This window comes from Oryzias latipes, chromosome 20 (genome assembly GCF_002234675.1).
Source record: "Oryzias latipes chromosome 20, ASM223467v1".
In the NCBI taxonomy this organism is placed as follows: domain Eukaryota; kingdom Metazoa; phylum Chordata; class Actinopteri; order Beloniformes; family Adrianichthyidae; genus Oryzias; species Oryzias latipes.
Window position 1 is genome coordinate 17,105,324 of NC_019878.2, and position 70,553 is coordinate 17,175,876.

The following is a 70,553-nucleotide window of genomic DNA, read 5'->3' on the forward strand; positions in this document are numbered from 1 at the left end:
GAAGATTAACACCCCATGTTAAAGGTGTGGAATTAAAAGTCTGACTATTCAGGATGTAATACTGAAAAAACACACTGTTATATTTCAAAGTAGCTAAAAAAAGGTTTGGTTTTTTGGTTGCTTTATTATCTACAGACTTTATTATATGTCCCGTGCTGTCAGTGGAAATACAAACATGGATTTACATTAAGAGTTTGTTAATAACGGTCTATTAACACTGATCTATGAGGTTAATACTCATCTACTTTAAGAAATAGAGCAGGGGTGCTTACCTGGAAAAAATCATTTGCGCATTTTCTGCAGAGGTTGTGCTGGCAGGGCAGGATGACAACGGGTTTTGTAAACAGTTCCAGACAAATGGGACATATCAGCTGCTTCTCTAAATCCTCCATGGTTCCAGGTCAACTTTGAATTCCAAAAATATTTGTTTCAAAGAGACCCAAACGACCAAAGATTTACTAAGTACTCATTTTCTCAAGGCAGCATGCAGTGGGACCAGCAGGAACAGAGTAGGCCTCTTGCGCTTGTCCCAAAAACTGTGGGGTCCTATCGCACTGGTGTCAGTTCTTTTTTTAGCTGCTTCTCCAGTCACACCAAGGGTTGCCATTTTCACCTTGCCCATATTTGAAATTAAGCAAGGCATTACAGAACAGCTGCCCAACAGCTTTCAGGCCATCTGCGCTCAGTAAGTGAAAAGTTAAGAAACTCATTAAAGCAATCCAAATGCATTTAAATAAAAAATAAAAAAATCCCAAAGCAAAGTTTTCATTTACTTTTTCTAACTCACTTGATCTTTTATAACAGTGGTTTTTATCTTTTTTTTTTGTTATTTTGAACCCTAATAGACACTGCTTTTCAACTTAAAATCTTCTGGATTTTAGTTATAAATTAAAAAGTAAAATATTTTATAATTGCACCGATAGCTTTCTTTTTCCACCGTTTAGTTTAAAATTTTACATTTTTATTTTTATGAGTAGTAATGGAAAGTTTGCTCTATAATTGATAAAGTGTAGGTTTTTTTTCCCTTTTTTCAAATGATATATAATGTGAAAGTTCCCTTTTTTTAATTACCTTTCATTTCCAAGACTAGTTTGTACTTTCACTTGCTGTTTATTTGTTCCAAACATTTCTTTTTTATGATTCTGTCCATGAGTCTATTAAATTAAACAAATAAAAAAGAATATTTGTTTGAAAACTGTGGCTTTATTGTTGAATCAAATTTTCACATGTTCACTATTGACTTTTACTCAAAACTGTTTTACCAAAAAAAATAATTCTTGCAAATTCAATTGTTTTGCATATCTAAAACAATGATACATTTTTCCTGCTGAGAGGTTCAATTCTGAAAGATATATAAAACCAAAAACTGTAAATTGTGTAAAAATTTAAAAAGTAAACCCACATTAGCCAATCAAATTTGACTCAATTTTTTTTTAAACAAAATTGAAAAACGTGATTGGAGGATGCGTGCATCGATCCCGCTACCTGTTGGACAGGAAAAGTTAAAAAAAAAAAGAAAAGAAAAGAACTGCGGCTACGGAAATGAATCTGCAAAAAGTTTAAATACAGTTTAAAGAGATATGACATGGATGCCACCTGAAAATAACATCAATAGAAGAAGAAAAGGGGACGCGAATACATGTATGCGGTTACAGTCACTTGGTTATGTTATTGTTGGCCACAATAGGGCTAGGAGAGGTTAGCCGGAAAAAGTCAGTGTTGTGTCGTTAGCTAACATCTACGTGGCTAACAAAACGCTGTAATCCAATCTCAAATGTGAATTCATTTTTATTTCATCCATGTGCATTGCACAAAAAAAGATAGGAAAGGCAAACCAACGGAGGTCACCACGGGCATTGGTTGCTGTATAAAAAAGCTCCGTCGAGCCATAGTTCGCAACGCCCTTCGATAGCTCAGTTGGTAGAGCGGAGGACTGTAGAGGTTGAGCGGATATCCTTAGGTCGCTGGTTCGAATCCGGCTCGAAGGAGCATTTCTTTTCCAATTCTTTTGTTCACAGAATTACAATGAATACCATATCCGTTGCTTTTCACCTAAATTGCAAATGTTTTCAAATTTATTAGTCTCTCAATTATTATAACGTTTCTCAATTATTATAACCTTTTTTCCCAGTAGACTAGTTTTTTCACAGTGATCGTTAGGTCCTTCTTTCGAGTGCATCTCATTCGATGTTCAGCCTAAGTTATTAATGTAAAAAAAAACTCAATTCATTTAACAGCTTTAACAATTGTATTTAACACTTTTAAGTGCAGTTTGCTTTGCACCAGCACTGAAAGGGTAACATTTCTCACTTCTTTTAGGTTTTTTTTTGAGCTACTAATGAGGCCAATTAAGCTTCCAAAAAGTCAAGTTAAAGTGCTGCTTAAGAAGAATATGTGTTTCTTTAATATCCACGTGAATCTCCAATTTATGTTGTACCATTTAACAGCTAAAGCCAAAACAGGTGTCACAAACTTAAAGATGAAGCCATGAAAAGATTTACAAGCTAATTGCAAATAGTCAATTTCATTTAAAGACTTCGATTTTTGTTTAATTTCTGCATTTCTTAGCATTTGTCATGTCTTGATTCTCTCCTCGAGGTTTCATTCACTTAAGTTTTAACATCTTGGCATTTTGGTCCTGATAAGAAAAACATTCAAAGTTAAAGGTTAAAGGTATACTGACGTTTTTTTCCTCAAAGTTTTTGCATTATCCGTGTTTGATGCCAAACATCCGTAGGAGGTCTGGCAAGTAAGTATACAGCATCCTCTGCATTGACCATCTGAATGTTAATTAATAAATGATTTCACCTGCGAAAACTCTGTTCTTGATGCAGTTGACAGTTTAGCACCTGATTTGCTTGTTCCTAGTGATAAAAACAAACATAATAATTTGTGTTGACTGTGAAATGGCTTATTACTGTGTGGGGATTGCATATTGATGAATGACTCAGAGATGATAATTAGCAGTGGTGAAGAGGACTGTAGAAAGAATCACTCTAATGAAATTTATTATTTTGAGTCATTTTTATCATTTTTTTTTTTGCTTGCTTCCTTTTCTCTTTAGGAACCTTGCTTAACCCTTGTGCTATCTTAGATGACCCTACCATTGCATTGACGTGTTCTCCCTACCATGACAAAGGTGGATAAAGGTGGAAAGATTTGATGGAATCCATGGACACCAGTGAGGTTCGCAAATCATTGAAGAAAAAAGGTTCAGCGCACTGTCTAGTGGGTCTAGATGACCCAACTCCCAATGTTAAAGTGCCTAGGATAGCACAAGAAACTGCAGTAGTAGTAGTTTTTGCAATAGATTGCTAAATAACTGGTAATATATCGAAAAACATGCTCCAATTTGCACAGAGATTTGGGGTTTGACTGTTGCATATCCAGAGATACCAGAAGTGTGTGGGAGTGCTTTTACTCAGAGCATTTAAAATATGTTAACAAAATTAATTGAACAGCATAAAAGCAAGCACTTTTATAGTAATCCTGATAGTTTATGACCAAACCTAATGTGCCCTTTTCTTCTGACTCATACAATATGACATCTGCATCTTGCACCTCTGTTCCCTTTATAGTAAGGCCACATGGAAACACATGCAGTGCTTTTCACACAACCCCATTAGTCAGTGAGTCATGTTTAAACATTTTAGACAGATGTTGTTGCAGAAAATAATGAATGTTTCCTGCCCCCTCCCTAATTTCTCTCCTCTTTGTTGTTATTCGTCCATCCAGGGACATCAAAAAGGCAGTTAGGAAGTGCAGCAGCAAGCATGTACCAAGTTAATGCCTTGGAGGTGAGAAAAGATGGGAAAACAGCTCAAAGTTGCACATTTTACATCCTGCTTAAATGTATAAAGCCACTTCCGTGCACGATTGGTGAATGTATGAGCTTGTAAAACAGCATAATTATTAATTTTTTGCCGCTAATTATAGGCGTTTGTGTTTCTCCCAAATCCTGTCTGCAGTTTAAGTGCTTTTCCTGTGATGCACTACAAATGAAGCTTTTTCTGGGATTTTTATGATACTGTGGGACTACAACTTTATTCACTTTTAATCACTAAAAAGGCTGAACAAGTGTGATTACGTATTCATTAATAAGCGAGGACTGCTCATCATTAAACGATGCCTAAAAGTGAATTCAGATGAGATCAATTAGGGAGATGTTCTGGGTTTTTGTGACTGAAGTGAATTCATAATTTCAAAGCTATTACCATCTGACTCATAATATTGCAGCGCCTGTTGGCAAAAATCCAATAAGGATTGACAAATTAAGAGTAGTATGGAAATTTCATGTAGATGAAAGGCCAGAATGAATGTTAAAAAGTTCTTCCTCTGAAGCTAATGATAAAGAGCACGGTGTGAAAGTCTTGTCTCAGTTGTGAAATGTGGTACTTTTAAGTATTCATAGAAAAAGAAGAGAGTACTTCCAAAATCTACAAAAAGTTGTTTACTCACATGCAATATGTAACATTTCTAGTGGCTTTGAATGGGTGTAAATGTATATGGCAGAGGAAAAGGAAGGCCACCTGTTCTCCTCTATTAATATTTTTGTCAAAAGTCTTTCTTAGTGTCTTAAAAAACATCAGCACATCAGCTTTTCTTTGTATGCCATAATTTGGCACTTCCTGTAAACATTGGAAACATTTTAATTTAGAAAAATTTGCAAGATTACATTTTTTACAAAGGTTTTTTTGGTGGACAAGTTGCAGCACCAACGGGCTTCTGATTCCGAAATTGGTAAGTAATAATTTCCATATACTTAAGTAAAAAAATTGTTTTATTGCACCACACTTTTTTGTCTTATTTGAACAGATTAATAATTAAAAACTTTGCTACTTTCTTGTTTTGCTATAATGGTGATTTTCGATCAAGTTATTCAATAGTCACATGCTTGCATTGTGTAGAGAGGAGTGGCTTGATCTTAAAGGGAGCGCAGGTGTGTTCCCTTGATGCTTGTGCAGCCACCTTAAGGGACGTCATGAAAATGGAGCATACGATTGTTGTGCGTGTGGTAAATCCATAGTCACAACTACCCTTACCGGTGAATGCAGGTGGTTTTGCTGGTCAAAAACTGGCAAGTCTAGCAGGTCACCCGCAGGAAATTTTAAGATTGTAGACAACCTGGTGAACTCCTAAGGCAAAAAAGGTCATGTACATTGCTTTCTGCAGGCATGTTGTGATTGTCAGGTTGTAGTAAACACACATAAGGGTAAGTAAGGGTGAAGTAGGTGAGATGCAGGCGTGTCCTAAAGATTTTTTTTTGACACCCTGAAAATTTGCGTGCAGTCAGTAAGGAGTCAGTTCGTGCACCTTACTAACGACTGGTGTGTTGTGTAAAGCATCACCAATACGTAGTATGTGGGTGTAACCTGCATTATCCTTACAAATGCTTACCACACACAGGCGACAATGGTACATTCCATTTTCATGAAGTCCCTTGAGGTGGCCAAATGAGCCACAAGAAAACTGCAACACCTGCACTCTCATTAAGTTGCTGTTTACGACCCTCTATGGGGCCGGATGACCCAAACCTGCAGCACCTGTACGGGTCAACCCCCGTATGGGTGCATGTGACTAGTGCTTAATATTTAATAATAATAAGCTTTATTACAGACTCAAGGTCCATTTGCCACAAAATACACAAAACAAATAAAAGACTTGACGATAAAAATAGAACACTCAAACAAGTATTAGAACAATGTCATAAAAAGTATTGAAAAACAAACAAACAATGTCTTAAAAGTATAAAAATCAATGACATAGGAATATATAATTTAATTGATGCGTCAATGAAACACATAAATACAGATTAATTTTCTTGTCTGTAATTATTAACCATTTCTTTTAATGCAAAAATGTAAATGTCTGTCCCATATTTGAACTATTTATACTAAAGATGCACAAAAATATTGGTGCAATGTTACAGTTGACAAAAGAGTGTATGAAAAAGAATTTTTTTGCATCATTGAAAATGAAGATGTGTTCCTGTAATTTTTATTGACATGGTTAAATTGTGACAATACTAATAATATTTATATATATTTATATGTATGTAAGTTTAAACCCTGTTTTGTAGGTGATACTAAACTTTAACTGAAGCTGAAGCTCCAGACAAGATAGGGGATAAAAACAAGGTGTGTCTGTGAGGGCAGATGGGGTTTTACTGGAAATAAAGAGACACTGTAAAGGAAAGACACATGTATCTTAAGACATTCTATCAGACATGGAATCTGAGAACATTTATCACCAGGGCAACCAGATGCTATCCTCACAGAGATGAAGCTGGAGGGCCACCACAAGGGCCCACATCATTACAGAGGAGGAGGAGGATCTAAGGTCCAGTCCAAGATCTGGGTAGGTGTAAAGACAGGTTTATATTTAATAGTGATCGGCCATCCCAACAATCAAAGTTTTTGTTATTTGTTTGTTTTTTAAAAGCTTCAATGTACTAAATAACTACACATTTTCCAGTTTTAAATCATTTGCCACCAGCTCCATATCTTAATTGAATAAAGCAGATGGTATAGTTGCATTTTGACATTAACTATGTAGTGAAAATGCATTTTTTTAATTATTTTTTGGAACTGAGTGAGAATGAAACAATGTCTAACCCCTCTTGTATTTAGAATGCAGTAATAGTGGCCTTGTTGTTTGGAAACGGTAATTTCCTGCATTGTGTTTGCTCTACCATTTTGCCTTCTAATCACTCAGAGTACGGTATAGGTCAAATGGCGCCACACACACGCCATAAAGTTCCAATCATAGATGATGGCATCATGTTGTTTCACCTTTTGCTCGATTTTTTATTGCTATGAAGTATAAACCGGCCTGAAGGATCGACCCCCACCTCTGGGAGGAGTGAGAGTAAAAAGTGGAGGTCTTTTATAAAAAAACAGCATACTAGGTCTCTGTTGTAGAAGATGATGGTAAAAATAGTCATCAATACTGGTACCTGATATACAAAAATGCTGAGATGTAATATGTGTAGCTTCTAGTGATATCTCCTCATCTCCTCACAGCACAGAGAGAGGACTCATAGATCTAAGGCTCCTGGCCCCCTCAAAACAACAAAACCCAAGGAGTATATATTAGCAAAAAGGCATGCATGTGACAGCTGCTTGTCTGTGTCTTTGCAAATGTGTTATATCTAACACTATTAATGTCAAAACATCCAAATTATAATTGACCATCTGTGAAATGTAAATCGGGTGCAGCTGTAAGACTAATGTGATGGCAGTTAGCGTTACTAAAGGGTGTTACAAAATGCCAAATTAATATCTGTGACTCGTACGTCAGTCCAGCCCATTTGTAAATTGGCGATTCTAAACTCACAGTAGGTGGGAATCTGCATTGTTTTTTTCCTTATCTTTTTTAAAGATTTGTTAACACTGTTAATTCATTGGATGTGCAGAAAAAGAAAAAACAGTATTACTAAAATAGGGGTTTGAAAATGTTTCTAAATTTAGGTAAAGTTGATCTGTCGGGATGCTGCAGCTGATCCATATGAGGCAAATGCCAGATCGGCAGTTGCAAAGGACGTAAATGTGGGCGACAATGGATCATTCTGCCATTAATCTCATCGCATAATCAAATCAAATATTTGCAGAGCCCCATCAGTCAGTGAGTTAAATATTTACAAAGAGAAGATTCCTGCTCCTTTGGGCTTTACATGTCAAACTGGGTGGAGGTGGTGTGGAACCTAAACGCAGATGAGGATTAGACTAAGAAATGAGGAAAAGCAGCGGTAGTTTGGAGAAATTTACCTTATTCTAACAAGTAAACCAAAAACCAAAAAAAAGATCGATTACTTGAAAATAATAACTGAAGATAAAGTCACATGTTCACATTTTAACATTTCATTTAACTTTGTTCATAAACATATATAGAACATTCTACATTACATTAAACTAACACAAAAATGCACAGGTAACACATAGATAAACACAAAATGATAGTTTCCATCCATCTATTATCATTAAACATGTCCGCAAAATAATTGATAGGAAAAAATTAAAACTTGGACCATTTATAAATGACAAAAGAAAATTTTTTGTGAACATTGACTGCACTTCTGTGGATATAACTACCCAGAATTAGAATAAACCTGGTACTGATTGATTTGCACATTAAATATAACCTGAGCCCACACTCTATTAATATTTTAACCATCATATAAATATTTTAATCATCATATTTAGCACTTATTTGCTTGATCAAAGTACCGATCAGCAAATTTACTCAGATTTCCATATGGAAATTTCTTTAACATCACCTCCCGTACAATGACGTCAAAAGGACGTCAGTGTGCTTTAGCAAGCGCCACTGCAGCTCCTGGTTATGGGAAGCTGAGATGCACTCGGCATTCAAGAGTGTCTCAAATTGACTAAAAGCTCAGGGCCTCTAAACCAGAGGAGGTGCAGTCCAGTGTTTTTACTTGAAAGTGTAGTGAAGCAGTTATTCTCCCTCAGAACAACCGGCTGTTGTTACATCAAGGGCCATCTCCATGGAATTGATACCACTGAGGATGTGGGACACATTTGGAGATATTGAACTTCTACATCTGAAATTCTCTTTAACATTTTTACATAAGCAACTTACTGAAAAAGCATGCAATGCTAATGTTTTTATGGCAGATTTTTTATTTACTAAAATCTATGAATGATAATCCACAACCATGTATATAAAATTGCATAGTGTCTTCCAAATAGATGCTATCTTGAGGACAGTGCTGAAAATGTCTTGATAAACTCATTGTCAAATATACTGATTTATTCCAGCCCAGCGTGTTTTATTTTACTTTGAGAGAAATATGTTGAAAGTAAAAAATTAAATACTCTAAATATTGTCTTAAAAGAAAATACCATTGATTCAAATCTATCGAAAAATTAACAGTAAAATCACACAAAAGCAGAAATTGGTGAATTTTAAATGAAAGTCTGTGTCTGAAAAGCTTAACTGACTGTAAAACAGTGCCATGTTGCCATCTAGTGAATAAAAGCGGTTAGCAGCTTGAAGCAACATGTTCACATGGTATTTCACATTTATTAAGGCCACTGTTTTCATATTTTACGATACATGTACCTTTCAAAGAGTTTTACACCTAAAAAAAGAATTAATTTAAAACAAAAGAGTATAGGCACAGGGAAAGCAGTCTAGATCATTCATGGCAGGAGTCAAGTTATACAATTTTAAACTTAAATGAAACACAAATACTCTGCAAATGCAAATTGAACTGTGAAGGTTTGTCAGTTTACAATCATTAAACTATTATTTTATTTATATTTAATAAATGAAAATTAGCCTTTGAACTATAGTGTACTTTAAAGTGTGAACCCGGTAATCTACTATCACTTTTAATTAATTGTGGTTTAAAAACTAATATTAGAGTATGATGGAATAAGATTATTATTATTCATTTTTCTTTCTCTTTTATTTGCAAACTAGTTGTGATGGCTCCTTTTCTCCACAAGGTGGCTCTAAATGCATGGAGAGAAGAATGGGTTTAGTGCCAACACTGTAACATTTATGGTTTTATGGAAATATTTGATTAATTTTTTTTAATTCTCCATATAATCATACACATTTAAAATGGCTGTATAAAAAACCTCAAATAAGTCAAAAAAACAATGACAATGCTGAATAAAAACAGAGCAGCTATTACATTAAATGAAAAGCAAACCTGTGTGATACTAGAGAGAGTATATGCTAAATCAATTATGTGTCTCTAGTGACATTTTAACAACACAAGAGTCTGGGGAGTGAGACATGAGGGGAATCTTACAGCCATTTTCTGCACCTGTGAGTCTGTAAGCCAGCGTTCTCACAAAAGAGTTCTGAATATATATAACTAGATCCAAGTACGTCTTTGTTCGAGCTGGCATCTGGTTCAAAACCAGAAGGCTGGATAGTTCCTATATTGCTCGCTATTTTTGTAAGATTAGTAATGTTAGATTGGGGTTGTAAAATAACCCCATAGTGTCATGGATCAGCTGGCAGCTGCACCCTTCTCCTCCCCCTTCTGTGTGTTCACCTGTTTCTCTCAGCTGTTTTCAGTTTCCTGATTATGTGGTTTGTTATTTAAGTTTCTGTCCTTGTTGTTTTCAGCGTCGCAGAGTCCTGTTTGTTTGTACAACTGGATGTTTGACTTCTTTGAGATTTCGAGTAAATCTGTGACAGTCTACTTGAGTTCGAGTTTGAGTTCCTCCTTCCTGCGTTTGGGTTCCTTCGGTCACGAGTCGTAACATTACTCTGCGACCATGACCAACCCAGCAGGAGGTTCCCAGCTGAGGGACTTACCTGGATCATCGGGTGAAGGAGGCTCCGCCGCCGGTGAAGAGCTGTTGGCCTTGGCTCAGGAGATGCGTGGGTTCATGTCCGGGATGCAACAGCTCCACGATCGTCTCTCCAGGCTGGAGCATGTTCCTTCACCTTCGACCCGACAAACCAGACTGGGTCATCCCGAGCCGTTCGATGGAACAGCTGAGGACTGCCGGGCGTTCATCACCTCCTGTCGCCTCCACTTTGATTTCAACCCCGACGAGTTCCCCTCCGAGCAGAGCAAGGTTGCTTTTGCTTTGAGCTTTCTGACGGGTAGAGCCAAACGATGGGGTTTGGCAGAGTGGGAGCGCGGAGCAGAACTTTGCCGCTCTTTCCGAGCATTTTCAACCCACCTCCTCACTGTGTTCGACCCTACTACACCCCATCGAGCAGCCGCGTCTGAGCTTCTTCGCCTCCAGCAGGGACCGCGCAGCGCCTCTGACTACGCCGTGGAGTTCCGGACCCTGGCCGCCAGCACCCGCTGGGCGGATGAGGCACTCGTGGACGTTTTTCTCCAGGGTCTCTCCAGCGTCCTCAAGGACGAGCTGGCGGCGAGGGAGATTCCAGAGGACCTAGAGGAGCTGATCGATCTGGCAGTTCGTATTGATCGGAGGATGCGGGAACGGGGTCGTGAGCGACGCCGCAACACCAGTCCCCGCCCTCGCCCGCTTCCTCCTGTGAGTGATCCTCCGCTCCGTTCCAGCACTCCTCGCCAGGATTTCGTTCCTTCCTCGGAGCCCATGCAGCTGGGTGCAGGACGTCTGACGCCCGCTGAGCGGCGGCGCCGTATGGGAGCTGGACTTTGTTTGTACTGTGGACGGTCTGGACATTTTGTGCGCGACTGCCCGGGAAACGACAGGGTTCATCAGCAAGGAGGGAACTGGTGAGCCGGATTTCGTCTTTTTCTTCTCCCTCAAGGCCTTCAACTAAGGTCTTAATAAACTATGCAGGAGTTCAGGAAGAGCTTGAGACCTTAATTGACTCTGGTTCAGATGGCGACTTCATTTCTCATGAAGTAATAAAAACACTCAAGATTCCTGTTGAACATTTGGCTCCAGTTTTGCATATTCATGCCATCAATGGGGCAGTCATTCATAAAGTGTCTGCACGTACGGTTGAAATTCATATAACTGTGTCAGGTAACCATACTGAACTGCGGAGATTTTTTGTTGTGGAATCGCTGAAACCACAGGTTATCTTAGGTTTTCCCTGGCTGTGCAGACACACCCCTCATATGGACTGGACTTCAGGACGTGTATTGTCTTGGAGTTCGTTTTGTTTGTTGAACTGTTTAACTGCAGCCACTATTCGCTCCTCAGTCAAGAGACCTTCCCCTGAACCTTTGGATCTTAGCACTGTTCCTACTGAATACCATGACCTTGGTTCTGTGTTCAGCAAGATCCTTGCCAAGTCCCTTCCCCCTCACCGTCCTTATGATTGTGCCATAGATCTTCTGCCAGGAACACATCCACCCAAGGGACATGTATATCCTCTCTCTCGTCCTGAGCAGGAGGCTATGGAGGAATACATCCAGGAGGGTCTCCAGGCTGGCATCATTCGTCCCTCTTCATCTCCTGCAGGAGCAGGATTTTTCTTTGTGGGCAAACGAGACGGGGGGTTGCGTCCTTGCATCGACTACAGGGGGTTGAACTGCATCACTGCTCGGAACACTTACCCCTTACCCCTATTACAGACTGCCTTTGATCAATTAAAGGGGGCCCAGATCTTCACCAAATTGGACCTCCGAAGTGCGTACCACCTTGTCCGTATACGTGAGGGGGATGAGTGGAAGACTGCCTTTAATGGCCACTTTGAATATTTGGTTATGCCTTTCGGGCTCACAAACGCACCTGCTGTTTTTCAGAGTCTTATTAACGATGTGCTCAAGGACATGTTGAATAAGTTCGTGTTTGTATATCTGGACGATATTTTGATCTTTTCTCCAGATCTCGGGACCCATGTGCAGCACGTCCGAGCCGTACTCCAGCGCCTCCTTGAGAACCACCTGTATTGTAAGGCCGAGAAGTGTGAATTCCACACAACACACACAAAGTTCCTTGGCCATGTGATCTCACCTGGATCAGTTCTCATGGACCAGGACAAAGTGAGGGCCGTTCTGGAGTGGCCTGTTCCTACTGGACGCAAACCAGTTCAGCGATTCCTAGGGTTTGCCAACTTCTACAGGCGGTTCATTAGAGACTTCAGTGACGTGGCTGCACCTCTGCATGGACTCACATCAGCTAAGGTACCTTTTATCTGGGATAAGGGCGCAGACAAAGCATTTTCCGAGCTGAAAAGACGCTTCTCTGCAGCTCCCGTCCTGACTCAGCCTGATCCCTCCAAACAATTTATTGTGGAGGTGGATGCGTCTGAGACGGGGGTGGGGGCTGTTTTATCTCAGAGGGCGTCTGATAATAAAGTCCATCCCTGCGCGTATTTCTCCTGCAAGCTCTCTCCTGCAGAAAGAAATTACGACATTGGGAACAGAGAACTACTTGCTGTTAAACTAGCCCTTGAGGAGTGGCGTCATTGGCTGGAGGGTGCTGAGAAACCATTTCTTGTGTGGACGGACCACAAGAATCTGGAGTATATCAGGACTGCCAAACGCCTAAGCCCTCGCCAAGCTAGGTGGGCTCTGTTTTTTGACCGTTTTGCCTTCACCCTTTATCGCCCTGGCAGCAAGAACACCAAGCCGGACGCCCTGTCTCGTCTACATCAGAGAGAGGAGGGTGGAGATTCAACTACAGCCAGCCCCATTGTCCCGTCTCATTTAGTACTGGGTGCTACACGGTGGTCCTTGGAACGCAGGGTCAAGGCCTTGGTTTCTGATCCTGCAAATATACCACCAGGTTGTCCGGCAGACTGTCTGTTTGTTCCTTCCAGTCTTCGTCCGTCAGTCCTAAAGTGGGGACATTCGTCCCGGTTAGCCTGCCACCCTGGAGTTATGAGAACTGCATTCCTGGTGGCCCAAGGATTCTGGTGGCCCACCATGTCTTCAGACATAAGGGCATTTGTTGCCTCCTGTCCTGTGTGTGCCAGTGTAAAAACTCCCAGAACTCCCCCTGCTGGTTTTCTTCAACCTCTTCCTGTACCCTCCAGGCCGTGGTCCCATATTGCTATGGATTTCGTCACCGGTCTGCCCAGCTCGAAGGGAAAAACAGTCATAATGACGATAGTGGACAGATTTTCCAAGCTGGTTCATGCTATACCACTACAGGGGCTACCATCAGCCAAGGAGATGGCAGTATTGGTGACAAAACACGTTTTTCGTCTGCACGGTCTTCCGCAGAACATAGTTTCTGATCGTGGGCCTCAGTTTGTAGCTTCTTACTGGAGGGAGTTCTGTAAAATGTTAGGAGTCAAGGTCAGTCTAAGTTCCGGTTTCCACCCCCAGACCAATGGCCAGGTAGAGAGGTTCAACCAAGATCTAGAGACCACTCTACGAGCTATGTGCTCAAAGAACCCCAACACCTGGTCATCTCATCTCCCCTGGGCAGAATATTCACACAACTCTCTCATCAATACCACCGGTTTTTCCCCCTTCCAAGCAGCTTACGGCTACCAACCGCCTCTCTTCCCACACCAGGAGCAGGCGGCCTCGGTTTCGGGTCCTGCTGCATTTGTGAGGCGTTGTCGTCGTTTTTGGGAGGACTTCCGACACCGGTTGCTGAGAAACCAAGAGAGGTTTACCGCTGTCGCCAACCGCCGGAGGACTGCCGCCCCTGAATACAAGGTGGGAGATCGAGTGTGGCTCTCTTCCGCAGACATTCCACTAAAAGGGGGCTCTAGGAAGCTGATGCCTCGCTACATTGGTCCTTACCCCATAATTGAGATCGTCAACCCTGTGGCAGTCAGGCTTGGTCTGCCCCGTACTCTCAGAGTTCACCCGGTGTTCCACGTCAGCAAACTCAAGCCTGCAAAGGACTCACCTCTTCAGCCTCCTTCCGTGCCCCCCCCTGCACCTCGTATTGTGGATGGAGATCCTGTGTATACTATTCGGGAACTCCTCGCCTCCAGGAGGGTTGGTCGAGGCGTCCAGTATCTGGTGGACTGGGAGGGTTACGGCCCTGCTGATCGTCAGTGGGTGCCAGAGCGCCACGTCCTCGACCCAAACTTGATTGCCCGTTTCCACCGTGACCACCCTGATCAGCCTCGTCGGGGTCCGTCTGGGAGCCGGACTTTGTGAGGGGGGTTATGTCATGGATCAGCTGGCAGCTGCACCCTTCTCCTCCCCCTTCTGTGTGTTCACCTGTTTCTCTCAGCTGTTTTCAGTTTCCTGATTATGTGGTTTGTTAAGTTTCTGTCCTTGTTGTTTTCAGCGTCGCAGAGTCCTGTTTGTTTGTACAACTGGATGTTTGACTTCTTTGAGATTTCGAGTAAATCTGTGACAGTCTACTTGAGTTCGAGTTTGAGTTCCTCCTTCCTGCGTTTGGGTTCCTTCGGTCACGAGTCGTAACACAGAGTGAAAACAGATGGATGACGGGATGTGGAGGCAGGGTTGCTCCTGGCCTACTGTCCCACCCACAACCCAGAGGCGAATCTCTAATGAGCTACTACCGCTCTGCAGAAACTTTGTCCTAAAAAAACCACACCAATTTAAAAAAAACATAATTAAAAGACCACCAGGAACGCTTTAGAAGTAGATCAAAAGATGATCGGAGTGGGGCTTTAAAGACTCTTCATGCTAACATAAATGTAATGCCATACAGATGTTTTTTTCATTGTTTTTTTTTTTTGAGTGATAAGAATAAAAGAGTATCTTTTAATATTGGTCTAATGATTAAATTGTAACCATGATCAGAATAAAAAATACATTTTCAGAATCGGAATATCAAGCAGGGCCTCTTAGTTAGGGGTTCAATGATGAGGAACTGCATAAAGGCCCATGGAGAGTGGGGAGATTATGCTTGCAATAGCACTTACTGGTCTGACTGTTGCCATGGTGCACTCATTGTCCCCTTGCACAGGGGCATAGACATGAGAACCCCCCCAGTGGAAACGCTCATACCTTGGATGTCTAATGCCATATCGGTAACACACCAGGATACATGTGACACTCCTTATCCCATGCCTGTCAATTTTTAAAATGTAAATACCTATATTATGGTGGTTTCTATCTGCCAATAGAGCTCAATGCAGAAGCAAATAGTTCTTTACTGCCTGCATTTCACACGTGTAGTCTCAGCGAGCAAATAGTATGAATCATGGAAAAAAGGTAATGATGTTGACCGAAGCAGGGCAAGCCCCGTTGTGCAGGAATACCCTTGAGAATGTCCATGCCGCCTGCAAGCGACTCGGTCGAGGAGCGCCCTGGCCCTGCAGCCAATCATAAAAGCCGTTTTATATTAGTCAATTGTATCGTCCAATCAGCGCTTAGATTACAACATTTACCATCACCCTATTGGTCAACTTGTCAAGTTGTGTTTTTTTCCCCTTGCTCGCTTCAACAGCACCATCTCTGGCAGGTGGTGTGCGCTTTAAAAAGCATACAGTAGGCTAATTGTTTAGGTCGATAGACAGGTAGTTGTAGGGATATTTGTATTTAAAAAACTAGTTTAGGCTTTAATTGATTGTTTTTGGTTTCTAGTTTAGTGTCACGTGTCTTTACGTTTCCTGTTGATTTACCGGAGTCGCAGTAAATGAGAGGAACGTCGGGGTTCCCCTTCTCTCAGCGAGACAATTTGTGTTTTTACGACCATCAGTGAATTAGACAAGCGGTCCTTCATCATCTGGCTCCAGAAAAAGACGGAAAAGCCCTTCGTGTTTGCACATTCTCTGACGGCGATCTGTTAGCCAGGACTGTCAAGGTCTCACATCCTGCTGGAGCGGCTTCACCTCGTCCGCCGGTGTTGCATAGAAAATGAAATGTTGATGACATTTTTTGGAAGCGGCCGTGCCTTTTCTTGTGCTCAAATCGGGATATATGTGATATGCGGATCCGCAGACGCCACGAAACCCAAATGAGCGGACGTTTGTTTCTGCTTTGAAAATGAGGAAGCGATTTCACAAAGACCCAGAACATGGCAAGAAGAAGGTCTCGTCGTCCGTGGGCCCGGATTTAAACAAAATGAGAAAGAAAGGATCAGAAGCGGCTGCGGCACGAATATAATTCCCCCCCCCCCCATACAAAATGACGCCAAAAGGAGGCAAAACGGCGGAGGTAGACGAGGCGCTGCATCGATGAAGGTGATCTGGACAAGTTTTGAGTCTCTCATAATGAACAGAAATACTACACCGCTTCGTATTAGATCGTTTTTACTATTTTGAATAGATTTTTTCCGCCTTTTTTTTTTTTGGAAGGTTTTGTAAGCCCCCAGTTTTGAATATATTACTCTTATTTTTCTACTATTTTTGATCCGGATCCCGCTTTGGCTATTCAATGGAAGTATGTTATCAGCTGCCGGTTTTGCCTCTAGACAGGCCGGTTCCCAAGCATGTCCTCAGCCGGAGGGGAGCCATTAGTTTCAGCTCCAGCTCTTCCCTCTTCGGGGCTCCTGATCCACGACAGCTGTCACAGGTACACAACTTTAAATCCTAAGTCACTTGCAGGGGACCACAGGGTAAGAAAATGTGCATTTGCTCTGGAGTAATCTATAGGAATCTTGCAGGTGGGGGTGGGGGGGCTGGATATTTAGGCCCTAATAGTGCATGCAGGCTCTTGCACGGAAGCGTTCAACATGTTATCTCTGAGACACACGCAAGACGTCTCCCAACTTTGTGTTTGTGCATGCTGCCCGCCCCCCGATTAAGGCTCTGTTGGTTAAATGCACTCCTGGGATTTACCCTGTCATAATATGTGCAGGGAGAGGGAAATGTCTTTAGAAACATCTCTGTGCGCAGATTGGTGATGGAAGCTGCAGCTTCATGGTCTGCATGACTCTCATTTGCACGCAAATATGAGCACTGTCGTGTGCATTCTTTTATCAAACATCTGCATTATTGCGTTAAAAATGTTGGACCTGTGTGTATGTGTATGTGTGTGTGTGTGTGTTTTCTCCCACTAATAGTGGGGGATGCCCTCAGAGTCTATGGGGCCACAGCCTCCTATAGCTGCTCATAAATAGATGGAAGAATGGCTTCTTTCACAGCTCAGTTGCTCATCAGCTCAACATTAGGTTACTATATTTGTTTGGACTTTTTTTTTTTTATTGGGGGAGCCATTAGTGTCAACTGCAGATCCCTGCTCCACTTAACCATCCATGTGTGGCTGCCTTGACCCTGTCACCCAGGCGCCCACAAAGGCAGTCCCCTCAAAATCAATGCATAGCCCATTATACCAATCCTGTTGATTGGTATAACTAAATAAGTCAAGTGGTCTTCCCTTTTACCCTTTCAGGCATTTCTTACTTGCCAATAGTTGGGTGATATAGCCATCAAACACCAAATCAGCCTTTAAAGTCCCATTTCGATTATCTTTTGATCTGGTCTTTTAATTTTAAGGATGCAGTTTTTGGCAAATAAAAAAAAAAGAAACCTTGTCGTTTTCTAGGACATAGTTTGTGCAGAGTGGCTGTAAGCCATTAGAAATTCACCTCTGAGTTGTGGGTGGGACCGTTGGTGTAAACCCTACCCTCCCTTCCCCTCCTTGTTTCTAGCTTACAGTACACTAGCGTACAGCCCCGCACACCCCCGACCTAACATTAGCAATGCAACAGATGCCAGCTCGGGTTAGGGTCAGGAAAACGCACGGAAGACGCACATGGATCTAGTCGTCCACACGTGGATGCATTATATGAAGTGGAGCATTCCCATTGCATTTTCTACATCACAAATACCCTCTTTCTAATGGGATTTTGGTCTGCTCCTGATTAGCAGCAATGTGAAAAAAAGAAATACTCAGAAATGCTATTTTTAAGCTTAATTTGCTTCATACATGTACTCCATCTTTAGAGAAAATGCGACAAAACATGTTCATGTATGCAGATTTTCCTCACAGTGGGTCTTTAACTGTCAAATCCAATGATCTAAATTCTATTAGATCATAGCTCTTTCTCATAACTGAGCCAAAATAAAAGCTTCTTGCCCCAAAACTTAGCTGGACTTGTCTTGCTCATGCAAACACAAAGTTAAGGTTTTAAGATCTGTGTCTCCTGTCTCCTCTTTCAGCCCTTCTTGCTCTGCATAAGGTGTTGTGCATATCTGGATATTTCTTTGGAGGTGTAAACACTACACAGAAATGGGCAGTGAGTCATGAACCACTGCCAACTCCAGTCATTTCTCATTTGCTGAAATGGATAAAGAATGCATGCATATGCATGTACTCACTCAGTGTCACATCGCCTTTTGTTGCATAGCAATTACACTTGTGCAAATATTGTGTTTCGGCCCTTATTTATGACCGTAAGGGTGCGTTTGCCCTTATTGGCTGCTGAGATTTTTCTTTCTTTCTTTTGTGTGTGTGTGTGTGTGTGTGTGGAGTTCCACAGGCCTGTTGTCTGTGGATGTAGAAATGGAATCTCCTATTACAGAAAGATGCAGTTTAGCATGTGCCTGGGCCCTGTGGGTTGTGGTTTGGCCAACTGCCAGACTCGCAGATGGCCAGAGTCTCCGTCTTTTTTTTTTGTTTGTTTCTTTCTCTGGCTATCTTATTCAGCTTTACTCGCAGGCTCCCTCTCTTTTTCGTCAGCAACCCCCTCCCTTTCCCTTGCAGATAACGACATTTCCTCTGGTAAACAGAGGACGAGCGCGCAGGTCTAAAGATATGCCTGAGTCTCAGAAGAATCTGTCACTCTCTGGTTGTGGAATGCATATGGCTGGGTGTAAATATGCTGCTGCAGAGGCGTTCCAAATGGCATCAAATAAACAGAGCCGTTTATCCGTTTATGCCTTTTCTTGCTAGAATGCAGTGATCGTTGCTGGTTTCCAGCTATGTCTCGAAAAAGTGAAAGGCAAACACAGGAAGGAGACTGGGCTGATTGGTGCAAATTGAAAGGACGGGCTGAATAACAGGAGTGACGTGCAGGCTTGTGGTTCTCATTGAAACTGTACACATGCAGTTGTGCAGCTTTGTAACACGTGGAGGGGGCTTGGGTTTCCACGCCGTGCGTCTAGAAGTCAGAATTTAGGACTCTCCGGCAGTCACACGGCCGTGCCGTTTACAACTTTGCAAACAAAAATAAATTGAATCAATAAATCATGTTGTCTCTTCCAGTAATAGCAGAGAAAAAGCATTTTACACTGAAAAACGAACCAGTGTTTCCGTGTCACAGTCAGACGTGCCATTGTTGCCACTGATCCTAGATGAACTCTTAGTTTTGAGATTTAGTGCAGACAAGATTGCGATAAGCTGGTGCATGAGGGTGGGATGTAGAAGCAATTGATCCAGCCACCCCATGGATGCTTCTTTGCACAATGTCATTAGATAATGCAGTCCAGTCCCTTTTGTGTCAGGGAGGTACCTTTTTTTATTTTTGAACTGCCGTCAGATTGACTCGGTTTCAGGATGTGGTAAGAATGCTGAAGGAGCCCTTCAGGCTCAGATTTTGAGTGTGTCACAATCTTTCACAAAAGCTTTAACCCCTGCAACACCAAAATGTGAGCTTTCACTTAAGAGCGAGCGCTTTTTTTTTTTTTTTTCATGTCTGCCAGTCTGTGCAAGGGGCCTTCTTTTATTACATGACCACAATGTTTTTGCACAGCAGCGTTGGGTGCAATCGTCCGTAAGAATGCGCCTGCACACATCAACACACAGAAACGGCGTCACCAGCCCCGGCTGAAACACGTGCAGGTCTGCAGGCGGGCAAACTGTCACAGGAACGAGACGTTTGTTTGGCGTCGAACCACAAGGAGATCACACTGGTTTGTGACCTGGCTTTTGTTTTGGCCTGCTCAGAAAAAAATTCCAAGAAAGGGTGGTGGTGGAGTGGGGGGCATTAAGCTAGCCCCAGGAAGCAATTGGAGCCTGAGGATGATGTTTGAAATGAATGAAATTCCTTTACCGGGGCAGACAGTCTGTGACAACATGAAGCAACCCCTGCCCTTCGCCCTGCACTCAGCTTATTTAATGGAGCACTGCAGTTATAATTGTTAAAAAAAAAAAAAAAGAACAAGTGAGGTAACTTATGACTCTTTTCCAGCCAAACAACCCCTCCCCAAAAGCTGCTGATTTCAATCTGTTCAACCAGTGCAGCATTGCTCGCTGAGGCATCGGATCCTCCTCAAACCTGCAGTCCTCACTCCAAATTCACTGCATCTGAAGTGGGTCACGGTGGACATAGGGCCTATAAAACACTCTTCCAGCAGGTACACTCTAGGGCTTTTGTGTATGCCGCGGCTGGTGTACAAACTCGCAGAGGCACTCGATTGCTGCGAACCTGCCAGTGTTTATGGCCTCGCACTCAGTTACCGGAATGTGGCGTCCCACACAGCGGAGCGCTGCGAGAGGTCATAACTCAAAAGGAAGCGTTCAGTTTATGAAACGGCGCCGAGTCCAGCTGGTCGTTTGTGTGTCTCTTTGTTGCTGATCTATCAGTTTATAGTGATATAGCTCACACTCATTTACATGCTGACGTATGCACCTCAACAGGACCATCCTTTGTTCAAGTTTGACTTTTGACTGAAGTGTTGCACTGGTGTTGCAAGTAAAGTGCAAGATGAGTGTTTAATTGCAATACTGTCTCAATTACAATGCTGTGAACAATAAGAAAAGCACTGATCTGCTTTCATTTAAGGATATATTACAGTTTAATTTGCACAAAAATGTGTCTTAAAAAACAAACATCACCAAAAGCAACAAAATTCAGTTGTAGAAAGAGCTTTTGCACGTCTTGACTGGTAGAATGCAATGACATTCTAGGAAGGTCATGTAGGTCTTTACTTCACACCGAAGTGTAGCTCTGGATTTACTCACAAGGTTCAAATTTTGACGTTAGGTCTTGACCTCAGAAACCTGAGTGCGGCGACCTCAGGCAGTAAGAGATGAGGCGCACAGTCGTATGTAAAGCAGCCCACTTGGAAGTGCAGCAAATACAATGAAAAGACTGTTACCATTACAGAAAAATCCAAACAAAACAAACACTGTTGAATTTGCAAAGCTGTAAGCAAATAGTTTAGTTTGCCTTCAAGGGTCAGATGCCAAAAACTGTATGTTCGTAGCTGCAGAAATGGGCATATGCTTTTTATTTTTGCGTGTTTATAAATCACGATGAGGAGACGTACACAAGCTTCATTGCCACTCCTCTTTTTAGACGTAATTTATCTCAGACGTTCCCTTTAATCGACCACATCTGGACACAGACATGGAGCTCTGTTGCGCGGCGTTAATCTGAGAAAAAGGGGTTTTATTTTGTAGCCTGGTTGTTGAATCATGCGAAAAGAACTTCAACTGCCGAATGGCTTTAGTGCACGAAAGGATCAAAACCTAATACAAATATGCTAAATAGTATTAAGTTAGGTGAATTTATAAAAATGATTTTTTTCTTTACACTTGACCATAAAAACGGGGGGGGGTTTCTGCCAGCGCTCTTGTCTCACCAGAGAAGTATCTGGTTTGAATCTCGGCTTGGCCTCCTTGAGGGAATTAACTCTGGAAACTCCAGCTTTATCCCACAGTCCAAAACCACATATTAGGTTGATTGAAAAGCTTGAAGTGAAGTAAATGTGAGGCCTGGGACGACTGACATCTAATGCATCCTAAAAAAACAACAACAACAAAACCAGCTTGAACCTAAGTTTTGTGATCGCAGTTCACGAGTGCATTTTTGGACAGCACACACCGAGTTGAGACTCGCCTTGCCAGCTGGTAGATGTTATCACAGGGAAAATTGTTAGCAATCCTAAATGAAAGAGCAAAATATCATCGCCAAAGAACATTGATGTGGTTGTCATTGGGCCCTGAAGTGACTGGCAGGTTTCCATGGAGCTTTGTTGTAACACACCTGGGATCAACAGCTCGGATAAGGACGCTGAACCACCCGGGGTTTTTTGGGAGAAAGCCCAAATGTACTTACACTCAGTTTTTATGAAGCCAACAGCTGGTACCTTTTCAAAAACAACCCTAGAAGTTCCCACATGAAGTGTGGAAAGAAAAACCCATATATAAATATAACCATGTTCCAATAAGAGTGAAGTGGAAACTTTTTGTAAAACTTTCTTATTTAGTATTTCAATTTCCCCCCCTGTAACATTAAATAAAACCAAAGGCAAGTACTAAAAAACAAATTGTAAAAAAAAAAACCTAAACTACATATACCTTTAGATTATAATGTAGATTACACATATTCAAAAGTCAACATTTTCTGTTTACTTCAATCTTTTGGGAAATGGGGTCCTTCTCCTGTTTAAAAAAATTTAATCAAAAAAATTAACTCTGCAAAGTAAGTTTAAACTTTTTTATTTACCTGTAAGAAACAAATGTTGTTGTTTTTTGAAGAAAGAATGGTTTAAGACTGCTTTACCCGATTCTCTCATTAGTTTTCTTGTGTCTCATTTTTGTCATTCTGCTTTTAAAAACGAAGCCTCCACAGTGCTTGGATGCATTTTTGCTCCGACGCTAACCAGGCCTGCACATTAGATGGCAAATTTATCATCAGTCTGTGTCATACGTAAATTGCCAAAGACGGCGTAAGCTGCGATGAACGGTTCCCTTAAGTGTTTACACATGTGGACGTGTAATACGCATTTGATCAATCAGATGGAACGGAGCCCATTTATGTTGGATGCCTGCTTCCTATGTAGACGAGGGTCATTTGGAATTCAATTTATGTTGAACTTTATTTAAATAAAACTGTTTAGTGAAATGAAAAAAATGATGCATTATAGGGCTGCATATGAGGAAAACCCGTGATTTGCGATATTAGTGATCAATATTGTGATGACATTATAACTTGTGATACATGAACAAATAGCAGAACAACTAAATACATAATTTTCATTTCACTGCAACAGTTTCATTTAAATAAGAGTCAAAATAACTTAAATTACACTCTAAATTAAACTGGTCTACATAGGAGGCGAACATCTAACATAAAAGGGCTCCATCTAATTGGTCAAATGCATAAATGGATTTATTTGATTCGTTAAATACTTAAAGCTGCCATAAGATTGTTTTGGCACATTTAAGGCAACCGTTTATCACAATTTTTGCCGTCTTTTGGGATATGCGTATTGCGCAGCTTTATATGGCGATAACGATAACTTTATTGTGCAGGCCTGATGCATTTGTTGTTTTTTGTTTTGCTAGTTGTTCATCTCTTCCAAGTTACATCGTCATACCTGTTTTTCTTCATATTGCGCGGTCGTAATGCTAACATCAATTCAGAATGGGAGGTTCAGTCACTTCTGTATTGTGTCTGCTATGCATTTTTCAAGCACTGCTTTAAACATAGAACAAATAAACAACTACTAAACATCATAATTAAAATGTGAATTTCTGTTTTGTTCTGAAAAATACAAGACAGCATCTGGATCCTTTTACACTCTTCAGTTCTTTTTCTTATTTTTATTTTTTTAATATATATTATGCATTGTAGAGCTGATGAAACTCTTCACCTGTGATTAATGCTCCTTAGAAGTGCTGTTCATAGACTTGGCCAAAGCTTTGGTGTGCAGATGTGTTTGTTTTTCAGCTGGAAGGTGTGACAGGGGTGTGTTCCATTTGGCTAATAGGGATGTGACATTTCTGTCTTTCTTTTTCTTCTGCAACCTGGTTTGGTTTGTGGCCTCATTTGCATACAGCGAACCTAAACCAAAAAGGGGTAGTTTGGGAAAGTGTGTGCAGGGCTGGTCTTTACCAGCAGCAGCCCAGTAGACCGCATTAAGCAGTTCTCACTCACAGTCCATGCATACATGCACACTATCTATAATTCTCATGCTAAACACAGGTGCCGTGTAAACACACAGACCTGTTGACACTAAAATACAGCCTTGCATGTTACCTGCTCTGACTGGAGCTGTTTGCCATCTGGTAAAATATTAGCTCCAGATTGGCAGCTGTCATGGGCTTAAAGGGCCGAAATTATTAGGTGGCTAGTGTTTGTGAAGTACATTAATAGACTATGAATTAATGAGCGCATTAGGGAGGACATTGTGTTTGCGGCTGTAATAAAATGATTGGGGTCACTGGGCTGCTGAAGCTACTGGGATGTGACCAAAAAAAAAAGTTGTTTAAGCTTTTCCCTCCAAAAAAGGAAGAGGCACAAATAACCGTGCAGGCTAAGCATCTCACCATGCTTTTGTGGGGGGGTCAACGAAGGATCACACATGAACAAAATAGTTTGTTTTTCCTTTTCTTGTTTCTTTAGGTTGAGTGGAAAGTCATTGTTTGGCAGTGAGTTGGGCCAATCTGCCTGTTAGTGGTTATTGGGTAACCCAAGATGCAGGGAGCCCCACGATGGATAATGTAGGGATTCTGCTGGAGGGGGGCCAGGACATTTAGAGTGCACAGAGAGGTGAACCAACGCCTAAGCACAGCCCGGAGCAGTTATCTGTCAACAGAGCAAAAATGCGCCTGAAAGCTTCTGATGCAGCTGCTTTACTTTGACTTTTGATTGCTGTTTTTTCTTTCTTTCTCAGAACCTTCTCCATTTTAGATTTATTGGTCCTTTTGAGCTTCCTCTGTACTTATTTTAATCACTGACTGCAGATGAGGTTCATCGTGGATACAGCACCATTCTTCATCCTGTTACATGACATTAAACTAGGCATGAATTCTTGTTTAAGGAGTCGTTAATAAAAACACTATAGTGCAGTTCCTCTTGGAAATTCCACATAAAACTCATTTGCCGTGGATAAAATGCTTCAAGAAGTAACGCGTAACATTGAAATATTTTATTGGAATTATGCTACAGGTAAACTCTCTGCATGACAACAGGCAGACACTCCCAGAACTTGTTGTCTGAAGTTTTCTTATGCTAATGAGTTCTCAGCTTATGATCATGTTCACGATAAGAGGAGACGGTGACGACAGAGGCGCTCCTAACAAAAAGTTCAGACAGTGTTGAATAGAAAGCTTTGCCAAAGGAATTAAAACAAAAATAAGAGTTCTGAGAAAAGATGCAGGTCAAAGGGCTTTGTTTTCCTGAAGGGGAAACAAACGACGGACGGTCTTCTATGAAAATATCGACATTTTTCCAAATTGACTTATAAGTACGGGTCTTGACAACTTAAAAAAGTCACCCATTTCTCTTAATTCTTCTAAAAACCTGCTCTCTGAGCGCCAGCCCAACCCCAATCCAGGAAAACAAGCGGGTTCTCACATTGTGACGTAGACTAGCACCGCCCCCAGGCTAACAAACACTCCCACTTTCTCGCTTTTGCAAGGCTTGGATGTTGTTTGTTTTCATGGGCGGTGCCTCAGAGAACAAGTCGTCTTACTTCTGGTTAGAAAAATGAGCTGTGAAAAGAACGCATATTTGAGAAAAAGATTCATTCTTGAGTGTGCCAAAGGATATACCGTATGAGGAAGGTAGAAAAGCGTTATACAACTATACGCCATTTACCATTTACCGTATTTTCCGGACTATGTCACCCTTTTTTTCATAGTTTAGCAAGGGGTGCGACTTATACTCCGCAGCGACTTATATTAGAAATAAATTGAAATAAAGACATTGTTAACCCTCCTGTTATGTTCATTTGTGAGGAACAGAGATGATGTTCCTGGGTCAATTTGATGTATGAGGTATGTTAAGTGTTAAGAGTATGTTAAGTGACTCAGAGAATCAGCAAACCTTTTTTTACAGTAAGATCTTGAAGGCTAAAAACATAATATTCTATTTTCCAATGATTTCATAGATTCAGAAATGCAATAAAAATGACAACTGTTTCTACAAATACAGGATGAAAACAGAGTATTAGTTGGCCAATGATGCTTCATGAAAGGAATAAATAAATAAGTATGAGAAAGAATTACAGTAAACCCTTGTTTATCGCGGGGGTTACGTTCCAAAAAGAACCCGTGATAGGCAAAATCCGTGAAGTAGAAACCTCTATTTTTTTTTAACAATTATTATACAATTAAATACTCTGGTATACATTGAAAAGAAGAACAAACCATTTTACAGGCTCAAACATTTGTTTCACAAATCAAAGTACTTTAAAAACGTTTTTTTTTCAACAAATAACTTCTGTACAGTACTGTCAAATAATAATTTTAATCATCAATGTGAACAGAAGGCTTCAAATCGCGGAGATTAGCCCCGCCCACCGCGACCCGAGAGTAATTGAATTAAACGGGAGAAAATTTAAAATGATCATGAAAAAAATACAAAGTACAAACGGACAAATAGTGGCTCAGGTGTATTTCACTGCTCTTCAGTCTGAGAGGCTGCAGTGTTTTCTCCTTCTCAAGCCCGCGGTGCAGCTGTGTGTGTTTGTTCGGGAGAAGAACATAGTGATTGACAGTTGGTGTCGCTCTTTTTCTATGGGTTTTAGAGAAACAGGAAATTGCAAGATGATTTGCATGTACGTAATTTGGAAAGCTGATTTACGTACGTGTACATATTAAACTGCAACATTATTGACGCGCAGGTAGAGAAGAAGCGGAGTGACTTTTTTAGCCAATCAGAATGCAGAACACAATGCACGATGCAAATCCGTGAAGTAGCGAAACCGTGAAAAGTAAACCGTGATATAGCAAGGGATCACTGTACTGTCAAATTATGAGATAAACAGTCTGCTATGATTGTGTCATGTGAGGGTGTGCAAGTTATTATATCTTGGTCTCAGATTTTGTCAAATAAATTTCCCGTCAAAATGCGACTTATAGTCCAGTGCGACTTATCTGTGTTTTTTTCTACTTTATAATGCATTTTTGGGCTGGTGCGACTTATACTCCGCAGCGACTTATAGTCCGGGAAATACGGTATATATGGACTTAGTTTACTCTGAAAGGCTTAAAAAAGCGTGGTATAGGCTCTTTAACAAAACATGCACTTTCAATATTTATTTATAGTGGATTTCATATATGTATTTCAATCCGATCCATTTGGACTCATGGCAAAACATCATAAGGGATAAATGTGGCTGTAAAAAAACACGTATCACATTTATTTCTTATTAAATCCACTAAATTCTTAATTGATGTGTTTACATAGGCAGTTTCTTTTTAATCCTTATCGTTATTGGTACATTTTTATGATCCATCCTTAATGTCCAGGAAGGAAAATTCTTTGACAAGAAAATAGTAAGGAGTACATTTGTAACATTATGAAAAAAGAGTCAACATTTTACATGAATGAAGTCATTCATTTAAAAAGGATGTAATTTTACAAAGTAAAAAAAAAAGTTTTTAAAATATTCTGTAAAAATAAAGTTGTACATTTACAAAAAAGGCAGATTCAGCAAGAATCTTGAGGAGTGTGATGTCCATTCTATTTCTCTAAATTGTCCGTAACAAATGAAATTGTTGAAATAAAATCTAAATGTAAAATGTAACTTTTCGGAAAAAAATGACAGCATAAATTTACAGCTTTATTTGGTTTAATTATGTTTTTTACAAATGTACGCGTTCATTCTCGTGAAATTTTAACTTTTTCCTCATTTCCTTATGACTTTATTCTTGTAATATCCCGACTTTTTTTCTGGAAATTTTACGACCTTGTTGTCGTATAACTATTTTTTTGTTCATTTATGGTGGCCCTAACACTCCATCTTTAAGAAGAAAACAGCAACATTTGCTAGATAATGAGATAAAAAATGTGTAGGTTTTTAAATATTTTAACAATGGCTTCAGGTTTTATCCTCATGACATTTTTATCATTCATATGTAAAAGTAAATCATTGGCTTTAGCTCGTGCTGGTTTGCGGCGCCTTCCATCCGTGAAACCAGGGTTTGAATCTGGGCTGCTCCCTGTTCCCTTCTCTGCTTCCATGCCGGTCCAAAGCCCGGATAAATTGAGAGGGTTGCATCAGGAAGGGCATCCGGCGTAAAACATTGCCAAGTTAACCGTGTGACTCATCCTCGAAAGAGAGGTTGTTTCGCTGTGGCAGCCCCTGATGGGAAAAGCCGAAAGAGAAAGAAGATGTAAGAATTAATCATTAAAGACAGGTTGGTGCACTAAAGTTTTTTTTTCTTCTTGTCATTTCCTCCAAAGTCAATTTAAATACAAATTCAAATACATTCAAATTTCAAACCGATTCTTACTTCAGGATGGGGAAGTACCTTTATTCTATACACTTATTCTATATACTTTAAAGTCTTTCTGTCAGGCATTTTTTAAGGAAGTAAACATTACAGAAAGCCTCTGGTTAGGGGTGGGATTAGGATGGGACGTAATCATTTCTGTTATGGGAAAAGGTGTGTGTTTGTGTTTCTTTGTGTTCACATGTTTCTCACATGACATGACTGATAGCAGTCCCATATCAGGCCGATGATATAGAGCTGGAACACGTTTATCAGTATAGCAACAGAGTACACACACTTTTAGACTCCCCACAGATTAGAATCGACTGTTGCAGCGTTGCGCCACCCTCCACTCACCGCACAACGTGTAAACATTACAGACCCCCTCCGACCCTCTTTTGATCTACTTTAAAAGCATTCCTAGTGGTCTTTTAATTATGATTATGCCATTTTCAGCCAAAAAAAATCATTTTCATTTTCTAAGACCTAGTTTCTGCAGAGCAGCATTAGTTCATTCAAATTTCTTTATCACGAATGCAGTTTTTTTAAACTGCATTTTTTCATCTGGTCCTGACTCACGACGATTTGAATATAGAAATACTCAGACATGCAATTTTCCGGTTTAATTTTCTTTATACATGTCCTCCATCATCAGAAAAAATGCCATGTTAAAAACACCCAAAACACTGTTTTCGTTGGAGTGGGTCTTTAAATTGTGAGAAAAGCGATTCCTGTTTCTGCGTGGAATTTGGGAAGATGAGATATAAGAATCATTTGTCACTTAAGTTAAAACTTTATGTTGATGATGTCTGTTTTTCTTTCCAGAGACGAGGGGCCATCTCCTACGACAGCTCTGATCAGACCGCCCTGTATATTCGAATGCTAGGTAAATGTTTCCTTGCTTTCAGCGCACTGCCATAAGGCACACAACACACTCTTCAAACATCTGAAGCTTTATTTGCTCCGTGATGATGCACATTTCTTAATTTAGAATAGCTCAAACAGGCAGAGGCAGGGGAACAGATGGGGTGGGGGGTGTGGAGATTATAAAGCGAAAAAGATCCCCCTAAAGTGCACATATTTGAAATGCACTCAATCCCTGGCCTTGTTCCTAATCTCTCATTCACAACCAGCGTAAACTGTGTGCATCTGCAGTGCCGAGTCTTTGAAGTTCAGTCCCAGGCTTTTACCTGAGTCCCGAAACGGGCTGAATGCTGGCATGTTTATGCACAAGTGTCTTCGTGTAAACATCATGGGGGTGTTTGCGTGTCTATTTGCCCTTACTGACTCATACGGGGTTAAGCCGTTTAGAAAATGGATGAGAGGATGCTTGGCTCGTAGCTCTGACAGTCAGCTTCGCCGATCAATCAGGCCTTTGGCAACAGATGTGATCAGAGCCTTGTTGCATCCCTGAGGTCTGTCTGCTTAATACAGATGTGCCCTCGGGTGTGACTTATGCCACCCTTTACAACGGTTTAGTGGTTGTTATTGAGGGCTCGCTAGAAAAGTAAAGATTTTCATGTCATTCTGTCAACGCCGCTCCCAAATCGATCTCATGAATGAGATTCAACTGCCAAACAACAAAAGAATCAGTTCAGCTCCCAAGTGATAACCAAATTGCTCTTTCTACAGTTTATTCAAAATTTCATATAATTGCTCCTCCTCCTTCTTCCCAGCCTGATCGTAATCTGACTGCTGCCCTGTGTGTAGTCACAGTGACAGCATGTCTTTAATCATTTCACTTGGCTAAATGAGAAAACTCTCTGTGTGTCTGTACATTTTAGATTGAGCAGGACAGACGCACTAATGCAGACGGGTGTCAGGCCTAATGCTGGTGTGCTTTCAAATAGCAGGACTGGGAGCGTTTGCCACATCACTTATAATGACATGACCTACATCCACCCCGGAGAGGCAGCACTAATGCACCGCAGGGGGAACATGGACCCTGTGACACTGGAAACTCACTAATCACACACATGTGCAGACACGTGCTAAACCCCAGTCCATGCATCTGCAAATGTGACAGATGTACACACGAGGGAAAACACTGGCTGCCTTGGAATGTTTTGTAGATGATTTTTATTTCTTTTTGCCATTTTGTCACTTTCTACAGTGGCCATGAAGTGCAAATCACATCAACTAATCACTCAATGCAAAAAGAACATATTAAAGAGCACAATGACAATGAAAAAGGAAGTGTTTCAGAAAACAAAAGTAATTTCCAGAAATCACAGTGAAATGTTAAAAAATGGAACCAAATAAGAAACCGGAAAAAGAAGGTTTTATGGGACGTCACTGATTGGATGACGATGTTTGTTTACCTTTTGAACATGGAAAAATCTTCTAGCCACTGCAAAAATAAAGTGATTGCTCAATCAACTCTTTACCACCACAATTCGGGCAAAACATCCTTCTGCTTTCGCTCTTCTTCAAAACTCAGACGTCATCATCCCAACAGTCATGTTCTATAATACCTACTTTCTTTTACTTGTCTTGGTTTCTGGATTTTTTGAAATCATTTTTAAATGCAATGTTTTTTATTTTGGCTTTTTTCTTTTTCGTGGTGATCGTTAATATGTGGAGTGATTTGTTGATGTAATTCGCATTTCAGGGCCGCTGTAACTTTCCATGTTGCTGTCCAAACTTTGCAGCTTTTCAGCATCCTGTTCAGGCTCCTTTTGGCTTTGAAGAGTAATTCTTAGTTTTTTGGTGTTTTTGATAGGAGCTTGTGTAGTATTCAAAGAGCTGTTTGCAAGTAAGTAACAAGCTGGTTGTGAGAACACATTCTTGCGACTTTGCTTTTTATTTCTGACGCACACGAGACACAACCCTGAAGTGCTATGCTGGAACACGCCGTTGCACCGTTTAGCACCTTGGTTCCTACTCTGCCATAATAGGGTCTTGCCTGAAACGACAATCAAGCATTTTGCAGCATCAGTGTCACAGCACCATCCTGTCACCTCACTTTGCTCTCGCTGCTCTTGACTGACAGTCTACAAGCAAGCTGGCCGTCGTCTGGGGTGGGGAGGTCCAAATCTTGATCTTGTTGCTCTGCCTGACTACTAAAAACAGTCATAGATGGGGTCTGAACCACTCTCTGTGGCGCTGTGTACTAATAGTAGATCAGACTGTCCTGACATGACATTGCATGCTCAGCTGTTCAACTTCTCTGTCTGTTTTCTCCTCTGAGACGTGAAATTGTGCGATTGTGTGTGCGGCTGTTCCTACACATGCCTTGTACACACCAAGCACTGGTTAAATCAAATTTTTAAGGATCCAATTTTGTTATGGTTTGCTGTAAATACACATAAAAAGATGGGTTCTACCATATCAACGGGTTTATGTCTTTGCAGCCCATTGCTTTTCTGTCAGCCAATGGGCTTCAAAATTACAAACGGTGCCTTTATGTTCAGTTGTTACCTCTCTGCATGTGTCACGGCTGAGTTTCAGCCTCTGATGTTTGAGAGAGAGATGTTTTGACTGAACCGACCCAACCGGCTCTGCTGTAGAGTCACAAAGGGACACTGTAGATATGAAGCTGTTGACAACTTCAACAACAATATGGACTTGTGCAACATGCATTCCAGCAGTAGGTAGGCCTTGACGTCATACTGCTGCAGTCTTGGCCAACATGACACTCTGTTGTGGGAAGTCACTCCTATTCCAATAAACCGGGGCAGCAGTTCATCTGGTAATCCCGTCTCTCTCTTAGTGAAAGTTCACAAAAGTACCAAAATAAAAAAAGCTGTCTTAGATGTTAACCTTTATCACTGCTGTTACACAGATCTATCCACCAAACATCTGCTTCCTTCTTCGTTTCCTCCTTTAAAACCGTGCACATGTAATTAAAGCAGATTTCTCATATCTGATGTGTTTTTCCAGTAACGCTGTTGCAGCAGAATGATATTAATCTGGCCCTTCTGTCTGCAGAGAATGAGGTCTGAGATGTTTGGTAGACTCTCTGCCCCTTCAGCGGACACTTTTAATCCTTCCAGTTGTAGTATCCATTTAAGATGGATTTCTGATGAAAAATATGACTCCCTTCTACTCTACTCTACTCCCCAGTTTTAGGCCCACTTTCTTATGAACCACTTAATGAAAACTCTTCAGAAGTTAAACTTGAGTTACTGCAGCTGTTTTATTCCCTTGATTCTTGTTGATACAAATACGCATCAAACTACTTCTGCTCCAAACTTACCTTAATTTAGCTTTTAACTTAAGAGCAATTAACACAAGTAAAATTTGTTTTCGTAACTTAAAATAAATTCAGGCGCCAAGGGGTTAAGTGCTTTTTTAAAAACATTTATTAGGAAGCTGTTGTTCGTGCATTTTATTTTGACATTCAAACTTGAATATTAAAACTTAGGAGCCATGGACCTTTTTACTATTTTACAATTTGCTCTAATAATGTAGTAATGCTTGATATCCATCTTTTTAATACAATTCTTCCTTCTTTTTTTTGTTACATGCTTTTCATTATATTACACAAATAATCCACAATGAACCTGAAACCGGACAAACCCCTCAACCCCGAGCTGTAAATTTGGTCTTATTTTAACTGAAAAAATGTAAAACAATGAGATCAAACTGTTTTTATTTATTATAATAAAGATCAAACATGTAGAGACAAAAGAAAAAAAGGTATACATCAAAAACAAAGCAAATGTGAAAAATATATTTTAAACAAAACAAGCAAACATCCACTTAACTACATATAATGATTTGTTTATGTTTCATCACTATTATGTGTCATAACTCTTGAAGAAATTAAAAAGCTAAGAATCTTTTTAAAACTTTTTACAAGACATTTTTATGTAAAATCCTTACTACCGGTAATTTGTCATTCCTACCTCATTGGAAAGAACTGATGACGTCCCAAGGAGTTCATAGACTACTAAGAGTTAGGTGATTCTTAAAAAACTTACGGTACTTATTCTTGTACAGTTATTTGTTTGTTAAAATACCCCTAAAAAAAAAAAATGTTTCTGGTGAACTCCATCAACTGCTTCAGTTGCAGTTTAGATTTTTAGTTGTGGACATTTTACAATTTGGAACCCATTAAGTGTTCTCTCACATTTTAAGTATTTAGTTCAATAATATACGCTGAATGGATCAGAATATGACAGCATATGGAATAGAATAACAAAAAACAAAAAGTCCAAAACATAAATTTGTTGCGTTTTTCTTTTTAAATTTCCAAAGAAAAAATGGAAAAATGTACACACATATTTCAGGTTTTTTTTAATATTACAAAAAAACACACTAATATCCGTAATATTAATAACTTTACAACACAGAAATTAAACAAAAAATAGACAAAAGAATTGAAAATAAAAAAACCTATATTTGGATATTGCCGGAAAACTGTTGTTTTAAGGATCGGGGCTGAATTTTAAATTTAATTTAGAGTTTTTCCTGTTGTAGCCCTTTTCATGTTTGTGTGGTAAAGCCCATCCTCAATAAGTACTTACAGCAAGAAGCCGGTTAGTGCTGCGTGCTTGAGGACATTGATGCACAGTGTTCTTTTTATTATTTTGCAGTATAAATGTTGAGGAAATAAGTGTTGATTTCTTCTAGGAGATGTGAGAGTGAGAAGTCAGGTTGGATTTGAACCCGAACGAAGGAGTTCCCACCCGTACCTGCGCATCGACTTCAGAACACTTCACAGTAAGTGTGCTTTCCTAACATTGCTTTGGATCCTTTTCATTTTAAATGGGAATCTAAATGTTGATGCAGTTGCAGAAATGTTCAGGATAAATACCTAAAAATGTCTTTGAAAGCAGTTTCTTCTCAAACGTTGTCGTCATGCAGTTTGTTTCTCCTTTTTATTTTTTTCCGTTGTCATGACACACAGTTGTGAACCAAAAAAAAGTGATGCTTTTATTGAATAGGAGTGTGATTCAGATGAATTCCTTTTTGCTGAATGAAGTGAAACAGTTAAAGACTTGTGGTAATTTTCTGTGGCATTTTGACCCAAAAGTAATCCTGCCTCATGCTGACGTATTTGGGGATTATAGCCCCATGTTGAAGAGACAAAGTGCCTTTGTTGAGTGTGTGTTTGATAGAGACCACTGACGAAGCATGTCTGCTGCATGATCCCAGACGAAAGGCTTATGCGTGGGAGGCTGTGTCAGCAGCGACTGTTTGTGTATCGCTGTCGGTGTCAGATGCCTGCCAAGCTGGACCGAGCCAAACGATGCTTCCAGCCTAATGAACTTCTGCAACAAACCAAAAACAACAATATGTGCAATTTATCAACAACTGTTGCGTTGGTTGTGAAATACCTTTGTGTGTGCACACAGCACGGCTGGGCTATGGGTCCTCATCAGACGGCTCAGGCACTGAAAGGAGAGTTCACAGGTTGCTCAGCTTCCAGAGATACTTGCACTCATCCCGCCTGCTGCGAGGAATCTCCCAGCAGATTCCCCTCCACATCCTGGATGAGGACTACAACGGACAGGCTCAAGTATGACACCGGCATTAATAAAACTGCAACTTCTCTTCTCATCCGGTTATTGAATCCATAATGATTTTGTGCTTCTTTCCTTGCTTTTATTTCAGTGCATGCTGGAGAAAGTTGGCAACTGGAACTTTGACATTTTCCTCTTTGATAGATTAACAAACGGTGAGCAAAGTAGTTTGTGGAAAACTGATGGGAAGCTTTTTCAAATGCATTCCCTCTGCTTTAGAGTTCACGTTACTGCTGGCGCCACCTAGAGGATGAAGATAACTCTGTGACTCATTTCTCATTTCCAGACAGTCGAGCCTCAGAGCAAATCCTACTTAAATTAAGACTTTATACCCTCCATGTCATTTTATGTGGCCCGCGAGAGCATAAAAGTTTTTATTTTCTTAAAATAAAATTAAAAAAAAGGGTGTGTATTTATCCCCATCTAGGGGGAATCTGACTTAAAATATCGGATTGGGCTACTATACATTGGGACTTAAACACTGTCCATCTAACCTAACCTGACAGAATCAAATTTAAAAGGATATATGCTAGAATAACAAGCAAACATATTTTTTTATGCAACTGTAATTGTCACTTTAAAAAGTTATAATAAATAAATAATGAGTTATTTAACATTAAGGAATGCTCACTTTAGAAACCAAAGGTTTCAAAGTAAATAGGCTCTTGGGTTTCTTTTTATTATTTTCTAATTTAAGCCAAGAAAATAAAAAAACACATACATAATCACAGAAAGAGCGGCTTTAACATTAAAGAATTGCTGTGGAAAAACTTCAGTGGGTGGAATTGTCATCACATGAAAGTTCCCAGATACCCCCTGTTTTTTGAGGTAAAAGAAGCTCAAACAAACAAAAATACTTTTAAAATGGTCTGTAAATATGTTTACAGTAGAGTCAACTAAAAATTACACTAAGAGACTTGTGCAGATAGCTAAGAAAAAGATTAAATCATGTCTAAAATTCATGCTTTAATTGGGAAAAACTTCACTAACAAACAAAAAATGACTGTTTTTTTAAGGTTCTAACTTTCAAGATACTTTACTTAAAATATTTAAGTGTAAATGGGTTTCCTATAATAAACTGTAAAACTCAAAAATCCTCATGTTAAACAACCGAGGGTACTTACTGTATTTTTCAAACTTATAAGTCGCTGTAGAGTAAACATGTAAGTCACAGCAGCAAAAGTAGGCATAATGAAGAAAAGAAATCCTATGCATATATATGTAATTTTTCAAAATACCGGACACAGAACAAACATTTCCCCTTGAAAACAAATTATAATAACAGAATAAAAAAAACAATAGACTAAACACGCTTCACTGCCGTAACAATGATGCTTTTTTAGCTTCATGAAGCGTAGGTGGAATGCAGTATATAAGCGCAAAATATGAACAATTATTCCGATAACCTAAGCAAAAAAAACATGCTAACAAGTCCACTAAACTCTTTGTATCACCTTAAACCACTAAATCTGTTGATTTAACCTTTATCCTCTGCGTTGCTTTGGAACAATTCCGCAGAGCCCGGCGTTAGGCTGAGCGGTGCTTCTTCTTTTGTGTTGCTGCCAGTAGCAAATACTGATACACACACCGTCAGTCCACTCTAGCGGTTATTTTAAAAAATCACATATAAGTCGCTCCTGAGAATAAGTTGCACCCCTGACCAAACTATGCAAGAAAAACGGGACTTGCACTTCCAAAAAATATGGCAATTGTTTTGTTGTTTTTAAGTAGAGCTCTTTAGACAACCAGCTCTGTAGACAAAGCTGTCTTTGTGTTTCTGACTATAGAGGACATTTAAAAAGTCAGAAATATTCACAAAGAAGCTGAAGAGAGGAGCACAAAGAAGAAAAAAAACATAAGTTTGTACACGTGCAAGTATCTGACTGTGAAATCCTCCCTGCTTAGGGAACAGCCTGGTCACACTGACTTTCCACCTGCTGAACAAGTACGGCCTGGTGGAGCTCTTCCAGCTAGATATGGTGAAACTCTGGAGGTTTCTGGTCATGGTTCAGGAGGACTACCACAACGACAACCCTTACCACAATGCTGTCCATGCTGCAGATGTCACACAGGCTATGTACTGCTTCCTGCAGGAGCCCATGGTAAGAACAGCTGCCTGGATATTTGCAGATGATTTAATCTTTCATCTTTTAGTTTTCCTTCATTTTTAAATATGCTCTCCACTGCACCAAAATAGACTACCAGTAAAAGATCTATATAACCTTATTCCCCCCTTTATAATCTTTTTGTTCTTTTTTTTGTTTTTGTGAGTGCAGCTTGCAAAGTCTCTGACCTCCTATGACATCCTCCTGGGCCTCCTAGCAGCTGCCACACATGACCTGGGTCATCCTGGGGTCAACCAGCCTTTCCTCATTAAGACTGACCACTATCTAGCCACACTCTACAGAGTAAGAGACGCAGCAGTTCCTCTGCAGACTCCAGAACGTCACCTCTCGAAAGGCACAATGTGCGTTAATGAGCTTGTGTGCCAGTGCTGCTTTTTCTTTCTACCAACAGAATACCTCAGTTCTGGAAAACCACCACTGGAAGTCGGCAGTGGGCCTCCTCAGAGAGACCAGGCTGTTCTCTCATTTACCTGCTGAGGACAGGTCAGCTAGTGTCCTGATTTTTCAGAGATTCTGCTGGTTTTGTAGAGAAACGGCTAACGGGACTTATGTGAAATCATTTCCTTTTAGTCTGAACATGGAGAGGGAATTGGGCTCCCTGATTCTGGCCACAGACATCAGCAGACAGAACGACTACCTGTCCAGGTTTCGCATGCATCTGGACAAGGAGAACTTGTGCTTAAGCAACGCCAGTCACCGTCACTTTGTCCTGCAGGTTTGTTTGCTCCTCGTGTTCTGCCGATTGGGCCCAGGAGCGTTGCTGTTTCTAATTTTGCTTCTTTTCTCTAATACTGCTCAGATGGCTCTGAAATGTGCGGACATCTGCAACCCTTGCAGACCCTGGGAGCTGAGCAAACAGTGGAGCGAGAGAGTGACAGAGGAGTTCTTCCAACAAGGTTATCTGTCCGTCTGAAGCTACGTCCACACCAGACAGGCATTCAAGAATGATGTTAAATGCACGCTCTTGACCGTGCATGCAGTCCACTGTGTTCACACTGTCCAAGCAGGGAGTTTACTAGCACCTGTCAACCACCTACAGTTGACGAGTCTTGATGCAAAAAGTTGAAGCAGTGCAAATCTGGTGAATCTTGCTCCAGGCTTTTTCATTCACAGTCGTAGAAACTTGCGAACCTACGCGTGAATGCGAGAGCTTTGAACGCAGAAGCCCGAAAAATGGGTCTACTCGCATTTAGTAGACTTTTCATTGGAGGTGGCCACTGGAACGCTGGTTACCAAGTGTGAATGTGGCTTCAGACTAGCTCCTTTGGTGTTTGATTGTAGCATAGATCCTGAACGCCTTCATTGCTCTGTTCATGCAGGAGACATTGAGAAGAAGCACAAACTTGAGGTCAGCCCTCTTTGTGACAGAGAAGCAAACACAATTGGCAACATTCAAATAGGCAAGTTTGCCGTATATTTGCTAACATTTATAGTTTGCTAAAAATGTGTTTTTTAATTTAACGCTGTCCTTCCAGGGTTTATGTCGTACGTGGTGGAGCCGCTGTTTGCAGAGTGGGCCCGCTTCTCCGACTCGCGTTTGTCCCAGACCATGTTAGGCCACATGGGGCTGAACAAAGCCAGCTGGGAGGGCTTGCAGCAGGAACAAACCGCCGCCTCAGAGGAGGCCGGGCCCAGCGCAACCGACGCAGAGAATGCCGTCGCAGGAGGAAGCAGCTCCAAAGAAATACCTCAGGGAAGCCTAGAATCCTGACACTCCCTGTGCGCTGCTTCGCCTCCTGACCCCTGACCCCAGCATCAGAGCTTTCCCACAGAACCCCAGGTGGAGCGTGCGACACTGCTGCCCCACCCACCTTTTTTTTCCTTTCGTTTTTGCATTTGCCTACCATCTAGGTGAACCACTGATTTTTATTTAATTTATTTAATTTTTATTTCCCCGTTTCGGCATAGAGCAATACATAGATACCTCATTTGCCTACTGCTGTATTTTATTTGCTCCGTTTATTTATTTGTCCACAATAGAATAGGCATTACTGGCTGAAAACACCACTTTATTTTTTGTTTTGTGAACTTTAAGGGGAAAGCAGTGTACAGAGCGAATAAGACTTTTTTTATGGTATTTTTTGAAGTGCCATTTACAAAAAAAAAAAAAACAGTTTTGGAGAATAACTGAGACGACTGGAGTATTGAGAGATGAAACCCCTCTGAGACTTTTGATTCATGCCATGTTGCATTTATATTGAAGATTCTTCCTTGTGTTTAAGAAAAAAAAAGTGACAAGCCCAGTTCTTCTGCTGCCTCTATGAAGACTGTTTACGCATCTCTGTGTTTGTTGAACTCTTTCTTTAAACTGAGGTGAATTCTGTCTGCTCCACGGTCTGCCTTTGAAGCACAGATGTGAAGAACCACTTGTTTGAACTGTCATCCCACTGCTGAAGCCATGAGCAGAACCTGATTCTAACACACCAGATGCCATAAATGACTCCACCTGTGCTACCATGTGTTCTTGCACTCCCAACTGTGATGCTGGGTGTGCAGCTACGTCTCTGTGACCTTTCCTCAACATCCTGTCAACTGTGTTATTGTTCGATATACCGTAGTCGTTTTTTTTAAATGTGTCCTCATCCAGCCCTGGTTTAACTCGGCGTCCCCGGCAGACAGGAGATCGGTCAGTCCCCTGCGCCTGCATCTCACCTGGAACTCCACCCCATGCAAATCTACTCGCTCAGGGTTTTGCCTGTCTCTTTCACAAGGGAGGGAGGTGGAGGAGAGGACAGACAGTGCATGGTTTCTTTGATGGGTGTTTGCTCGGATCAGCTGACGGAGACTCCCTCCCTGCAGAATGTCTCTCACAGCCACATGAAACCTAAAGGACTGCTCGACTGATGCCTTATAACTATGCACAAACTCTGCTAAGTGACCAAACCGACTCCTCTTTCCCATCAAGTGCATGGTGTGCTTGTTCGAATGCACTGTCCAATCCCTTTGCCTTTTTGTTGAGGAACAACTCCGGCTGACTTTTTCCTTAGTTTTTTGGTGTGTGTGTGTGTTTTCTATGGAAACGAACTGGCCGAGTGAATTCGAACATTCCATTTCTTTGTTTGATTTGTCTCTTTGGACTGTATAGTGGCTCGGATTGTGCTTGTGTTTTTGACAGGAAACAGGTGCTTTTCTTACGTTAGCTGATTAGTATTTTGCTGTAAGTGCTGCAAGACTGTTGACAAAACTGTTTACAATTTGTTGCGACAGCCATTTTTTGGGAAGACTTTCAGTGTCGAGCCAGATTTTGTAAAGGCCTTGCTGTTTTGACCTTTTTGATACATGCCTGTTGCAGTTCCAATTTGAATAATAAAACCTGTTGTTAATTTTCATAACTCAAAACATGCACTCCAATACTTCAGCCATTCTTAAAAAAAACGTTAAAGATGTAGGTTGAGTTTTAAGACCCACTCCGATCATTTTTTGAGCTCTTTTAACTCTTGTGCTATCCTAGGCACTTTAATGTTGGGTCATCTAGACCCACTAGAGAGTGCGTTAAAACTTTTTTCTTCTGATTTGTGAACCTCACTGGTGTCCATGGATTACATGAAATCTTTCCACCTTTGTCATGGTAGGGAGAACACGTCAATATAAGGGTGGGGTCATCTAAGACAGGACAAGGGTTAAAAGCGTTCCCAGTGGTCTTTAAATTATGATCATGCTGTTTTTAGCCCAAATCCAAAAATGTTTACTTTTCGAGGACGGTAGAGCAGCAGTTCATTAGAAATTTGCTTGACTTGGGGGCAGGCCGATTGGTGGTAGCAACCCCGCCCCCTCTTCCCAGTGCATTTTCTAAGCTCTTTTTCAAACTACATTTTTTCATCTGCTCCTGATTTACGGTTTGAACAAAGAAATACTCAGAGATGCAATTTTCAGCTTAATTTTCCAAATATGTCTTCCAATTTCAGAAAAACATCACAAGAACATGTTACAGTTTTTGTTGGAGTGGGTCTTTTAACAGCTTGAATGGCTGCCAAAAAAAAACAAATTATTGCTTCAATGAAATAAAGAAAATCAGACAAGATAAGGAAATTTGATTTTTTATTGAAAGATTTGACAACATAGTTTGAAATTAGTCTCCAAAATCTCAAAAGGAGATCACTTACTGACACACTCGGCTCACCTGCCCTTTATAAAAGGTAAGTGTTTACTCAGAGCAGGTTCCACACAGACGCCCACTCATCCAGAAATGCTTCAAATGCCCTAATGTGCCCCAATGTGACTCAGGTTTCAAGAAGTGCTTTTGAGCTGAGTCTACAAAAAAAGCCCCCTCATCCAGTTTACATTGTGAACTTATTGTTTTGGGTGACTAATGACTCCTCACTACAGAGGAAAGATCTGGTCACGTACCGAAAATTTCAACCAAGAATTCCCAACAAAGTATATGAATAATTTAATTTAAAAAAAACTAAAAATTCAGAAGCATCAGTGGAATGTATTTCTGTCCTAAAAAGCAAAATTATTCAAAAACAAATAACAGAAAGTGACATCTAACCTGTACAGGCACAGAAGATATAACATTTACGTTTGACTTTATCCCCTTTACTTAATGATTGACAATTCACTGTTAAAATCTAATTTAATACTTGAAACAAACAAGTCTTAAATATAAATTGATCTATTTGTAAATGTGTACAACAAAGCATGAATTTCCATTTCTGAAAACATTTTTCTTTAATGGTAGAACTGCTTGTCGACACACACAGCCTGCAAAATACAAAACTGAACAAGTCCTGATATGCGCAAATACGTTTAACACAATGCAAAAAAAGATTAAAAAATAAAACTCTTAATTTTTGTTATTGTTAGTTTTTAACAACTCAAAACAATAAGATGATAAATATAAAAGTGCAAAACTAGCCACATTTGTGCATGCAACTATGACTGAAACGAGCCATTCAAGGAAAATCCTCTGTCATTCCACAGGCTGCTGAAATTAAAAGGTTTACTTCATTTGTTCCACATTTATCCAGGCCGTGGACACTACTGCTTATAGACACGTTCTCTTTCCAGTTGCCTTCAACATGTGCTGCCCGAACTGTGAAGACAAAAGAAACAGATAAAACACAGCAGGAAAGCTTCACACAACAGGGGGGTATTCCAGAAAGCAGGTTATGCTAGCTCCCAAAGTAAGTTTGAGGCTAAGGAAGTGGATAACCTCAGGTTCCAGAAATGGAGGTATGTTTCAGGGTATGTCAAGTTGCCATAGCAACTCATGCTCTGAACATAATTAGGTATGGAGCAGGTTTTGTTGAAGGTTAGTTTGTTTTCAGAGAGGTGAAGCAGCATGACGTGTTCATTTGAAGATGATTTAGTGGATGAAGAAGCTCAGATGATACTTTTTCCACCATGAGAGGGTGATAAGACCACGTATGGATGTTAAAAAGATAAACTTTTTTACTTTGATCTAACTTAATTATTTGCTTCAGTTAAGATAAATCTTTTTTTTGTTAAGTCAGCTTAAAAATAACACAGTTATCAAACAGTTATTTTGCTTTCATTCAAATTAATTCAATTAAGTAGGTGTAACTTTGGTGCTGCTGTTAGATCGGCACCGCAAGGAATTGTGGGATACAATTCCCTTTGCCTGTCTGGACGGATTTGGGTTTAAGTGTGGGTTTTTGTCTAAATATGTTTAGTTGTTTAGCTGTTTTACTGTGTTTTGCCGAGTTATTTTGTCCTACTATGCTTAAGTCTCTGCACCATGAGTGAGAGGGAGGGAGAGGATGATGAATATATATAGCAACCCTACTGCCCCATTCTGTAATGACAATGTCGGAATATTGGTAAATGATTGTATGCATTCCATGTAAAATGTTTCTTTCCTTTTAATGTTATAAAAATTAGAATATCTGCAGGCTCAAACTTAGCCATATGAGAGTTGAAGAATTATAATAAATTAAGATGGAAAAAAAATGAATGGAAGTAATATGACATTTAGTTAGATAAATATTTAAATTTGAGTTGTATAAACACTAATTAAGTTTTATAGACGTAAGAAATTAGGTTGAATAAATGTAACTCAATTGTTAAATTGATATATATAAATATATATATCTATGTGTCACAAGGAAAATGAAAATAAGATCAGAAACTCATGCGTTTACTTTGTTCTACTACAAGCAGAAACTCTTTCTTTTGCGGATGCAGCCGTATTACTTATTTTCTTGTAATCTTCATACGCCGTCATTAAAATCTCAGACTCCGTCTCACGCGTTTCCATGGTGACTCCGGAAATTGCTGATCCATTGAGAATGTCTTCATGTACTTCATGTACTTGAGCGCAATTACGCTAACTCATGTCAACTCATATCCGGTCTTTTGGAACCGACATACCCAGAGTAAGCAGGTTCAGGCGGATTTCAGCCAGAGTTCAGGATTAAAGTCAGGGTAGTTTAAACATGCTTCCTGGACCATTTCAGCGTTTTGTTCCCCAATAGATAAACAATAGAACCACTGACTCTACGTTTAAATTGATTCTGTATGAATGAGACAAACAGATTTTTTCTCACCAGAGGCGTTTCACTTTGAGGTTTGACTTCTTTGATAGGAAGTTTGAAATCCTCCACAGCGTCCTGCTCGCTGTTGAGTCGATGGCGATGAGCAAACTTGCGCCTGAGGGCTTCGGCGATGAGAGCTGCAGCATCCACTGGCTCTTTGGATCTCACTTTGGCAACTTCTTTAGCTGGCTGACTACAAAAACATTTGGAAACAAAAGGAATTTCGCCACAGAAGACCCCAATAACAAACCAAAGAAACTTCACTTTCCAAGTCAAAATTGCTGTGTGAAACTTGCAAAGTAAATCTTTTACCGAGACAGTATTTTAAGTACAACTTTAAAATAAGAATAAGTTTCATATCCAACAATGTTATTGATTAAGCCAGAGGGGCAGAAATGAGACAATCCTTTCCCATTCATCTAGTATGAGTAGTTTGCAAGCTGACATTGAAACCAACCTATTCACAGATCGCAGCCTAACTTTGTTGAGGTCCTTCAGGACCTCCAGCATGTTGGGGATTTCTGCTGGCCTTGAATCCAAAACTGTTGCTTGGTCCGTCTTCTTTCCTTTGCGCTCTTTTATCAAATCAATGGCTGAAAATGTTCGCTGTAGACCTGGGGGTGGTAGAGGAGGAGGAGGTGGTGGTGGTGGAGGCAGACTGCCAGAAGGTGGAGGGTGTGGAGGTACCCCTGTGATAGCAGCTGGTGCAACAAAAGGAAGGGGGGAAAAAATTGTAGGCTGGACAACACAAAGATCTGCTGCCATCTAGAGGTAAAATCGTGAAATTGTAGTTTAAAAAATGCACAAATAAATAAATAAATAAAACATCCTGCTGTCAAAACGTTTTTTTAATGAAAGTAAATAATTTAATACCCGACTGTGCAGTCCTTTCTTGAGTCAAGACAATTTGAGCTATCTGTGCTCGGAGTTGTGCAAGTTCAGCTTCTAGAAGGCTGATTTTCTGAAAAGCCTCATCATTTGCAACCGTTGCACTTTGCGGATCTGGAGCCCCCTCAGGCATGCTGGGTAGTGACCTCTGGCGGGTTAGGGGTCTTCTATGAAAGTGATGCCTCTGGGCTCGAAACATGAGCCCCTGCGAGACGTCCGACCTGTTCCAAATACGGAAAATGCAGGTGTTACTGATGCACGAGTCACGACTAAAAGGTCACTTGACAGGAGAGCCGTCATTATTTTGGATCTCTGCTCTCACCTGGGTGCGTCAGAGTAGTCTTCATTCTCTCTGTCAATACAGGCAATATCTGCCAGACCGGCCACCAGGCCGTTGCGCCTCCTGGTGGTGATAAGGACACCAGCATCCTCTGAGTACGGGTAAAGCTGACAGAGAGGGGAAAAGGCCACAATCACTATTTAGAAGACACAGCAGCACAGACGATTTAAAATAAATAAATAAGAAACTTTTAACCACTACAGACATGCAACCACAGCACAAAATACATCTAATACTTTAATTTTATCCTAAATTTAAGTAACTAATCCTTTTAAAAAGTAGGATGTGGTGACGGTAAAGAGTTTTGTGAAAAATAAAAGCAAACTTCACAGAAAACCAGTAATGACTTTTTTTAAAATATAAAAAAAAATAAGTGCAACATTTAATGATTATACTCAAAAATATGACAAGGTAGTACAGAAAAAAAATGTCTAAACTGTCACATTTTAGCCAATATGGTGAAATTGTCAAAAAAAAAAAAGTAACTATTTGAAAATAGTTTTCTAAATACATGCAGCCAGTTTTGAACCTTTTTATTGGATGCACAGGAAGTGTTCGGGTTCGGTTAATACGTGCGACCAACAACAATATTTCACACTGATCTCTTAAAATGCGTGCGGGCTATGCAGTAATGTGCATCTTGACTGCACGTATTAAGTGTGGCCAACATGAATTTAGATCAGGTTTTGTGCTTGATCGCACGTAAATGCATGCAAATAACATCAGGCTAGTCAAAAAGCAAGCAAAAGCCATTCAAGGAGGACATACTTTCCCATCTAAACAGGTTTTAATTACATTGAGAGAGTCTGTGTAAAAAATGGGTAAAAAATAAAATTTTTGGTGTAAAGAAAATTGTCCACTTCAATATCCTTGAAACAAGTTGATATTTAATTTTCAACACTTAGTATGTTATCTAATCCTTATTTAAAAAAAGTGTTAAAACAGTTGAAACCAAAGCACATGCAGGAAAAACACAAGGAATAGACACGTCGAAATGTTAGAAAGGTTACTGCAGGTCAGCGAGTCTTTAGCTAGCTCAAGGTTGTTGAAGGTTGCTGAGCCAACTGACCTAAAGCAGACAAACTGCATTTCCATAAAATAAGAGAAGCTGGAAACAAAGACAAAAAGAGAGGAAAGAACAGTATTAAAGGCAGGAGAGTTTAAGAAAAAAACAGATCTTTTGTTCAAATACCAATGAGATAATATAAAAAAAAATTAACCCTGTGAACAAAACCAGAAGTTAGACAGAAAGCAACATAACATGCCCGATGTGATGACGGCACTGTTTATGTTCCAGAAATGAAAACAATCACATAAGCGCAGGTAAGCAGACTTTGAAGAGGGCGTGCAATTTATTGGTACACCGTAGAGGTATGAGGCTAAATCAACCAAAACATGACTCTTATAAAGAACTTTAGTTTCCAACAGAGCAGCTGGTTTCCTTTACGGTGAATCTTTTGAGTATAAAGCCACCCTCACCTGAAAATGAATCCGAGGACAAGGCCCAAAAGGAAGGTTTGAACCTATTCTTCTCACAATACTTCTTGAAGACCCATAGGGCTTAGCTGATCCAAAAGCCTGCAAAGGGAGACAATTTAGTTATGCTGCCTCCTTTATAGACTTTAAAGTCATTTTTATGTTTTAGTTTTCCTGTTTTCACAGGCTGCCACAAACATACCAAATCCATTTTAATCCACGCATGTCCTTGACTCCATTCTTTGGCTTTAAACCTCCTGAGAACAGGCGAGACAATGCACAAAGATCATCTAAGAATTTGGACGGAAAAAGAAAACAATTAAAACCATCATAAAAATCCCAAAGACTGAACTATACATCTCAATTGAACCACTATGAAAGTAAAATAATGTGATTTCTAATGGCTAATTTAATATTGCTAAAATACCCTTCTGGGTTGGGTCTGCTTTGCCCGAACCTCGCTGTTCATAACAGTCCGATAAAAAAGGTAATAACTTTAAATAACCTTTAAAAAAAATGAAAACATTGCGTCCATTCCTCGAATCTGGTTTCCTAATTCTGGTTAGCGGAGAAAGAGGCTAACTGTCGCTTAGCGCCGGACCGGTTATTTCAAAACAAACTTTTCTTTGCTATAATTTAAAAACACATACAAAGGTAACTTTTTTTTTAAACAAACATTTGGAACTAAATATAAGTATCGGTGTTTGAAAACAACGTACGGTTCGGTAACGTAAAGTTTTCTTTCCACCTTGCCGGGGTACATCTGCGTCAGTGTGGGAAAACCGTAGGAACACGCGTTGACAAAATTTCACCATGGAGGTGGGACGAATTGCCCCTAAAAATAACTCTATTGGTTATTCCATTTGATTGACATAAATAATTACCAATCAGCATTCAGCATGGTGAAAGTTCTGATTGATGATTCGTCACAGGCACGTTCCATCAAATGGCAATGTCCAATCATTTTTAAGGAAATCCTAGTGCGTTCGTTTTAGTCCCTTGTTCGTCCCGATGAAGAACTGTCATTCTATATTACCGGAATGCCCGCGGAACACTGGGATGCCCTTGATAACAAAACAGCTGCACCACAAAACCCAAAACACTGTGCAGTGTGCGCACAGCTGCTAGCTAAAGAAGCGCAGGCAAGACAGAGACACGGCCTTGCGTCTGTGAAATATTCTTAACATTTAGCTTTTAGACCGATATGGTAACACAGTTAGTTGTTCTCAGGCGATTTTAGATCAGTTTGTGGCGGAAGTGGAGTGGGGTTCGGGTTGGATTTTAGTGAAGACTTGACCTCAAGGTATGGAGAAACTGACAAACATATCACTTGCTAGCTTAGCTTAGCCGGCTAGCTCCTGAATACCACAGGGTGTCGTATGCGGGGAAATTGTGGGTCACATTAGTTGACTTTTGTTTAATCGGTTAAGAAATAGACATTTTCCTACGGAAAACATGGTATTCACGTCGAAGTAAATTCTATTCAAATGATATTATTAAACTATGATGGTATTCTATATTGACAATTTCAGTAAAATCATTTTTGCGACAGTGGTCCGCAGTTTTGACAATATTAGACAAACACTCGTGGAACACGTGCCTTAGTTTGTTGCTGACTTTAGTCCCTGAAGTTTTACTTTCCAGTTTACAAGCATTTTATTACAGCATTAATTTTGAGGACAGTAATTACTACGAAAGTCACAAACCCAAACTAACAGTCTGTAATGGATCAAACGCTAATCAGCATTTCCTTTGTTAATAAAAAAAATAGTAATAAAAATAAAAGATATGATTACAACTAAATCTTTGTGATTTATCTTATATTCAAGCACATTTTTAAAAAGAGGTATTGAACAATTTTGCTAAATTCTTGCAGTTTGATCCACCAAAACAAACAAAATGCTTACAGAAAACATTCAATTAACTAATGTCAGACCTTTAAACCGACTAAGAAAACAGCCTTATTTTTAAAAATATTTTTTTTTCTACTATTTTTTTGTTTTGTTATTATATTACATCACAGATTTCTTGATTTTATTTGTGTAGTAGTTTCAGTAGGAAGAAGAGGGCAGTTTGATGCATATGTCATCAAAGCCAGAAGCACCATGAGTGCAGAGATGGATGCACTGACCGTGGTGAACCAGCTACGAGATCTTGCTGCAGACCCTCTTAATCGACGGGCCATAGTTGAGGACCAAGGCTGTTTGCCAGGGCTGATCCTTTTTTTTGACCACCCAAATCCACAGGTCGTCTATTCCGCATTATTGGTAAGCAAATCTCTGGCATTTTCTCTGAAATTCTTACTGTGCATAAAGAAAAGATGTTTTAGATTCTAAACTGCTATCCCCGAAATCTAACTTTTTCTTTGGACTTTCAGATGGGTTTCTTTCACAATTTTTTTTTGTAAATTGTTTTGGATTTTGTCTCTGAAGACATAATGACTTCCCTCCTCCTTGCAGGCCGTGCGTTACCTGGCAGAATGTCGAGCCAACAGGGAGAAGATGAAGAGCGAGCTGGGCATGATGCTGAGTTTGCAGAATGTCATGCAAAAGCAAGTCTCCATTACCTTCACATTGCACACGTTTTATTTGTATCTATGTCTCATGAAACCTTTATATTCTCTATTAAGCTTTTAGTTGTCTTCTTGCAGGATGATGCCCCAGAGTAACTGTGATTGAAGCTCATGTAATACTGGGATATATTAACTATTCGATTGTGCTAACTAACCCATCATTCTGTTTAATTGATGGTTTTCCAGGGCATGAATTTTATTTTCCAATTATTACAAACCCAATTTCTGTTCTTTTTACTTATCATAACCTGTTTTAGTTAAGAGTCTGTTGCAGGATGTTGTGCTGAGGCGCCACAGTTCCTGATAAACAAACCTCCTCACCATTTAGTCTTTAGTTTGGCTTTGAGAGAAAACCTGGATAAACAGCAACAAAGTGTTGTAGTCACTGTTTTGTCTGTGGAAAGCTGAGAACGAGGGTTGAACACAACTGCACAAAACAGGTGTAAATATTATATTTAACAACTGAACTCCTTAAAAAGAGATGCATATTCAGCCTCTTCTGTTCAAACTTGTGGAAAAACACAAAACAAGTGGAAATGGCGCCCTCTAGGCCTCAATGGAGAAAGCCACTGTTAAAAAAGATTGTAGAAAAAGTGGCTGTTTGGTGACAAAGGAAGCAGTGATGCGAGTGTTCCAATAAAACTTAACTCATTGCCCTGCTTTTGCTGAGAATTTCTCGAGAAAAGCTGCTTCTATGCAAAATATAAGGCTAGAAATTTTGTCTTCTCTTTATTTAAAATAAAATTATAAAGATGAGACGGAGATGCAGAGGAGAATGATTTAAGATGAGAATGAAGGGAAAGCTTCGGAGTTTAAAAGGAACAGATGAAAGGCTTTCAGTACTTGAGGTGTTTTTATTATTAAGTCTTTTTAACGACCTTTGGAAGAATAGGCTCAATGAGAAAAATTTCTGTTAATGTTTAAACACATAGTTTTGTTCTTTTTATTTTAATTAATGCCATACTTGTGCTGAGGCCAGGTCTTTTTCTAATTCGTTAACTTGACTATTGAGACCAAATCATCACATCTCATTAAGGCCTGGCTTTGTTTTTTATTTGTATAATTGTTTAGAAATGGGAGCTACTCCCTTTTTTAATAAACAGAAAGGCAAACAAGCACAGGGAGATTTTTGAAAACTAGACTATTGAACAGTTTAATTTGAAAATATTCCTTCTTTGTGAACTCTGCTTGTATATCTATATAAACAACACAAATGGCCCGCTGCATAACATTAGCCTAATGAAAAAAAAGGGTTTTTGCTGTGACTCTGTCTTTTAAGAGATGGAATGAAAATACATTTCACAGCAAAGCTCTGTAGAAAAGGAGACCTTAATCTGAGCAAAGCTTTTTCCATCTATCTTTAGTTTAGATTAAATATGAAACAGTATTAAAACAGATCCTATTTGCTATGGAACCAGATGCAAAAAAGCGACGTTAACAGTTTGTTAAATTGCAGATGTTTTTTGTTTGAGTAGACTGTTCTGTTTATTTTTAATGAACTGCATTCACTGCTGGCTAGTGGAAATGTTCTTTAAAAGGGAAAACAAAACTCACTAGAATGTTGTACTCTTCCCCCTTTTTAGGCAGCACCACAGAGATTAAAAATAACTAATAAATTCAGAGACATCCATCTTGGATGTGTGCTACACTCAGTCTGTAAATAATTTCAGCTTTGTATGAAGTTGACGCCTCAATCGTCTGCATAGAGTTAGGAGATTCAGCTACTTTAATTTGAAAGAAAATCCACATTTATAACGTTTGTTTTCCTGTAATATTTGTTTATTAGAAGACAGCACATTTGATTTAATGTTGCACTGTTGGTCTTTGCTGTTCCTCATCCCACAGAAGTACATCTCCTGGGGAGACCAAACTGCTGGCCTCTGAGATCTACGAGATTCTGCAGTCGGCCGGTAAAGAAGAAGCCGAACAGGCCGAGGCAGCCGCTGCCTCCTGCCGGCGTAAAGCCCATTTCTTCCTCGGCTCGAACAACAAGAGGGCCAAAACTGTAGTGCTGCACATTGATGGACTGGATGACTCCGTAGGTCTTCACTCAACACATTGGCATGCATCGCTCTTGCTGGAGCACGCACCAGGCATCTGATGATAAAAGTCTCGCTTCAGATTAATATGTTTGCTGCTGTCGTGATCACAGTGTTGCCAAAGCATCTTGGGGTGTCTATCTGGCACCTGAGTGGGGAGTGGAGGGGTCAGGTTGTAAATGTCAGCTATTGAACAGCAGGACGCTGAGGCTGAACCCGAGTGTTGCTCTGCAGGAAGCCAGCTTAGAGCCAGATTTCATTACTGCAGATAGATGACCTTTCAAGCATGTGAAAGTCATATACACAATATGTTAAAGCAAGAATTTTTCAAAAAGCAAGATGCAATTTATTTTCCTTGTTGAATATTAATAAAAAATCAAATATGAGATGTGGAATCATAGACATAATTTGGGGGTATGTTTTCAAACTTTATGGTTTTCCTCCCATGTTTGATTTGTTGTTTTTAATGTTGCTCCTTTTCTTTTCTGCTCTCCCTTTCCTAGCAGGCTCGAAGAGGTCTGTGTGAGGAGGCTTTGTTAAAGATACGAGGAGTCATCAGTTTCACGTTTCAGATGGCTGTAAAGCGATGTGTTGTCAGGATCCGTTCTGATCTTAAAGCAGAGGTAAGCCTCTATAAGAAGTGAAAACATTCAGTTTTCCACATGGAGCAATGGATTGACTGTATTGTTATTAGTTTATTCACAGTTTTTATTCTTTTATTGTTTCAGAATGTTTCTCTTTTTTAACATAAGATTGGAAAAAACCAGTTGATTATATCCACTGCCCTCGGCATCACGCGGCCTACTTCCAATAAAAAGTCGACGTAAAATCACGTAAACCCAGGTTTCTGGCTTCCACGCTCAAAACTCTCGAGATCATGCATAGCTACGCAAGTTTCTACAACTGTTTTCAGACTCTACATACATACGTGGCCGTAGAACACGTGTTCCAAGTTGAGTCAAGTCGAACTTTGACCAATCAGGCACTCAGTTTGAGAGTGGCGTATGGATGGCATTCCTTTTAATTCATGGAAGTTCTAACTGTTGGAAAATTGATAATTGCGGTTTGTGCGTATATATATGACACCAAGTCTTTCATATTTCAGAATAGAGCTGTGAACGAAAAAGCCTGGAGCAAGATTTGCACCACTTCGACATTTCACACCAAACCTCTTTGTAGGTGGCAGACTTGCGCTTGTTAACAGTAGAAAAAGAAGCCCCTCCCTTCTTGTTCGGTGTGAACATTCACGTTTAGCGCGTTCTTGAACGTGCGTCAAATGCCCATTGGGTATGCAGCTTCAGTGTTGAGGTGTATTTGCTACAAAAAGAAAATAGGAATTAACACAAATGAATGCAAATGCTTGCTCATAGGCGTTGGGAACTGCAATCAACTCCACCAAAGTGATGAAGGCGCAGCAGGTGATGAAGACAGACGATGGAGGAGAGGTAAGGACAGCTGAGGGAAACAGGCATGTCTCAGTCTTCTGTCGTTTGCCATGAATGGAAACCAAACGTTTCCCTAAAGAACAGCAGACACTGTATGTGTGTTTGCTGTGTAGTGTGTGTATTTGTGTGCAGGGAGTGTAAACCCCCCCACTCTGCCTGTGGCTGAGACTTATTCACAATGACGTGATTAGCTAGTCACATCTCTGCCCCAGCCTGCAGGCTACATGTTTTTTGTCAGGGATTTAACCATTTCCTGTTGCACCTTGTTATATGGAAATCAATACTAGGAAAGCTTCAATTTTCCAGCACGAAATAATGCTTTCACTACAAATAAAATTCTAGTGTTGACAAAACTGGGCTGGTTCTTGTCTAAACAGTTGCAAAGGAAGATATAACAAATGGCCAGCAGGGGGCAGCATTGGCTTACTTTTAGATCTGAACCAGAGTTTGTATTTAGTTTTGTTGTAAAATAACTGAACTTTTATTTAAAAAATAGGGATTTTTTTTAAACATGTTTTATAAATTAAGAAGAACACCCCTAAAGTCAGTATTTTTCTTTTTTCCAGATGATTGTGCCATTCCAAGAAGACACAGCAGTGCTAGTAGAGGAAAACACAGACATCCCAGACTACCTTCCTGAAGACGAGAGTCCGTCCCAGGAGCAGGACAAGGCCGTCACACGCATAGGATCTATCACGGATGGCATGGGCTGGCTCAGCACAGCCGCCAACTTCCTGTCACGCTCGTTTTACTGGTGACAGCCTATGCATTTTCTGTCTTCTCCCTATAATATCAAGGTACTATCCAGCTGCAGGCATAGCATCTCTTACTCTTGACCCACGCTGAGCTCTGCCTCACTAGCCTAGATCTCCTCTGTAGAGCAAACAGACCTCGCCCAGAGGTGTGCAACACGTGCTGGACTGCCGACTCGAAGCTGCACTAACTTTATGTTTATGCTCACACTACTGGCTGTGCGCGAACAATAAACTAGCATAATATGCATCTAAACAACATATTCAAAGAACTATAAATCAAACAGAAACAAACAGCTTTGAGAAGCAGACATGTTGTCACAGACAAAGTAAAACGCAGGTGATTTAATTTTATGTTCATAATTTGGTTGCTTGCATCTCCTCTTTCCTGAATTTTTTTTAGGTAAAGTGTTCAATTCTTTAAAATTTTAAAATTCTTCACTTTGTCTTTCTTTTTTTAACAACTGTTACATTTTCGTGCCAATCCTGCCTCCTGCCTACATCTGTAATGTGTGTGTTTGCCTTCGTGACATTTGGTTGTAATTATTTATTCATCATCTATTCAAGCATGTGTGATCATTGTTGCATTTTAGTTTTAGCTCTCTTAGAAACATCACTTTAGTCCAAGGAAGAGTTGGAAATAATGCAGCTTGTTTCATTATTAGTCGTCTTCCAAGCATTTTAGACTGAAATGCGATCTGAAGGAGCAGCGAACGAGACTGAATGATAGCAAATGCGTCCATGTATTGAGCGGTTTCTGTCCAAAACCTGAGCTAATGTGTTTGTGTAAAGATGCAGGAAAGGCTCAATGGGAACTCTTTGAACAGACTGGGAGCTCTTTGTGTGAGTTGCACAGAACTTAGGCTACCTCTGCATTCAGCTTCCTGTCTCACAACAGCATCGCGCGTTCTGTAATACAAGTAAAACCCCAGATCGGCATGAAAAAAAAACCTTTTATCTGCTTGCTTGTCAACGATTCCCTGTGTTTTATGTGGAAATCCACAAATTGATTTATTTTTTATTTTGGCAACGTTGTAGTTCTTTTTTCATTCTCAATTGAGCCAGCAGTGTCCTTAAAGCAGAGATCACGTTGGAGCAAACTCGGACATTCTGAGGTTGAATCACTAATGCTGTCCTCTGAGCTGGAGGGGGGTGGTGGTGGCTGTTTTTACAAAAATTGGTACCTCATTCCCTTAATTCTCAAATCTGATATGTGAAGGTTGTTCTTTAATTTAAAAATGAGTGTTAGGGATTCCCATTTATGATTTAAGTCCCAAAATATGATAGCAGCAAAGGCTTTTATAGCGAGGATTTTCCTGATTCTCCAGGTCTTACAACCTCGTGAATCAGTTTAATCATTCTGACGTGTGTCTTTAATGGTTTTTGCACACAGTGCTGACCAGGTCACTTTTGTTCTTTCATGGTGCAGATGTGTCACATTGTGTTGGAGTCAAACAGAAATGGCACAGAAAGGCCCAAACGGGCGGCGGCGGTCGTCCTGTGAAAAAGCAATACATATATTTTTTTCCCCCGTTTATTGTAGCCCTTGTGGCTCAGCAACAGCCAGAGGAACAAAGTGTTTCAAGTTCCACAGTTTTTAGTTGGGTGTGAAAATGATCAACAGTATTACAGTATGAACTCATCCATGTTTTGCAGTAAGTTTCTGTGTTGCACCGTTTGTTTTCCTGTATTTTTATTTTTTTTCTCATAGCTCAAAGACTTACTTGAAGATTGCTCTGAATTTTCTTTTTATGTTTATAATTGACCACCAGATGACAAAAAAGACAAAGACTTAAAAAAAAATCCCTTTTTTGTGTACAGCAGTTGTAAAAAATAATGTGTGCATAATTTAAAAGTGTAGATTTCCCATACACTGTTAATGCAAAAAAATAAAAAAAAGCATAATTGGTCGTTTGATTAATAATTTTTTGAAAGTGTCTTTATTGGTTTATTTGTTTTGCCTACACATCTTTTATCTTCATGACATCCCTCCCCACTTTGTCAGTTGTTGACAAAAGTGTAAAGACAAGCAGAGAGGCAGAACTTATTTATTTATTTTTTTTCCACTGGTGCATAAGCGAGGGTGCCTTGGGGCAGTCCTGTAGCCTGTCCACCACTTACCCCAACCGTGGCGCTGGTAGGCAGGCAGAGGCAGCAGGCAGCCCCAGCTGGAAGCCCTGGAGCCATAGATGCTGCTGATGCTGCTGCTCAGCCTCCAATGAAATGCTGTGCCAAGCTGTGGAGAAGGCCTTCGCTTATCTGCTGCATCATTCAGATGGACGGAGGGGAGAAATAATGTTTAAAGGTAGACCTCTGAACGTCCTGAGGCGTTTATTCTTTTGATTCCCAGTTTATCAGGGTTAGTACCTATAATGGTCAATTTATTCAAAATAAAAGCATTTCCTGTCTTTTACGTAATGAAGCTTTCTGCCAAAACCTTTTTTGAAGTAAAACAGATATAAATCTTTACTTTTAGCATTTTCATGCACATCTATAGTCAATTTATAAAGACTTTTTCCAAGTCTTTTGCAGCATTTATGTTTAGGCATTTGATTCGCAGGTTTGTTGGTTTATATTTCAACACATCACCACTAGAGAGAGACAGTAACCCTAACTCAAAGTCCACCATTTAAATGAAACACTTGTTTGTAATTAAATGACCAAAGATAATTGCTGAGAGGCCCGGGATGAAACTGCGTTTCCATCTGGTGGTTTTAAACGTAGGAAAGATCCATAAGAACCATTAACAGACTTTACACATTGACCGACTCAGTGACTTTTAGATCTTATTGTAGTTTTTCGCCTAACTCCAGGTCGTCAGATTTCTCACTTTCTTCCAGCAATGTTTAAGGACACCTCCAAACTTATTTTTCTTCAACTCTGGGATAAACTTTGATTTATTCTTCTATCTGTTCTGATAAAACTCAGTCTCCTCCATATCAGCCCTTTTGCATATACATGTGTGTAAATGTGTTGTCAGTATCTCCCTCCCACCTGTGCACATTTGCATTGTTAATCTGTGGAGGAGAACAGGCTCTGATGGAGGGTAGATAGGTGCATCTCTTGTGGCCCCATTGGCTCCCGAGGATTTTTATAGGAGGTTCAGCTCCCAGTCAATGGGATCAGCTGTAAATCTCACTCGGACTGTGGCAGGAAATGATGTGACTCCAGCAATTTATGTCAAATAACTTTTGAGGATGTGTGAGGGCAGCGATCAGCGCTGCCGAGGCGGCGATAACTCTTGGACCGGCGGCCCCAGTGAAGATTTAATTGAGACATTTTTCTTTATCTGGAGCGAGGCGCCGGAGCCGTGTTGTTGTGTAACGAGACGTAATGTCTCTCTTTATACGGGGGTCAACATCTGGGATGAGGGGAGGTCATGGACTGACTGTTTGAGCATCCAATTTGCTCAGGTAATACCTGCTCTGCAGGATGCCGGGTGAAGAGTGGGAGTCACACAGTGAGGCAGGCCAAGAGCATCTCAGGAATAATAAATCTTTGTGAAACTTTCTTCTAAAATATGTTACAACGTAATGATCTTTAGAGTTTAAACCTAACATTTGACTGTTTGACAACTCAAAATGTCAACAGTCAGCTACAGCTTGTCACCATTAAAACCTTTAAACTAATCTATGCAATTTTAGTAATTAGATGATCTATTCAGAATAAGTCTTTACATTGGGAGCTATATTTTAGAACACATGCTATTGCAACACAAAAAAAAGTTATGAGTAATTAGTAGTAGAACTGTTATGTCAATGTCTTATTTGATAAGCAGCTCTGCTTTTTGTTAGTTTTAATTCCAGCATGGAGAAAATGCTTGAAACAAAATGGGTTTTGTTGTTTGTGAAGGTCCTAAAAGCCAAAAATCAAAGGCAAAATATTGGAAACCTTATTTTGAAACGACCTGAAACAGATTAATAAAGAAAAAAAGAAATAAATTAAAGATGACAGTTTAGAAAAATGGCTGAAGGTTGAACTAAAGCTAGAGGTGAAAGAACCCAACATGTTAAGAGAACAACAAACAAACAATCATCTTATAGTTCATATGAGCAGAAGCATCTGTGAAAATGACAAACTCCAACCAGGTGTGATCCTGACCAAAGATGTAAAGATACTGAAAGACACTGAACTGGATACACTGGCATTACAACACGTCACCTGTAGGAAACAAAAGTCCAAATTAAAGTGATATTATGTCAGAGAATTGGCAAACTTTGTCCCTTTTTAGTAAAATATGTAAATCTACAGTCCCTGAAAGAGTTCCAATTTAACATGAAGGTGAACATTAATAAGAGGACATGAAATGTATAAAAAACTTAAGTACTTCTGGGCAAGGCACTATGAGGATTTCACTGACTCTACTTGACTTATTTTGCATTAAAACCATTAAACATATAAATCTTATAAAAAAAAACCATCCTTCATGGATGGATTAGTATTTCACTTATGACTTTATACATATTTCCGTTAATAATTAATGGAAGTTCAGCTACAATTTAAGAGACGACCAATTAATAACCATTTAATGTATCAATAAATAATTGTTTTGTTATTAAATAACGTGTTACCCTAAAACTGAAACCATTATATATATATATATATATATATATATATATATATATATATATATATATATATATATATATATATATATATATATATATATATAGCTATAAGCTATACAGCTATATATAAGCTGGCTAGAAACAGCTGGAAAATAATAAAAGTGAAAAATTTATTAAACATCACTAAATCAAGTAATACATTTAGGTGTAAAAGCAACTTCTTATAACAAATAACACTATTTAAATTGGAAGTAAATAACTAGTGTTATTTAGACAAATAACACTAGTGCAGAATATTACTTTTTCTTTTTAAAACGTATGCTTAAAACTTATTAAACTTGAACAACTTGTTACTTGAGTTACCAGGAAGTATAGCCCCTTTTATTAAGACTTGGGAACATTCCTTTCCTCCCATCTCATATCAGACGTGTTGTCCACAGAAGTCGATTTCTTGTTCTGAGGCCACGTTTGCATGCCTCTCCTCTTGCAGCAGCTTCCAGGGCCCTGATGAGATGCGTGCTGATAATTGTGGCCATAGCTCATTATAGTCCCCGGGATGATTTAGACCCGCCAGGGAGAGACTCTGGTCTTCTGACACTCCTGCATCCGCCCGGCGACGTCCACTTCAAACCCTGATTGGTGGGCAAAAAAAATTGCCAGGGAAAATTAAAAGGTCTCAGTGTCAAAATAATTCATGATATGCATATCTTCCCACCTTGATGAAATCCCTCATATCTGGGTAGGACAGATAATAAAAAGCTTTCAGGCTGCAGCAAAACAGTTTGAATAGCAACGGTGGCGGCGGGAGAGAAACAGCTTCTCTGTGTCAAGAGGGGTGCATGGCAGGGTCAAGAAACAACAAGTGCTGCTGTGCTGTGTGCGTGTGTGTGCGCACACGCATGGCATCGGACAAACCTGCGTCTGGCGGTGCGTGCGTGTGTGCAGCTTTTGTCAGATCTGTGATTTGAATCTCCATTGTAATTTTCCTAAAACGGCTCATCAGTGGATCTGCCTGCTGCCATTAGGGCCCAACAAAATGGGTTGACATTCAAATCCCCCCCAATGACAGGTTATTAGAGGCTCCAAGCAGCCGGCACATAATTAAGAAGCATAAAGTTGAACTGTAATATGAAGAGATGCCTCAGCCAGGGCGGGAATGAACAAAGTGCTTCTTTAAAGTACACTACAATCAATGTTTTTCTTTGAAAAGTACAAGAAATTATAAAAACAAACAGCGACATTTACATTTTACTGTGAATTGTTAGAAATCTCAAATATTTGACATCCTTTCTATTGAAAAATTGTTTATCTTAACTCCTCGAGGAACACACTGTTTATGATAAAAACCTGTATTTCCAATTTTTTGTACTTTTGTGCAAATCTAAAGCAAAGGAGATAAACAAGCTGAGAAAAAAAAAGCTAATGTGTGACTTTTATTTGTGACACTAAAAGCTTATTACACAACTTAAGATATGCAATTTAAGGCCCCCGCTGTCCCCTTAAGAACAAGTGGACGTTGTGATGAGCAATGGACCCATCTGCTGCGCCCTCTCCTCCAACTGGTGTGTGAACATGATGTAGTCTGAAGGTAGAATATGCAAGCCGGTAGCACGGCTAATACAAGTGGCACCTGAAAAAGGATCTGGTTGTAACTGCCAGGATGCTCGTTTCACCGCATAACCAAACTCCCAGTTCTGTTGAACTCTATAAAAGGAGTTTCACGACGGCTCATTGATCCAAGTGCTCACCTTCACACAGGAGCAGAGCAAATCTATGTGAAGTTGAAAGCCAGAGGCCTGTGTGATGGTGGGTCTGTCTGTGGTAGGACTGCTGAACAGAAGGTCTGCACTGCCCTCCCCTCCCTTTCCATCTCTTTGCTACTCCCCCCCCCCAACTCCCCCTCATAAGGGTGGCAGATGGCTGCAGATGAATCCCTCATAATCATGTCAGGACGGCTTCTTCGATCCCAATTCATCTCTTTAAACACATTTCATCAGATGGAGAATTACACAAAGATAAAGGCGGCCGGCAGACAACAAAAGCATACAAAGATTGTCCTTGCAAACAAGTGTTCCCAGTCCCTAACACCACTTAATCATTCGTGCTCCTGTTATTGCTCCTCACCCAGTGTGCAATCAACTCTACCCCACTTTCCTCCTCTGTCTCTCTGGGTTTATTTATGCGTTTCTACTTTGTTACGTGAGTGTTCATATCTTCACACCTTTTATTTGCCACCTGAAGTGTGCCATCCTCTTCACTTTTGATGCCCGCTTCTTATCTGATCATTTCCACACACACACACGCCCCTACCCCTCCTCCACCGACTCATTCCTTCCCACCCCTGCTCTGACTCCGTGTCAGCCATCCGCGTGATGCCATTAATTGTGGATCAGGTGAAGTTTGTCTCACCTCATTTCAAGGCCATGCTCTGCTAGGGCCATTTTCCCCACTCAAAGGCCACATAATTTCACAGCCTCCTACTTCTCATTAATCCCTCTTGAGTGGCTGCTCTCAGAGTTCCAGATCACAGATTTGTTTTGCTCTTGTTTTCTGACTCACTGCGCCTTTTTTTTTGCCCCACCCAGCGCCCCCCTCCTGCCTTCATTAACCCACTCTCTTCCCACTCCCCCCCCCCCCTTTTTAAACAAAATACTTATTTCTTAAAGAGTTTGACAGAATTTGATGCAATTCTCTGCAATTTATGTGTTTTTTTTAAATATTTTCTGTGCTTCCCAGAAACTGTCCAAATTGCCACGATCCCTTCTTTTCCCTAAGCGTAGCATCTTGCAAAAAACAAATCCATTTTAAGTGAAAAACTGACTAAAAACAAAAGAAACTGCATTTGTTTTCTTGTAAACAACTTTCTCTTTCTTTACCCAGTAAACTTTTTACACTCCCTCATAAATTATTCATCAGAAAAAGCTGACGATCTCTCATTAACATGAAATAACAATTTCCTAATTTCTGGAAACAACTAATTGCTTGTCTTATTTGCCATGACCGTATTAAATATTCATGGATATGTGATTATTTCTCTGATTTGACTGTTGTTCAGTTTAATTTGGTGTTTTTCCCAATCGATGGTAACACAGCGCTTGTTTCAGAGCCTAATGCCAAAAGCAAATAACAACAAAAGAAGAAAAACACAATTTCTTTTATTGGAGTTCATCTCCTTTTTACAATAGTCCACCGTACAAGGCTTTTTAATTTAATTTGGACCTATATTCTGGTTTTGGCAAGGTTTTTAACTCTTGATTACTCAGATTATGAGGGGATGTTTATATTTCAAGCGGTGAATTTGCAAGATAAAAGTTAAAAAGTTCATTTACAATGATTTAAAAAAAACATTTGCTAAAATGGTTTGTATTGAAGCAAAGAAATAGTGCAAAAAATAAAAGAAATCTGACAATACAAGCTTATAAATTGTGTTGATAGATCTTCACTTCATTGCACATCAAAAACCACAATTTGTTCCTTAATTTGGCCTTCATTCAGAACTAATCTTTTGATTTTTCGGTTTTGTTTCCTTGACGCCGACTTTCACTTCAGCTCGTTTCAGATTACTTGGGGACACCGAGAGTGAAATGTGGAGAAGAGTCCATCTCTGAAAGTCCCATCTTGTATTTACTGTGGCAAGCGGTTGGTTCTCTCGGCCAATTTCTTGGGAGAAAGCGGAGTCTCAGATCCCATCTGGGATGTCTAGAGGAGGTCCCTTGCTGTCATTGCGTCTGTTGTCAAGGCTGCGCTTAACCCCAAATTTATGGCTTTGTTATATCAGAATTAATTATAGATATTTTCTCCCAAAGTGAATGACGTTGACGAAAATGCTAAACACGGGCAATTTAGCTCTATTTGCAGATTAATTTGTGCCCACCTGTGATGCTTGGTGTGCTAAGTAGGTACATCAGTTTTAATTACAGCCCTCACAGAGTGGGTTTAGTGAAATTACAATATTAATTATCACATTTAGCAGATATCAGAGTGACAAACGGTTGTGAAGAATCGCTTCCCTAGAACCTCCTGTTTCTTCAGACAACGGCTTACTTCTGTCCTTCAAACAACCTTCAGACAGGTGGGTGTGGTGGGATGTTTCTGTTTACGCTGATGTTCCAGACTTGATTACCTGCTAAAGATGGCTGTTGCTGCTTCAGTGGGAAGTTAAAAGCTTTAAGTTTTGTCACATTATGGCAAAAATAAGTCGGATTATTTGAAGAAATTACCAGACGGACCAAAATACTTACCACTATCATGAAAGGGAAGAAGAGCTGCTTGCCCACATCATTAACCTCTTACCCCAACTCAGCCTTATTTATGTCCCCATTGGTAGTATGAGCCTTGCCTGACTGCCACTTCAACACATCTGAAAGAGAAAATGGTGACCTTTGACCAGCGTTGCACATAAAGTATATAAAGTTCAAGTGATTGGTTTGAGACATTAATCCTCTTCATGTTTAGGTGGGGTTAGCAAGGTGGAGATGAAAGCAGTGGGACCCACTTCAAGGAAAACAATGTTTTTAACATGTTCTTGTGGCAGTTTTCTCATTATGGAGGAAAATTTGTGTAGAAAATTAAGCTTAAAATTGCATTTCTGGATCTTTCTTTGTTCAAATAGTGTGTCAAGAGCAGATTAAAAAAAATGCAGTTTGAAAATGATTGTAATTGTGATGTAGAAAATGTGCTGGGTGGGCCACAAGTTCCCTGCTCTGCTCTATTCTGATGTATCCAGTGGTAGACGACCGAGTACGTGTATGTCTTCATTTTCGTCGCCTGAGCTGGCATCTGGCTTGAAATTGTACGGCTCGATAGCTCCAATATTGCTCGATGTTTTTGTTGCACCGTTAATGTTAGTTTGTGGGCTGTCAGGGACTGTAAGCTAGTGGGAGTGCATGTACATAAATAAGATTTCTCAGCAACGAGGAGGAAATGGAGGCGGAAATGCTATATACTAACACTCCCCACCACATTTTAGAGTTGAATTTCTAACGAACTCCTGCTGCTCTGCAGAAAATGACACTTTTTTGTGTGTGGCTAAAAACAACAAAATCATAATTAAAAGACCACTGAGAATGCTTTTAAAATAGCTAAAGATAATCGGAGTGGGTCTTTAAAAAGCAAAAATATAGAGCTTGATATTTTCCAAAGGATTTCTTGCAGACTGAGACCTTTTGCAGAGTGATAATAAAAGACTTCATTTCAGAGAATGAACAGTATTTCTCTATTATCAATTAAACCTACAGTAAACATGAATGCGTTAGATTGTACTGTTTAGTACCAAACACCTTTTGCACCTAAAAAACCCAAATTACACTTGTCATGTAGAACTCAAGCTGGCCACAAACCCATCACTTTCTTCGTGAGATTCACCTGACTTCTGACTGAAATTTTTGATCCTCTGTTTAGCAGTAAAAAAATCAACTAGATACATGTTTATTGTATGAAAAGAAAACTAGGGTCAAATAACAAATCTAAAAGATTAAATATTGTTTTTGAAATCTTTTGCCACAAAATGTCTTTTACTTTTTTTAATTTGATTCGTCTCTTTTTTTTTACATACAAACAGAACTTTCTTGTACAGCAAGAATAATCAAGACAAAAACCTTTAAAACACATTTAATGATCAGTCATTACACAAAGAATATATTCACATCACAACAAAAAAGAAAAAACTAAACTTGTAAAAACTAAACTCAACTCTCAACCTAGCCACTAGAAGTCTCTTAAAAATAAACAGGACATCGTTGGAACCAACTCCCCATATCTGATTTTTCCTCATCATCCACACCGCCAACTTGGCCCCCTGAAAGAAAATTCAACACAACATGGACTCTTCGCGTTTTTGGCCAAATATTTTGGCTCATAAATACGTACAGCCCCTGAAAAAAGAACTAAAAAGAGAAAAAGTCTTGTCAAATGTCGACAGTGCAAAGAAGATGCTCCATTGTAACAGAGCAAAACCTGCACGTAACCCCCATGCCAGGATTAAGGTGCACCAGATATCTGTTTATGGCTACGATCCCATCCACGACCATCCACTGGAGGTCACCTACCACTTTCTCAACGGGAGATTTGTACAGGAATCTCCAACAGCCCCTTGGGGAAGACCCTGTGCCAAAACTTCAGCCCACCGTGACACTCAAATGTCCATCAATGAGGGCATGATCAAAACATTGACACTGACAAAATACAAAGACTTCCTCCCAATAGTCTCAAGGTTCCCCATTTGGGGAGTAGTCCAGGGCAGGAGTTTTTTTTCTGTCCTCCTGCTATCCCTCACAGAACGGAGAAACCTGTGGAGGAGGAAAATCAAAAACCATACCATCCAGTCGCTGGTTAGATGCAGTCGGATAGGATAAAATAGGCTCCTCAAACAACCATACTCCAGATGTTGTAACCGTGTCTGTCTTGCAAAGCAAGAGTTGCCAGGCTTGTAGGACAGATTGGTAAAAAGGCGAAAGTCCAGTCAAGTCCAAGGTATGAAGCTGGGGGGGGGGGGGGGGGGGGGGGGGGGGGGTCTGTCATAGTCATAACCCCCGGCATTCCTCAGCAGCACACATGCAGTATCCAACCACAGCAGTGCAAAACGGTAAAGAAGACTTTGAGCTGTCTGCAGTGTGAAGGCGGCCACCCGGGCTGAAACATCTATAAACCCTGACCGCCCTCTTCAACCGGCAGGTAGAGAACAGCAGCACTTAGCCAATGGGGACCAGAAGAAATCCACCATATTCTTCTGAATCGCAGTAATGAGGCAACACTTACTATGCCAAAGTGTTGAGGCAACCGAATTATTGACAACAAGAACTCTACCCCTGAAGGAAAGCTGAGGTAGCAGGTATTTCCATTTAGACGGTCTGACACACAAAACGGAGAATGGCAGAGCAGGGAACCATGAACGTGCACTTGTAATCGGTAATCAAAGTCTTGTAAACGACAGACAAATCTAATAGATGACCAAATGCAAAGACAATGATTTGCCAGTTAAAGGAAAGAATCTAAAAAGTTATTGTTAGGAAGCTAATATAAGTAAAAACAATGTTTCTTTGGCTGATGTTTAACTGCTCAACTAAATTATTCAGGCCACAAATTACTTTGAAATAATGGAAATCTGAACTGAGACAAAAGACTAACAAACTTAACGCTGTTCCAATCTGTTTCTTTTTTGTTTGAGGAGTGACGCTGCATCCTGCATTGTCAAGATTATGTTGTAGGCCTCAGTGAATCCTCTAGAGCAGGGTGTCAAACTCCAGGTCTGGCCTGCTGTAGGTTTTCCAGAAATGCTGCCTTATCTGTTGATTACCTGGATCAGGTGTGTTTAGCCAATAAGGAGCTTCAGTTGCAGGTTGGTTGGAAAACATGTTGGACACCGGCCCTCGAGGCCTGGATTTGGACACCTCTGTTCAATTGCAACTCACTTGTTTACTTAAATTTGCTCCATATTTTGCTTTGCGCGAGCTGCACCATCACGTCAATTGTTGAAATTGATTATTATTTTTTGATTCTGGTCAAACTTTTTCTTTTTGAGAATAAAAATCACAGTCTTCGATTGTTATTGAAGCATTTTATTGTTAGAACACTTTAAAGTGCAATATGAAATTTTTTTACAATTACTTCCCCATAAAAGAGAGCAGCACACATGTCTCACAGAGATCCAGGCGGACCTGAAATGTGTCCAGCTCTGAAACCAGAGAGGGGAGGTCCTCATTTAGTTGTTGGCCCATGTTCTCTTCCACCGAAGTACCATATTAATCATAATCACACAACACCATTAAACGATGTCATTCTATTAAAGAAATCACATTATCATACATTTCATTAATTAAACCCAAACCCAGGCCATCCACTGACAGAGAAGGATGCGGGGGTGTGACAGATCAGAGGGCAGGACACTTCAGCACTCCACTCAACGTCTCTCCAAAGTGAAATCAAGGGGGGAGATCTGCATGTTGGGAGGTTCCAGTGGCGGGTTTCACCAGAGGATGAGACAATGGCTGCTGATGATGGAGGTGGAGAAGCAGGAAAATCCTTCCCACGAGTAAGCGTACGGTGGAAAAAAGCTGAGAGTTAGTAGATGGAGACGAGGAGAGAAACTTCATCCTCACATCATTGACATGATCATGTGGTGAGCCTCAAAGGTGTCATAAGCATACAGGAGATGTTTTGCCTTTTGTGAGACACAAAAACACTTCAAGTATCTGTGAAGAGACACTGGTGTAACTGATGCCTCTCAGGAAAGAATGAGTGCACCTGTTCAGACCAATGATCCAATTTTTAGTCAATTTTTTTTAGAGAACTTATCACCACACAAAACCAATAAAAGTATTCCAGCTCATTTTTCTGCCTTGAGACTCCTCTTTATGGTTCTTCTTGCAGTATCTTTACTTCAGTCTCTTCCACTCTTCATTGTTCCTCCATCTGCCCATTCCTTTTACTCCCTTCCCGTCTCCGTGGGTCTGATTAGCATGTGTAGTGTGTGTTCTGTCACGCTGTAGTGTTGACCCGTGCTGTCATCTCCCTGATTACCTCCCTGATTCACTTTCCTTGTTTAGTAATGTGCAATCAATCATAATCAATTAGGCAAAAATGTTGAATCATTAAAACCATTATCATTAATTAAAATAATTATCACTTTCTGCCAAAGCTTCATTACCAGTGTTGTGTAACGTGTCTGCCACACACCAGACTTTCCTGCTGTGATTTTTTTTCTCTTGAACAAGTGAGAATTTAAAGTTTTTTGCTGCTCAGTTGATGCTTGTATGATTTATTGGTTACTTTGTGGTGTGTTTGACATGTGAAAAAACTGCAAAATAAAGAGAAAACAAACAAATGTTATGCTAATAACTGGAAAAGAAATATATTTCAAAATATTCTTCACAGTCTGACTATTACATTATAACATTTTCAGCTTCTTCTATTTGTCTGATTTCTTTCTTTCACATGTTGTCCTCCTTCTCAGGGCTGATTTGTCTGAAGCCCACAGCAGAGATGAGATGGACAAACCCTAATGATGTGTAAACAGTCAAAGAGAGGCTGGGTGCTCGTCTAAAAAAGCCCCCAGGGCAAACAAAAGGAAAGGCAGGCAGACATGCAGCCCAGCAAGTCTGAAGCACTGCTTCAACCCAAGTGGTAATTCCACATGATCATCAGCCTGCTCCTCTTTGGTGGGCCTGTTGAAACCTGGAATAGACCTGTCACTCCTGAGCGCTCAATAATTGCTTGTGTCAAAATTTTCTTGAAAGTGGGCAGGAGAGCCGGGGAGTTGGGATGGGCGCGAAGGGTGGGTGAGCGCCTGTGTGCATATCTGTTGGTTCAGCCCAACCCACTGAGCAAAAGAGGGATCTCCTCGTTCCCCCTGCTCCTGCACTGTGGAGGAGCATCATTCACTGCCACCTGGGGAAAGCAGGCGTCTCATTGGGGTCATGCCACTCCCACTGCAATGCGAGTCAAAGGGAAATGGGCCTGAACATTGCACAGTATCCCCAATCTGAGCTTCATTAAACCAGACACGCTCACCCTGGGATGGATGTCCACTACTATACAAATCACAGGGATTGTCTTTTCTTCAGAGAGGAAATACAGTTGATCATTCTACTGCTTAAACAAATACAAATGCTTAAGTAGCTCCCTTTACCAAAAGAAATGATCAAATTTAATCCCATTGAGGATCTTGCTTGTCCGTCTGGCTTCTCCATTGCACTGGTTGGTAAAAGGAGTCGTGCAGAGAGGAACCACACGAAAAACAGGCTGTGAGACAGGAGGGGTGTCACGACATGTGGCATCTCCCGTTATCTGCTCCAGAGAAGCCTTCGAATAATCCTCTGCAGCCCACCTGATTGTGTTATCCACAAATAATCACCAGGAATGTAAAAGTACTAAGTGTGACGCTAAATTCTCTTTTCAAAAAGGGGAGTTGGAAAATATCTCAAACATTCTTAGCATTCATGTTTTGTTGTAGCGATGAAGAAAGAGCTAAAATGAACATCCAGACAAAGAAAAGCAAACATCTGACTTAGGGATGTTTGCCGCCATCTCTGCCTGTTTGTGATGAAGGGGTGAGAGCAAAAGAGACAGGATGGGCTGGCTGTCATGTCATAAAGGATGCAGTCAGAGAGAGCAGACATGATTTCATGGCTAATGATTCCTGCACTAATATCAGTGTGGGCTGCAGAGGGGATAACCAAGTTGAGCTGTCTTAGCTCAAATGATTCAATTAGGCCAGCTGTCCCTATTTGTCATGGCTCAACTGGCTTCTAGATTACCTTTCCAGTGTGCAGACGTGCCTCAGCATTGAACTTACCAGCTCAACAGTTTCACGCACACAGACACAAAATAGAAGAGGGAGCAGTGGAGAGAAAGAAAAAGAACAAAAAAGCACAGCAATAACCACATTATCTACTTAAACACTGAGGCCAATTATGGAGATAAATATGAGTTATTGTTTTGAGAGGGATCCTTGTGAAATCAAAGTAGAGCTTCAGACAATGCAAGAGATGGGATTTATGGAAATCTGATGTGCTTGACAGCGTTAGAGATCACAGCCGAAGCAATGTGAAGGTCAAGAGATAAGTGGACAGTTAAAAAAAAAAAAAGTGTTTCCTGAATCGTTGATAAAATTGCTCTGAAAGTTAGAACAGAAAATATGTCAGAATCTCTTCAACTCTTAACCCTCTATTTTTTTTCCTTTCTTCTGAATTACTTGTGTGAAAACTAATACTTAAAGAAGCATTAAAGTCATTAGTGCTGATTGAGCTGGTGGCTCCAAGGGCGGCGTCTCCTTCCTTTTCACCATTTAATAGTTAAATTTGTGCCAACTAACCTCATTAGGCGTATTTAACACAATAATCAGATTCGGGTCGTTGAGCTGAAGACCAAAATCAGCAAAGTTAAAAGGTAAAATATCTAATTTATTAAAGATAAGTACTGTTATTATAATCGTTTTTATTTGGCCTCACCTTTGTTTTCCATAAACGCTGGAACGCTGTTGCACCGTGCGGATAGAAATGTGCAGTAAAGCTCCATTAGACATCCTCCTTTACGGCTCCAATAAATAACAATCCATCAAAAGCAGAGGCATGCTTTGTGAATAGTGTTGTCAATGCTTGCATGACCATGAAAGAGCAATTTCCTTTTTTCACTTCTTTGTGGCTAACCAGCGTCACAATATTGTTCTCTACAAATGCAACATTAGCACAAGAAATAAGGGCTTTAACCTTGCAGAGACATCTTAGCAGCCGGATGGGACTAAAGTCCTTAACGTGCTGCGTTTCCGCTGTACTGCTTATGGTCTGATAGCAATAACAGCGGCCATAATGACATTACCCTGCTGTGTACGTCATAGCAGCTCCTCATCCTTTCATCTAAGGAATTTTTTTTTTAGTGTGAGCAATCATCCTTTTTAAAACAAAACCATTGTTATTTATTTACATGCTAAACTTGATTAAAGTGAGTTTAGGATGGATTTTTTTTTTGTTATTATGGTGTGGATTGAGCAACTTTCACCTCAAAAATGTAAAAAATAGTTTGATCTTTGTCGTTTGCAGCAGTGATTACGGTCAGTTGTGCCATTGATAACAATTAAAAAAAGAAAAAGTAAACATTTTAATCTTTTTTTTTCATCTTTTCATGTTTTTTCAATGCTTATGTTGTTCCAGACATATCCCTTTTGTTAGAAATGAGCAGCTATGTAAGGTGGAGGATTAAAGTTACCTGGACATTGTCCAAATCTCTCTTGTTTTTAAAAAGTAGCTGATCCAGGAGGTCATTTCTAACAATTCATCCCCCCATGTAAGTTGACTTTAATAAATAAATTCCTCAAAGTTACAAAAGAAAAAAGCCACACTTATTTAACTTAGATAAGCTGATGTCATCATTCAATAGATGATCTTCTGCTTTGGGTGAAGCTCATCATAGCAAACTGAACCATAGGGGCAAACTGGAGACCAACATCCCGAAGATAAATCGGAATTAAAGCCATGGGTGGTTGACTCAGAAGGCACTTAATAAAGCAAAATCCTTCTTATGTAGTATGCCCTCTTTGGTAACATTCTTTATCTTCTGCTTTAGGTCTGCACCAGGGTGCAATGTCAATCAGAGCAAGTTCCCAATCTCCAGTTGGACAAAGGTTTGCTTGTTTGCACCAAAATTCGGAAAAGCATTTTTACCTACCAAAGAAGACTTTTAGAGAATAAACTACTGTGGCAATATAACCCAAAATGTGAGGTCCACACATGTGGGCGCCACATCTTAAGAGGTTAATAGTCTGTCTTTAAAGGTGCCTTACCTAAAACAGAGAAAGCTGATGTAAATTTTGAAGGAAAAGAGGCTAATTTACTCAAAAACAAAAATAAAATTAGCATTTTCAAAACACCACTGTATATACTTTGTGGTACATACTTGGATAGACTTCAGGCTCAATCAGTTCTCGTGTGCACTGTAGAATGAGGACAGCTTCATCACTGAGCTGTCAAAGCTCTGACTGGGATCAGCCTTATTACAATGATTGAGAGAACAGGCTTTTTCACAGAAGTACAGTCCAAAGAAGACTGGAAGAATCACATTCATACAACCCACTTAACACATTTGTTGTCATTATTCCAATTCTTTTCTCTTTTGTCATTTTCTCAATTCAACATTTGCACAGTTGTGCCATCAGTAAAGACATAAAAGGACCAAACATTGCCAGAGGTCACAAATTAGGAAAAGTAAATAAGAGCATTTTAAAGGTCCTTTTAGTGCTTCTGTTTTTGAGTCCCATTACACAGAATGAGATGACAGAAAATGCAAAAGTTAATGACTAACTTGTATATTTATTTATTTATTAACAGAAAAAAAAAAACGGATTCTTCTTTTACTCACTAAAACACTTTTTTTGCATTAAAGGATGGTTTACATCTAAAATAATTTGATTAATTTCCCATATGTTGTCAGGATGCTAATTGGCTGTTGAGCTCCTCGCCACTGAGGCCAAATGGTGATTAACTCACTCGACAAGGCTGGGAATGCAGAACG

The 70,553-nt window shown here is 40.1% G+C and overlaps 4 protein-coding genes and 1 non-coding gene across 12 annotated transcripts in view; 3 read left to right on the top strand and 2 right to left on the bottom strand.

Annotated features, from left to right (window-relative positions):
• The window catches only part of LOC101156857 (tripartite motif-containing protein 55), a 5,325-nt gene extending 4,684 nt beyond the window's left edge, over positions 1 to 641 (bottom strand). Inside the window, exon 1 of one of the 2 annotated variants that reach the window (XM_020712533.2) lies at positions 273 to 641. In XM_020712533.2, the coding sequence (XP_020568192.1) occupies positions 273 to 392 (120 nt within the window). In that variant the 5' untranslated portion in view covers positions 393 to 641. The remainder of the gene's footprint in view (positions 1 to 272) is intronic. The other variant, XM_004081038.4, reaches the window with a different exon arrangement.
• Positions 642 to 1,902: 1,261 nt separating this feature from the next.
• trnay-gua lies at positions 1,903 to 1,988 on the top strand. Its single transcript is given in 2 exon segments — positions 1,903 to 1,939; positions 1,953 to 1,988. It is a non-coding gene; the product is annotated as a tRNA-Tyr (tRNA).
• A 13,802-nt stretch (positions 1,989 to 15,790) lies between these two features.
• Positions 15,791 to 40,313, top strand: pde7a (phosphodiesterase 7A). Of its 4 annotated transcripts, none has more exons than XM_011488907.3 (13): positions 15,791 to 16,837; positions 29,204 to 29,264; positions 31,101 to 31,133; positions 33,956 to 34,045; positions 34,681 to 34,844; positions 34,940 to 35,003; positions 36,754 to 36,950; positions 37,125 to 37,256; positions 37,366 to 37,457; positions 37,545 to 37,689; positions 37,774 to 37,870; positions 38,294 to 38,374; positions 38,450 to 40,313. In XM_011488907.3, the coding sequence occupies exons 1-13, from the start codon at positions 16,700 to 16,702 to the stop codon at positions 38,683 to 38,685; spliced, it is 1,530 nt and encodes a 509-aa protein (XP_011487209.1). In that variant the 5' UTR covers positions 15,791 to 16,699; the 3' UTR covers positions 38,686 to 40,313. The 4 variants fall into 4 exon arrangements, with proteins under 4 accessions (XP_011487209.1, XP_011487210.1, XP_004081087.1 ...); XM_011488908.3 differs by having other exon boundaries at positions 33,959 to 34,045; XM_004081039.4 differs by lacking the exon at positions 31,101 to 31,133 and having other exon boundaries at positions 15,792 to 16,837.
• A 682-nt stretch (positions 40,314 to 40,995) lies between these two features.
• Positions 40,996 to 47,019, bottom strand: mtfr1 (mitochondrial fission regulator 1). 3 transcript variants are annotated; one of them, XM_004081041.3, is made up of 8 exons: positions 46,895 to 47,019; positions 46,378 to 46,432; positions 46,179 to 46,277; positions 44,682 to 44,806; positions 44,345 to 44,580; positions 43,929 to 44,172; positions 43,484 to 43,664; positions 40,996 to 42,009 (listed from the first exon to the last, which is right to left on the bottom strand). In XM_004081041.3, the coding sequence occupies exons 1-8, from the start codon at positions 46,936 to 46,938 to the stop codon at positions 41,962 to 41,964; spliced, it is 1,032 nt and encodes a 343-aa protein (XP_004081089.1). In that variant the 5' UTR covers positions 46,939 to 47,019; the 3' UTR covers positions 40,996 to 41,961. The 3 variants fall into 3 exon arrangements, with proteins under 3 accessions (XP_004081089.1, XP_011487214.2, XP_020568162.1); XM_011488912.2 differs by having other exon boundaries at positions 46,378 to 46,465; positions 46,895 to 47,004; XM_020712503.2 differs by lacking the exon at positions 46,895 to 47,019 and adding an exon at positions 46,603 to 46,706 and having other exon boundaries at positions 46,378 to 46,465.
• A 215-nt stretch (positions 47,020 to 47,234) lies between these two features.
• On the top strand, positions 47,235 to 54,904 carry LOC101157737 (armadillo repeat-containing protein 1). Of its 2 annotated transcripts, none has more exons than XM_011488914.3 (7): positions 47,235 to 47,478; positions 48,222 to 48,442; positions 48,635 to 48,726; positions 50,593 to 50,785; positions 51,290 to 51,409; positions 52,157 to 52,231; positions 52,798 to 54,904. In XM_011488914.3, the coding sequence occupies exons 2-7, from the start codon at positions 48,281 to 48,283 to the stop codon at positions 52,987 to 52,989; spliced, it is 834 nt and encodes a 277-aa protein (XP_011487216.1). In that variant the 5' UTR covers positions 47,235 to 47,478; positions 48,222 to 48,280; the 3' UTR covers positions 52,990 to 54,904. The 2 variants fall into 2 exon arrangements, with proteins under 2 accessions (XP_011487216.1, XP_004081090.1); XM_004081042.4 differs by having other exon boundaries at positions 47,239 to 47,478; positions 51,293 to 51,409.
• Positions 54,905 to 70,553: the final 15,649 nt, after the last annotated feature.

What these genes read in the sequence shown, in the direction of transcription:
- pde7a (XM_011488907.3), top strand. Translation starts at nt 16,700, where the DNA reads ATGGAAGTATGTTATCAGCTGCCGGTTTTGCCTCTAGACAGGCCGGTT. An exon ending in ATTCAAAGAGCTGTTTGCAA is followed by an intron (nt 31,134 to 33,955) that starts GTAAGTAACAAG and finishes GATTTCTTCTAG; the next exon opens with GAGATGTGAGAGTGAGAAGT. An exon ending in CTTTGATAGATTAACAAACG is followed by an intron (nt 35,004 to 36,753) that starts GTGAGCAAAGTA and finishes CTCCCTGCTTAG; the next exon opens with GGAACAGCCTGGTCACACTG.
- mtfr1 (XM_004081041.3), bottom strand. Translation starts at nt 46,938, where the DNA reads ATGTACCCCGGCAAGGTGGAAAGAAAACTTTACGTTACCGAACC. An exon ending in CGTGGATTAAAATGGATTTG is followed by an intron (nt 46,278 to 46,377) that starts GTATGTTTGTGG and finishes CTCCCTTTGCAG; the next exon opens with GCTTTTGGATCAGCTAAGCC. An exon ending in GACTACTCTGACGCACCCAG is followed by an intron (nt 44,581 to 44,681) that starts GTGAGAGCAGAG and finishes TATTTGGAACAG; the next exon opens with GTCGGACGTCTCGCAGGGGC.
- LOC101157737 (XM_011488914.3), top strand. Translation starts at nt 48,281, where the DNA reads ATGAGTGCAGAGATGGATGCACTGACCGTGGTGAACCAGCTACGAGAT. An exon ending in TTGCAGAATGTCATGCAAAA is followed by an intron (nt 48,727 to 50,592) that starts GCAAGTCTCCAT and finishes CTCATCCCACAG; the next exon opens with AAGTACATCTCCTGGGGAGA. An exon ending in TTGATGGACTGGATGACTCC is followed by an intron (nt 50,786 to 51,289) that starts GTAGGTCTTCAC and finishes TCCCTTTCCTAG; the next exon opens with CAGGCTCGAAGAGGTCTGTG.